The following is a 60,169-nucleotide window of genomic DNA, read 5'->3' on the forward strand; positions in this document are numbered from 1 at the left end:
ATGACCTCTCCCCATTTATTTTTTAACTTAATTCATCCTCCCTAGTCAACGAACTGATCTCCTGACACCCGGTTACAAAAGGATAGAGCTACAGCTAAAATCCAAGACATCTCCTTCAAATCCAATAATCTTTGGTGCACATCAAAGGTTCTTAGACAGGGGGGAAAGCCCCCCTTCTCCTTCCCCATCTCCCCCCACAACATGCTAGAATTTTTGAGGCGATATGTGTGATTTTATAAGCGTATTCATATACAATATTGGTGACAAACATTTATAAGGAGAAGCCCACACTTTTATCATGTGTATGAGGAACTTCCTGGTACCAACAGGCCCCTCTCCAGGCCCTGGACATCTAGCTTGTACTGTGAGGGGGCAAAGTTTCCATTCCTGCACCAGGAAAAAAAGTAAATAAATATGGGCTGGGGTTGTAACTCAGTAGCAGAGCACTTGCGTAGCATATGTGAGGGACTGGGTTCAATCCTTAGCACCCCATAAAAATAAAAAAAATAAAATAAAGGCATGCTGTCCAACTAAAACTAAATTTTTTTTAATTTTTTTTTTAAAGAAAGTCTGATTTTATTGTAATGGGAGCTTTCTTTTTTTTTTTTTTTAAAGAGAGAGTGAGAGAGGAGAGAGAGAATTTTTAATATTTATTTTTTAGTTCTCGGCGGACACAACATCTTTGTTGGTATGTGGTGCTGAGGATCGAACCCGGGCCGCACGCATGCCAGGCGAGCGCGCTACCGCTTGAGCCACATCCCCAGCTCCTAAATTTTTTTTTAATAAATAAAGAAAGGGCACGGTGGCACAGGTCTGAAATCCCAGCTACCAGGGAGGCCGAGGCAGGAGGATCTTAGGTTCAATGCCAGCCTGGACAACTTAGCAAAATCCTGTGGCAAAATAAAATAAGAGCCAGGGATGTGGCTTAGTGATAGAGCACTTGCCCAATACTGAAGAAAAAGAAGAAGGAGAAAGAGTGAGTGCCAACCAGCAGCAGAGCAGGAGAGATGCTCAGAGGAACCAGGAAGCCCCGTGGGGTGGGGCTCACAGGCAGCCTCCCTGGAGAGAAGCAGACTTGATTTAGAGCAGACTTAACCCTGGGGGAGAAAGGAGCGGACAAGATATTCTACTGATCAGTAGAAAAGGCAATGGAAGGAAGGCGGCAGAGACAGGCTGAGGCCAGGGGCTGGAGTTGCCTTGAATGGCAGATGGGGAAGTGGGGCTGGCCCCGAAGACTTGGGGAGCTGAGCAGGTTTTAGAGCAAGGGAGTGACGTGTGTACTGTGGTGTTTAGGAAGGTTTGTCTGGCTCAACCGAGAAGTCCCTGGAATGAAAAAGGCAAATTTGAAGAACTTTTTAGTTACTCCAAATGAAAAAATGCTGAGGTTGTAGATGGCAGAGGCAGCGGCTATGAAACGTATGATGGGGACATAAAATAAGGAAGGCTTGAACAAACCATTCCCCAGAGAAAAAGCTCAGATGGCCAAGAAACACAGGAAAACATGCAAATGCAAATTAAAGCCCCAATAAGGCCGGGCACAGTGGCACACACTTATTATCCCAGCGATTCAGGAGGCTGAGGCAGAAGGATTGAGAGTTCAGAGCCAGCCTCAGCAACTCAGCGAGGCCCTAAGCAACTCAGTGAGACCCTGTCTTTAAATAAAATACAAAAAAAGGCTGGGGATGTGCTTCAGTGGTTAAGCGCCCCTGGGTTCAATCCCTGGCGCACGTGCCACATACACACACACACAAGCTTCCATAAGCTAGCTAGCCCTTCAGACCCACTGGGATGGCTAAACTGAAATAAATGGCAAAATTAAGTGCTGGCATGGCTGGGAAGCAGCTGGCCTCTCATCCATTGCTGATGAGAGGTTGAAGTGGCCCAAGGCTTTGGAAAACAGTCTGACCATTTCTTATAAAGTTGACTATACACCTACCTTACGACCCAGCAATCACTCGCAGGTATTTGCCCAGGAGCAGTGAATACACATGCCCAACACCAGGTCTGGTACAGGAATGATGGAGTGACCGTCACGGCGTTGTTTATTATAGCCAAACTGGAAACACTCTAAACATCTGTCCACGGGGAAATGAATAAATGAGCCATGATGCATTCGCATAATGTGTACCATAAAAAGGAGCAATAACTACAGGCCAGGATGCAGATGGCATGGTAGGTGCCAAGGAGAGATGCCAGACAGAGAGCCCACTTACCCTACAGTCCCTTCATAGGAAGCTCAGGAATAAGCCAAATGAATGCTCAAGGAGAGAAACCACATCAGTGGTTGCCAGGGGTACAGTTAAAATGGGTACATTTTATCATATCTAACTACACCTCTATAAAGCTGATTAAGCAAAAACAAACAGCAAGGAAGGTTTTCTTTTAAAACAGAGAGAGCTTTTTTGGAGGTGGACGCAAGTGTACCTGAGATATGTACTCAAACAGAAAGGCAGAGAAACATAACCGTTTCAAAGCAGCTGTCCCCGGACAGGCAAAAACTGGGAACAACTCAAACGTCCACCGTCAGTAGAACAGATAAATAAAACACAGTGTGTGCACGCCCCGGAATACTACACGGCCCAGACCTAGTGTGCAGCAAGGTGAACCTGGCACAGAAGAGCACAGGCCGGATGGTTCCACTTACATGAAGTTCAAAACCAGACCCAGCCGGGACAGGGGGTGCCCCTTAGGGTAGAGCACGTGCCTACCATGCACAAGGCCCTGGCTTCACGCCTCACCAACAACCAGGCAAAACTAATTAGTGACTAATGACTAGTTCTAATGACCTGGAAGTCAGGTGCCTGCTGCTGATGAAGGGTAGTGGCTAGAAAAGGACAGGAGGGGTTGGCAAATATTTTGTTCCTGGTTCTGAGTTCTAGTTACACTTGGATGTGTTGGTTTGTAAAAAGTCACCAAACTCTACTTATGGATGCATTTTTCTTTTTTTTAATATTTATTTTTTAGCTTTAGGTGGACACAATATCTTTATTTTATTTTTACGTGGTGCTGAGGATGGAACCCGGGCCTCATGCATGCCAGGCAAGTGTGCTACTACTTGAGCCGTATCCCCAGCCCCTGGGATGCATTTTTCTGTAGGCATATTTTAATTACAATTTTTGTTGTTGTTGTTGTTATTATTATTATTATTATTATGTTTGGGATAGAAACACAATATTAGGGCCTTGTGAATGCTGGACAAGCTCTCTACCATGAAGCTACACCCGCTGCCTACAATCTTGAACCCAGGGGCCTTCTGCCACTGAGCTACCCCCGCCCAAGCCCTTTTTTAGTTTGTTTAAGACAGGGTCCGGCCAAGTTGCCCACACTGGCCTTGAACTTGTGATCCTCCTACCTCAATCTCTCTAGTCTCTGGGATGTCACACATGCGCCTCAGCTCCTGGCTACAATTTTATTTCTGAAAAATAAAACTAGGAAAATAAAGTTCTTTTAGTAGTATGAATCAGAGGCATGAATTGTGAACACAGCACAAGAAGCACGGGAAAGTGAGACACCTGGGTTCCCTAGGCCACAGGGGTTGGCAGCTGAGTTGTGTAGATGGCAGAGAAGCCACTTTACCCCTGCCAGCTGCCACCTGTCACCAGAGTCTGGGTGACACCTTGTCCCCCTCCCACTCTGTCACCCCACTCTGACCTCTCAGCCCCCTGTCCTACCCTTTCTGCTCACAGAGGTAAGGATGAATTGCCCAAGACCAGCTAAGAGGCTTTGGGTGGCCGGCCACAGGCCAGGACTGATCTAATCTGTCTGGCTCCTCATGACAGGCCCCAGGTGCAGGGGAGCGGCTGGGGCGGGCTTCTCGACCCCAGCTCACAATGGGCTACAGAAGAGGCTTCCAGAGATGCCAGGTATCTACTCCTCCAAGGCCCCTCTCTAGGCCTGCCTCTGTCCCCATCCAACCCCTAACCTGTCTGCACAGGACTCTGCATGTGAAGAGCATGGCTGGACTTTGGAGTCAGGCACCCTTACTAGCTGTGGACCTTGGATGAGTTACTTAATCTGTCTGAGCCTCAGTAGTATCATATACACCAGAGAACAAGCACTTAAAGGCACAAGAGGAATGTCAATAGGAATTTTATTATTTCTACATATATCCCAACAGATTGTCACGCGCACACACACACCCCTTTGGAGCCACTCCAAAGGTTGTGATGGTTGCTACTTTTGAAAAACATAAGGTCGTTTAGGCTGGGGTGCTGTTCAGTGTAGAGCACTTGCCTAGCATGTGTTAGGCCCTGGGGCCCGCCCCTATCACTGCAAAGAAAACACTTTTTAGGGCTGGGGTTGTGGTTCAGCAGTAGAGCGCTCGCCTAGCGTGCGTGAGGCCCTGGGTTTGATCCTCAACACCATGTAAAAATAAATAAACAAAATAAAGGTATTGTGTCTAACCAAAAAATAGATATTAAAAAAAAAGAAGAAGAAGAAGAAAACACTTTTTAGACCTCAGACTGCAGTATTCAGCTTGGCCTTGGAAAGCCTCCAAGTTCCAGCTTCATCTCCACTACTCTAGTGCGCCAGTGACTGCTCACTCACCTCGGACCCATGGACAGGGCCTGCCCTTTCTCACTTGTAGGTATGGGTTCCCAGGCTAATTGAGGCTAATTGGCTCTACTCCCACCCCACCCGAACCCTGCTCATCTTCTGGGCCTCCGGCAGCATTGGCCACCACTACAACACTCTTCTAATGTTCTCGTGTATTTTGCTCATGCCACCAGTTTTACTGAACACCTACTGTATGTCAGGCATTTGGGCTTTGGGTATCTTTTCCCTTCTCTGACTTCATGCCATCTCCCAGCTAGTATTAGGCATCAGTGGTCACATACTGCCTGGCAATAAGCCTTCTCAGACGCTGTGACCCAGCCACAGAAGTCAAGGTGCTCCTTTTGCCTGTATTAGGATAAGTAACAAGCAGCCCAGCTGTTGTAACAAACATCCCCAGCTTTTCAGTGGCTAAATACAATACAGGTAATTTCTTTTCTTTCTTCCTCCCTCCTCCTCCTTCTCCTCCTCCTCTTTCTTCTTTCTTGTAGTGCTGGGGATCAAACCCAGGGCCTTGAGCTGCTAGGCAGGGCCCCACAGCTGAGCTATATCCTCAGCCCTCTTGTTCTTTGTCCCCCTCCTTTTCCCCCAGCATTGAAGACTGAGAGAAGGCCCCACAGATGTTCTCTACCCCTGGCCTACGTCCCCGGCTCCCAGGATACTTTCTTGCTCAAGTCACACAGTGCAATATGGGTCAGGTGGCTCTCCTCCAGGTGGGACCAGGACGTTCAGACCTTTTCAGCTTGTAGTGACTCCGTCTTTCACACAAAGCCACTGTGGTTGCCATGGCAGTGGAAGGGAGAGGGTGAAACCATGTGGTTTGAGCTCCAGATCTGGAAGGGGCACATCACGGCCATCCTCGCTCCGTCAGCCAAAACCCAGGCAGGGAGCCCCAACAGATCCTCAGGCACCTGGGAATGGGGGACTCCCTGGGAGCTTCCTGAGACGAGGAGCCTGCGCCCGCCTTCCCGTAGGGCCCATCAGGCGTTCAGTGAATGGAGGGATCCACAGGAAGAGGGGAACAGGCTCCAGGGGATGAAGGAGGAGGTCAAAGACTTTTAAAAGACATTAGATGGAGAGACGCGGTCCAAACCCAAGACCATCAGGTACCATCCAATGTACCTGAGTGGGGAGGTGGCACCCTCCTCCCAGCCCCAGTGGACTGGGCAGCTCTGGACACACCTAGGCAATGGAGGAAGGGTGGATGAACTGGGTTCACCTGCTGGGGCCCTCGGGAGATCCCCATCCCAGGGCAGTGATGATTCCTTTCTGCTGTGATTTGGATCTTTATGTGTTGGGTTTGTTGGGGTTAATTACTGCTGTGGCTGGGGTGGGGTGGAAGGAGTCCTGCCCTGGCCCAGGGCCTGGCGGGGGATCTTGAGAGTCGGATGGGCATGGAGCCCTGAGAGGCGGGTACTGGGCTGGGGGACTGCACAAAGTGGGTTAGGGGAGCACCTCCTAGCAGCAATTTCTATGCCCTAAGCCTAGTTGGCTGGGTCTCTGACCATTCCTTGTCCCCTACCCATTTGTGCCATCCCCCAAAACGTCAAATCCCCAGTGAGGCCCAGCAGCTCCTAAAGGCAAGTGGCATTATTCACAGGGGTGGGGCTGGGTGAGCTGAGAGAGAAATAGCCTGGCCCCTGGCTCAGATCCTGGCCAGCTGAGGGTAGGACTGGCACCCCGAGCTCCACTGGTTCCAGCAGGACAGGGCCACATCCTCAGCATCTCAGCATCAGCCTCGCCTTAGAGGGGCCTGGCCCTGGCCCTTGTGCTCTGCCTCCAGGAAGCCTTCCCAGGCTGCCAGCTGTCCTGCAGGAGAGCCAGGTGAGTGGTGGCCTGGAAAGGGAGGGAGGGAGGGGGAGGAAGGAGAGAGGGAGCAGAACAGAGCTGGCAGGACTCTGCCTCCCGAGGCGCCAGGGTGTCGGCATTTCCTGCCTTACAGGAAGGGAAACTGAGGCCCAGGGCACGACTCCAAGTTAGACGGCAAGTCAGGTCCTTGCAAACCTAGAGCTGGGGCTGTCGGCAGTGCAGGTCCCCTCTAGGGAGGTTTTCCAGGTACCTTCACCCGCATCAGGGCAGCACCACCGCCCGTGAGGTACAGAGCAGCCTGAAGAGTGTGCGCTGGGCCAGGTGCAGTGGCGCACGCCTGTAACACCAGTAGCTGGGGAGGCTGGGGCAGGAGGATGGCAAGTTCAAAGCCAGCTTCAGGAACTTAATGAGGCCCTAAGCAATGCAGCAAGACCCTGTCTCTAAATAAAAACTAAAATAAATAAGTAAAGGGCTGGGGATGTGGCTCAGTGGTTGAGCACCCTGGGTTCAATCCCCAGCACCAAAGAAAAAGAGAGAGAGAGTGTGTTGGGCCTTGTGGGGCCAGTGCCAGGCAGGGAAGGAAAGCGATGGCTACAGTTTGGGGGCAGGGTAAAGGCAGACTAAGGACAGCATCTGGAGCCAGGACCTGGACTCAGACACATGGGTTCCAGTCCTTGTTGTGTGACCTTAGGTGAGTTGTCTAACCTCTCTGAGCCGTGGTTTTGTGAGAGGGCCAGTTGGAGGAGATGAGGTGATGCCACCCCTCCTTGCTGGGTCCCTGGGGAGAGCAGTGAGGCATCTGATCTGTGGCCATCAGTGACCACCCAGGCATATGCTCCAGCGAGGTAATGTTGTCACTGCGCTGCTTCTTATGCTGTTGTGATCATGTGATCATGACATTATTGTCATATTGTGAAACTGACACTTTTTTTGCGTGTTTCACTGGGATTGAACTCAGGGCACTCTACCACTGGGCTACATCCCCAGCCCTTTTTCTTTTCTTTGAGACAGGGTCTAAGCTGCCCAGACTGGCCTTGAACTTGTGATCTTCCTGCCTTGACAGGATTTAAATCTAGCCTGTTGGTATTGATAATGGTGCGAATAAACGGTTTCCATTTCCTGAAAAGGAGCACGTACACACTCCCTCAAAGCCCCTCTCCTGTTTGCCCATGTTCTCCTATGTGTTGGGGGTGGAGAGGGCTGAGGGTGACACCAACCAGCTCTGCTCTGTTATCCTGAACGGGCAGCACAGAAGGTGTGGTAGCCCCAGAAAGGTGAGCTTGGGGACAACTCAGCATGTCAGGTCTCCCTGTCACTGTCACAGTGATGCCAGGCCTGGCTGATGCCTGTGAGCCTCCTCCACCCCCCAGGTCCTGTCCTCCAGGCCCCTGGGCTGGTCCTCCACCTGCTGGGGTGCTGGTGCCTGAGCTAAGTGCTTCCCATTACCTCAGAGCCGGCCTGCAGCGTGGGTATGATTTTCCCCACTTACAGAGGGGACACTGAGGAACAGGGCAGGACAGAGGCAGGGTGCCAGAAGTTTAGAAGTTTCAACCTTCCAGTCGGAAGGAGCTGGGACCCTAAAAATAGATAAAAGGCAGGAGGAGGAGTCTAAAAATAGATTCCAGACAAAGTGATGGAACACACACACACACACACACACACACACACACACACACCCTTTTCCTGGGAAACATGGCACCAAAGAGACAACTGAGCCCAAACAGAGACACACAGAGAGAGAAAGCTCACCAGCACCAGCAACCACGAGCTTCCGGAAAAGCCCCAGATCCACTCTGCACACCCCACAGGTACATGGCAGTGTGCTCACCCACACCACACACACACACACACACACACACACACACACACTCGGGCTGCACAGGCACACGTGTGCCCAGGAGTAGAAGGAGGGTGGCAGCGATCCCCTGTCCCCATTCCTTCCCAGGTCCTGCCAGTCGACCTCTGTCCCTGGCCTAGCGACTCAGGGAGAGATGAGGCTAAGCACTGTTGGCAGCAGGGGAGACTCTGGGGTGGAGGGAGACGGGGCCTGCCAGGGAAAGCGTGAGTTTGGGGTTCAAATCCCACAGCTCTGGCTCCTCAGCACTCCGAGACTTGGGCAAGTGACTTAACCTGCCTGGCAATGTCCTCGTGGGAGAAGCAGGGAATGGAACCATTCTCATGATTTAGCTATACCTGGTACATAAAAGATGCTAGGTTCAGGGGTTTTTTGTTTGTTTGTTTTGGTACCAGGGATTGAACCCAGGTGTGCTTAACCACTGAGCCATATCCCCAGCCCTTTTTATCTTTTTATTTTGAGACAGGGTCTCACAGAGTTGCTTAGGGCCTTGCTAAGTTGCTGAGGCTGCCTTTGAACGTGCAATCTTTCTGCCTCAGCCGCCTCAGCCTCCCCAGCTACTGGTTTTACAGGCATGCACCTCTGCACCTAGCTAAATCCAGGTTTGGGGAGGCATCTGGAAGCCTGTACCCATAGAATGCAGCAGACCACACAGCCTGCCCTGCACTTCCTAGCAGGTCATTTGCCCCTGCCTTTGCCCCTCAGTTGCTGCATCTATAAAAATGGGGCTTTCAATAATGCCTGCCTGCCCAGAGTGGGGGTGGAAATAAGGACACAGGGCCTATTTCACTCTATGGGCTTTCAGGACCCACAACTGCTATGCCCCTAGCCCCTTCTCTAGAGGGCAGGCATTGGTGGCTCTGAAATGACTTATCAGAGGTGACCTTGCCTCAGGCTCTAAACAAGGCCTTGTCATTCAATAACAAAGAGTTGGGGAGGGCTCTCTGACCTCAACCTTCTTGGAGGAAATGGGCTGGGGTGCAGTTCTGGAGAGACAGGCAGCCCTGACCAGGGCCTAGGAGTCAGGTCCTGTTTGTGCTTTCACCAGCTGTGTGACCCAAGCAATGACCTAATACCTTCAGCCTCAGTTTTATTCCCCATCAAATGGGTCCAACAATTCTTTGTCATTAAATGAGGCTGTCATGAGGACTAGCTGAAATCATGGGTGTTAAGTGCTGACATACAACAGGTGCTCAATGAGTGCTCAAATGCCATAATGAGACATGGCATGGTGGGGAGCCAGCCTGTCCAGGACGGAGTTCTAACTCCCCACTTCCCAGTGGTGTGAGTTTGGGCACATTTTACAAACATCTCTAAGCCTCAGTTTCCTCAGATGAAAACAGACACAACCGTAGTGACTCCTACAGGGAGCAGTGCTGCAGGCCAAGGGACTGATCCCAATGAGGCACCCCAGGGTGGCTCTCACTAGCAATGGGAGGCCAGATCCAGTGTGGAGTCCCGTGCTGCACACCTACTATGTGCCAAGTCTCAAGATCACCCGATCAGGAAGGCACTTGGTGTCCATTTTGCAGAATTAAGTTCTATGCTTTAACCAAGGTCAGAGCTGTGCTGCGGCAGATCTGAGGCAGGAGCCCGGGCCTCCAGGCCACTGCCCGCGGAGCTTGGGCATTACCTCAATGCTCTGCACACTGGGCTCCCTGGGCACAAGGAGCTCCCAGGTTGCCAAGGTATAAGATTGGGGTAGAAAAAGGAGGAGGTTCTTGAAGGAGAATCTGGACACAGATTCCAGCTCAACCAGAGACAGGGCCAGAGAGAGGAACAGGGAGTCTGAGCAAGTGGACAGCCTCGTGTCACAGGGGTAATGGGACAGAGAGGAGACAGAAAGACAGGAAGAGGAAATGCTCCTGCTGGCCTCCTCCCCATCTTGGCAGGTCCTGCCTGTGGCCCCATAGTCCTCTCTCAGTGGGCACCTCAGGTGGACCACATGGGGGTCAGACCTTAAATCTGCCAGGGTGCCCTGTCCCACCTCAGGTCGAGCCTGGCACCTAACTGCCCAGGACCCAGGCACACCCATGTGGAGGAGACTCAAGATGAAAGTCATCCCCACCAAAGGGACAAGTGCATGGGGCTGTGGCAGCATGTGGCCAGATGCAGATTTCAGTATCAGGATATCTCACTTTGAGGCCTAATAGCTCTGAGAACTACCAGGGGCAAAATCATTGCTCTGAGCCTTTGTTTTCTCATCTATAAAATGGGGACAATAATGACAATGTAGTACTTGCTCTCTAGGCAAGGGTTATGGTTTAACTGTGAGGGTTAAACGTATACAGTACTAAATATAAGCCCCTTGACATGTTATAAAGTCTCAACAATCGATAGTAAAACCTTGAAAGCATTACCTTTGGGGCAGGAGTGGCCTAAGTGACCCGGTAAGGGAGCCTGACTGTTCCTTAACAGAATGTCACATAGCCTCTCTGATAATCTCTTCATCTATGAAGTGGGCTAACACTTAGCCTCACCTGCCTGCCTCACGGGGCAGGAGAAACATCTGATAAACATCTGACAACATCAGATAGTGGCCTAATCAAGGTGACACCCCCTCCAGGAAAGATGCCCAGCTCCTTGGGCATCCCAGGAACATCTCTGGGATTCCCTGGAGTCCTCCCCCTGGCCAGGGGTCCACCCTTGACTGGGACCCATTCCCTAGCCACTTCAGGGCTTCTACGCCCCCTGCTGGTCTGGGGGCCAGGACCCAGGGTGGTGTTGGGGAGTGTGGGGGGTTATTCCCATATGAGGGTCTGAAAGGGAAGACTGCTCCCTGGGATATCAAGGACCTATCTACTGGGTGGCTGGGCCAGCCACAAACACAAGGCATGTCCCTGGGCCATTGTCAGACCAATAATAACTGTGACGATGATGAACTGATGTGCACCAAACCTCAGGTGTGTGCTAAGCGCTTTATAAGTACAATCATCTCACCCTCCTATTGCCTATGGGGTTAGCACCATTCTTAGATTACCTGTTTACTTATGAGGAAGCAGACTCAGAGAGTAACTTACCCAGAGCCACACAGCTAGAGGGGGTAGGCCAGTTTGGGGTCCAGGTCTGGCTGTCCCCTGAGTCCTGCCACCTTCTCACCTAGGCTAACTTCAGAGGAGGTGAGAGGAGCATGCACTGTGGGATAAGGGGTACCATCTTGTCATAACATGGGTACAGACCTTGGGGACCAGGCAAAGCCTCAGGAGAATTTGCCCGAGTGGCTCTGTATGAACTCTGGCCAGCCCCTCCCCTCTAGGCCTCAGTTAGCTCATCTGTGAAAATGGGAGGGTTGGGCCACATACCCAGGAGGTCACTCCTGCCTGTTATTCATTCCACCACCCTCACCTCCATCAAATCAGTAACCTCGTTTATGGTATTAACTTCACATCAGCCTAACCAAAATTTCCTAACTCAGGGTCCCTGGACCTCTGGGGACTCTGTGTCTCCTATGAGTAAAATTGAATAGGAGTGTATGTGTGCTCACTGTGTGCCTTTCAGGAAAAGCCCATGTTGTTAGCCAGGCATGGTGGCACATGCCTATAATCCCAGCAATTTGGAAGGCAGAGGCAGGAGGATCACAAGTTCAAAGCCAGCCTTAGCAAATTAGCATGGTACTAAACAACTTGTCAAGACCCTGTCTCAAATAATAAACAAACAAACAAGCAAGGGCTCAGTGGTTAAGCGCCCCTAGGTTCAATCCCTTATTAAAAAAAAAAATTCATGCTGTTACCGGATTCCAATACCAAAAGGCTAAGAACCACTGAGTTTTGTAAACCTTTAGAGTTTCTCTGTCCTCAAGCTAGATTTTTAGAGGAATGAGCCAAGGCAGTTGACTCCCAACTCAAGCAAGTTGAGTGTAAAATGCTTCCCTTTTCTTGTGTTTAAAGTCCCCTCCTTCTTCTGGAGCTGAACCTGCTACAGGAGCCCCAGGCTTCCTCCCTCCAGCCACATTGGCCCATTGAAACCCTTATCCCCACTGCTGCTGGTTAATCTTTGCCTGGATGCTGAGTTTGGTTCTGCTCTGACTGGTCCTGCCCAAGACTTCTTCACCCTCCAGTCCTCCCCTGGATGGCCATGGGGAGGGTCCTAAGGTAGGTGCAGTGACAAGAATGGCCAGCAGGGGTCGCAAAGCAGCCGCACTCCATGGGCCAGGGAAGGGGGTTGCAAGGATGGCACCTCCTTGGTTCCCTGGGCAGCGTAGGCATGAGGAATGTGTGGCAGCAGTGGGGAGGCTTAGGGTCTGGGTCTGTCCCTTGCCCACTGTAAAGTGGAGAGAGGTGGCCTAGAACCCTTGGATGGTAGCTAAGGGGAAGCGACTGCTTTGAGCTCCCCTTGGCAGAAGCATCCTTAGGAAATGGAACAGATGACCCCAGACTTGACGGGGAAAGCAGAGCCCACTATCCACCCAGTAAAGGGGAAGACTTGCCCCTGGGAAGTCTCCAAGGGCTCTGTGCAGTCACCATGAGAGCTCCTGGGGGTGGTGAGGGAAATGTACTCCCTGCGAGAGGCTTCCCAGGGGTGAGAGGGCCCAGCGCCTCCCCGGGTAAGGCTTCTCTGGAAGAGCTGGGAAGAGGGACCACGCATTCCTGCCCTCAGTCCTGGAATCAGACCTGGACCCTCCCCCTCGCTCAGCTGCTGAGGGACCCTGCTGGCCCAGTTCTCCACCCTCTCTGTTCCATGACGCTCCTGCTTCTGGGCCCTGCTAGCACGGCAGGGCAAAGTCTGGGGCGTCAGGAGGTGCTCCTGCTGAGATGCCCTGGTGGGGAGCCCTCTGCCCACGAAGAGGACCCAGTCCTCACAGGCCCAGGGAGACCCTCCCCCCTCTCCTCACCTTGTCCCTCTCCCATGACCCAGTGACTAAAGAAGTGGACACAAGTACGACAAAGATATAGAACTTTCTCTACAAAAGTTATAATGAGTCCGAGGGAGGGGCCTGTGTTTGGTGTTGGGAATGGGAGCCCGGCCCACCTCAGCGCAGGGGACTGGGAGGGGCTGAGGCAGTAAACGGACGGGGATCAAGTGAGGAAGGCAGCACCTGGGGCTCAGAGAAAGACGAGTCGGCACTTGGGGTGGCCCCAGGCCCAGGCCCAGACAACAGGGAGAGGAGCCAGGGTGGGTTCAGGATGGTTGTGGCAGCCAGGTCCTCTGGGTCCTACAATGGGACCACCTCCTTCACACCCCCAGCTCTGGGCACGTTCACGGATGGGATCACACAGACAGTCCAGATGGGTCTTTGGGGTCCTTTCCCCTGCTCCAGTCAAGGAGGCCCTAGGAGGAGCTCCTAGCAGGGGCTGCTTCTCAAGCTGGGGACAGATAAGGCGTCCACTCCTGACAAGGGGGAAGGGTGGATCTGCATGGGGCATGGACACACGCACACTTGTGTGGCTCCTGAGGGACTCTCCCATACCTGTGACCTTGGTCTGGCTGAAGAACCCTAAGGACACGCTCTGAGAAACCTCTGGGCTGGCCTTTTCCCTGGTCTCACTGCCATCACGGAGCTGGGACCCATGTGAGCTCTTGCTTCCTCACAATCCATGCAGAATCACAGAGATGCTCCCAGGCCTCCAGAGAAACCCACCGACCCTCAACACACACGCATATGCACACACACACACATGCACACACAGCCCTGGTGGCCTGGACACATCAACAGTTTGCATTATCCACATTCTCCAGTATCACCTTCACGGAACTTCTCCATGCTGGGCCTGACACCTGGCTGTGCCCAGCCCCTGCCTGTCTGGGCCCCTGGGAGACTCTGAGGCTGCTAGCAGATGCCATTCTCTAGCCAGTGTGTGCCCACCAGGACTGGGGGCCATAATACTGCAGCCCGCTGCTCCAGAACCTCACACCTAGCATTCTGGCCCTCTGGGCCCCAGGGGCGGGGGGGGGTATCAGGCTGCACAGCAGAGGAGAAGGAGGTTGGAGGAGGTCAGGCCCCAGCCACCTCAGCCTGGCTCTTCTGCTCCAGCCATAGCTAGTGGTGGAGGAGACCGAGCTGGCCGTTAGGGGACAGGGTGGGGACTGAAAGGCAGGGCATTTGGCTGAAGAGTGTGGCTGGGGAACCTCCCCTTGGGGTATATGGGGTGAGGGAGGCTGCCCAAACTTTTCCCTTCATAAAATAAATGTAGAAATCTGCATCTTCGGCTTGAGAGAACAGGGCAGGTGCAGTAGGAAGGACAACATGGCCGAGACAGGTCATGTCCCCTCCTTGCCCACTTCCTCTCCTGCTCTGATGTTGTCTAGTCTCTGAGGGACAAGCAGACCCTGCTCTCCTTTGGGGCTGGCCACAAATCTACATGTACTTCTCAAGGTCACTCAGATAAGGGCAGCTCTGGGGCTCTGGGACACTCAGCACTGGTGTTCAGGGGTGTTCTGTTGTCCCCAAGCCTGCCTCCAGGCCACAACCTTGCTTTGAGGTATGGACAGGCTTTCAAGGCAGATGACCCACATGGTCCTTGCTCCTCAGGAAGGGGCTACAGGGCTGGCAATTGTGAGGACCTTGTGGCCCCCCTGGGGTTGTGGCAACTTGCAATTCATTTTGGTCAGAGGAGAGGAGTCCCTGGTTATCTGTGGAGGAAGAGACAGAAATAAAACTTAGACAACAGCCTTCAAAGACATCATCCCCAGCCAGAACTAATCACCTTGATGATTTAGCCTCCCTTCTCTGGACAGGCTGATGGTCAGGGATGAAGGACACTGTCCTCCCCAGTCACCAAACTGTAAATCAGATTGCCTCCCCACACCCACTCCTGCCCCAAACATTCAAGGCAAAGGTCACAATAACATGGGGGGAGCAAGTATTTTCGGGCTTGTGGGATGCTGTGGGGGAGGGGAGGGGCAGGGGCCCGTCTACAGGAGGACCAGTGTGGTGGCAGCCTTGGGCAGCTGTAATGGCTTTCTGAAAAGGACAACCCTGGGCTTGGGCTTGTGGCTCAGTGGTAGAGCGCTTGCCTAATATGCATAAGGCACTGGGTTCGATCCTCAGCACCACATAGATATAAAATAAAGTTATTGTGTCCACCTAAGACTAAAAACTAAATATTAAAAGAAAAAGTACAACCCTGCTGCTGCTGGCCACTGGGAGCGTTCGCTCTTGCTTTCCTGACTGCGGGCTGCAGACCTTGGGCAGTTGACCTTTCAGTGCTGCACCCTCTGTCCACATGGACCCAGGGGTTAAGCCAGCTCTTCATGGAGCAGTGGTGGCAGGTGTGAGTGAGTTATTTATCCCCTAACCCCTGAGTCTCCGCGTGCTCATCCCCCACCACACAAAGGGACTCAGGAATCAATGAGGACTTGCCCAAGAGCACACTCCAGAAGCCGGAAGATGGGAGAGCTCAAAAACATCCTCACTGTGATTACTATGAGTACCCCGACTCATCGACAGGAAGATGCCCATTTTTCCACATTTTGATATCTCCAGAGTCTAGCTGTGATAAGAAAGTCTCGGGTCACCGTTAAATTGGCAGCAGCTTTTAGTGGTAAATAAAATAGTGGGGTCTCTTGTAATGGCTCAGATTTTATGAAATACGGTGCGCTTTTCTCCCGTGAAAGGGCAGACGGACTCCCCCTCCCCAGGGGCCTTCCAACCCCCGCCCCCCCCCACCGCCCCACGGACACTCACAGCTCTGTGTCTTCTAGGGCTGGCGGGCGCTCCAGCGCCTGCCTCCGCCTCCGCACGGCCCCCAGGATCTTCTTGCGCGGCCCCAGCGGGACGCTGATGCTGCGGAGGTCGAGGTCAGAGCACAGCATTAGCGCCTCCAGATCGATCTTCTCTTGCCGCAGGAGGGCGGCAAAGTCCTCCATGTGCAGGGAGGCCAGGAAGGTCTCCAGCGGGCTCGTCTCGGGCTCCAGGTCCTCGTCCAGGCCCAAGTCCAGCTCGTCCCAGGGCAGCTCCTCCCCGCAGCTGCGGTCCTGCAGGCTGTTGGCACTGCCCAGGCTGTCATCGTCCAGGCTGGGGGAGCTATGCAGCCGACCCCGCGGGGTGCCTGCTCCATCCAGACCCCCGTCCTCGCGGCCCAGCCCGTGCAGCCCGCTGCTCAAGTAGTTTCTGCGGAACACCATAGTGCCCAGGCCGGGGCGGGTAAACAGGGAATCGTGACCTGAGTCGGTGCTGACCTCCGAGTGGGCAGGCTCGGCCGCCAGCGTGGCACGGGAGACGCTGTCCTCGTCTGAGAGGAACATGTCCCGGAGCGGGGCGCGGCCCCACTCCTTGGGGTTGGCGTAGGTGCCCTGGCGCACGAACATCACGTCGCTACCTAGTTGCAGGCCTGAGAGCGAGCGGACGCTCTTGCGGCCGTCCTCGGAGACCTTGAAGGTGCCCTCGCCGCCATGTTTGCGTCTCTCCAACTTCTTCTGGATCTTGGTCTTGCCTTTAGCGGTGCCGTGCAGTGTGGCCTGCGAGTAGGGCAGGTGGCTGCCCAGCGTCAGGTGCTGCAGCCGGCGGCTCAGGGTGCTGGACGTGAGGCTGGAGAAGCTGAGCGTGTCCGAGCGCTCCGCCAGCTCTCGCCGGTAGCGCCGCTCCATGCGCTCGTGGTGCTTGCGCTGCATCTTGGCGCACTCCCGGATGCGCCGCTCGGCCTCACGAAAGGCCTTGTCCTTCAGCTTGCCCACCAGCTTGGGGTTGAGGCTGCTTTGCTTGGCCGCGATGGAGTCCAGATAGCGCACGCACTCCATGTGACCTTTCATGGCAGCCATGTCCAGCGGCGTGTGGTAGTCGTTGTCCAGGCACCAGATGTTGGCCCCAAAAGACACCAGGAAGGACAGGCAGTGTAGGTGGCCATTGGAAGCTGCCAGATGTAGGGGTGTGTTGCCCCAGATGTCACACTTGTCTGGGTCACCCCTGCAGGGAGATCACGAAGAATGATAAACCATAGCAAGCTCTGGCAGCCAGTTCGCTAGGGCTGGAGGTAGAGGGAATGGGGGACCCAGGCGACGAAGGGAGGGCCCCCAGCCTCCTGGAGCTTCCCCACAGGTACACCAGGCCACAGTGAAACCCGTGGGCCTGAGACCTCTCCACTGACTCCAAGAGACCTGCTGGCCTGAGCCACCAAAAGGATGAGCCCTAGGGGAAGATGGCCTGGCACGCAGGGGGCGGGGCGACAGAGAAGGCGGGGCTGGGGCGGGGCCTTCCCCAACCGAGGGCTGGGAATCTCAGGGGATAAATATTTGATGCCCAGAGAGAAAGGAGTGAATTATTCATGGGCCCAGCAGGGAGCTGGCCCAGAGAGGTGGTGGGCCAGGGCGAGTCTGGGTCTCTAGGCAGGTGCAACCGGGAACGTGGTTGCGTGTTGCAGGGCGACGGTGAAAGAGGACAAGAGGGTAATGTGTGCTGGGCCTGAGCCTGGGTGAGTGTGTGAGGGTGTGTGCTTGTGTGCAGAGAGTACTGCCATGTCTGCAGGGAGCAGGGCCAGGCCTGGCAACGTGAGTGTTAGAGAAGGTGTCGGGCCTTGGCCTGGGCCAGGAGGGGACTGTGGGGGCAGCCAGGACTGGGGAGGAGGAGGAGGAAGGTCTGCAGCCTGGCAGGTTTGCCCTCCCTTGTTCAGGCTGTCCATCTTTGGGAGCCCTGAGAGGCTGGCTGGCTTTGCCTGTGCAGGGACCCCAACAGCTCCTTCCAACACCCTCCATGTCAGACTATTCTCCCTGGGGCATCCTGTTGGCTCCTCCAGAATTCTTGCCTCTCTGGGGCCTAGCACGGGTCCCCTGGCCCACACTAATGAGGCCACGAGGTTACCCCTAGATCTGGAGGAAGAATCACTCCCTTGTCTCAACATCTCCCCTCAGCCCCCCTGCTCAGCTTCCCCACAGAGTGCCAAGTCCTGCAGGACAGCAGAGGAGGGGCTGCTGGGCATCAGACCCAAGCCATCCAGCACCAGGCTTTCCCTCTGTAAGACTTGGGGGAGGTAGGCCTGCTTGCTCTCCGGTCCCCTTCAAGAGACACCCAGGTGCCCCTCTGAAGGAGGGGCAGTGGGCCAGTGTCCCTGTGTGCCCTCAGGGAGGGAGGAGGAGCCAGTAAGTTATGACTTGGAACATGCCTCAACTGCCTAATCCCAGGGACTCTTCCCCCTGCTGCTGGGCCCAAGGAACAGCCACAGAGGGATGGGGTCCCTCCGCCCACCACATGCTTGGGCCTCAGGCTGGTGCACAGAACCAGGACCAGCTCAGTACCCACCCCTCTCCCCCAGGGCCTAAGACATTCACATTAACCTTCCTGGGGCCATCCCTTATGCCCCTTTTCCTGCCCAGGCCACCCTGGTGTCTAGGCCAGTATGACTTCAACTTTCCCACTCACAACTCTTTAAAAAGAGTCATCAACTTTGATGAATGGGGAAATTGTTCCCAGTTGTGGGATTTGGCACGCTGGCCCATCCCTGGCCAACCCACTTCAGTGGGTTTGAGCCTGCATTCCTGGGCCCTGCTACCTTGCCTGGTTGTGGTGTGCAGACTATGTTCCCCCCCTCAGGACAACTCCAGAGGGAGGATGGGAGACAGAAGCCCCTCCAGGATCAACACATTCATTGGTCATCTGTGACCAGTGGGGGAAGGGTACAGAGCACATTAATGAGGTGGCTGAACCATTGACATTTGGTATTATGGACAGTGGCCATAAATCCCAAGAAGGAGCAGAGTGAGGGAGAGAGAAGGGTGAGACCCAGCCTGTGGGGAGCTGTGGGTGCTGGCTGGGAGAGCCCTTTGGCTCCCAGAATGGAGAGTGGGCAGCAAAGGCCCCCACTTTCCGGCCTTCTGAGCCTTAGTCTTCTCTCAGGTTCCCACATTCCCTCTCACCCTTGCTTCCAGGGGTTCCTGCCCAGCAGTTCTCTCCCATCTTTCCCTCTGCAGCACCCTTCCAACAACCATGGGCCCTCAAATCCCAGTTCCTCCCCTCCTAGCCCCACATCCAGGTCACCAGTGCCACATGTCCCAGTTTATGCCCCCCCCATGGGTATCTCCCCCACACATGCCAGGCTCCAATGTCCCAACTTAGAGCTGTCTGTCCATAGGGGAAAAGGGCAGCTCAGAGGAGTAGCCTTGGAGTCTGGGGAGGCACTGGGCCTGGCCCGCACCAGGAGACTCTTCCCCTCCCCTGCCTGGTGGAGGGCTACTCACCCGCGGCTCACGATGAGGCGCAGCGACTCCAGGTTTCCGTGGTAGGCAGCCCAGAGGGTGGGAGTCATGCCATCTTCGTCGGGGGCATTCAGCTCCTTCCGGGTGGCCTCCTTGAGGAGCTCCAGGTAGCCATCGCGGGCAGCCCGGTGGTACTGATCGTTCATGGCGCCCGGCTTGGACGGGGCGGGCAGGGGACACCGGGAAATGCCCCCCGCGGGGGAGGGCAGAGGGGTTAGGGTTGAGGCATGGGGTCAGGGGAGGGGGCCTGGCAGGGGCCAGGGCCACCAGCCCCCGCGGCCGCAGATGGAGGGTGCGGAGCGCCAGAGCCGCTACCAAGACATCTGAGCCGCTCGTCAGGGCGGCGGGCAGGGTGGGGGACCTCCCGCTGCCCAGGGAGCCGCCCTCGGGCTTCCCCTGGGTCCTAAACACCCTGCTTCTCAGCGCACAAGGGCAAACCACGTGAGGCCCTGACCTCACTCCAAAAGTGCCCACTGCAGTGCTCCGACCCATGAGGCCCAGTTTGGTGACAGTTTGAGGGTCCGTCTTCATCCATTTCCAGTGCTGCGGCTCCCGATTTCTCTACCCGTCAAAGGAAAGGGCAAAGGGCTAGGGAAGGTGAAGACGGGGTGAAGGTGCAGACCTTAACCCAGGACAGTGGGACTAAAGGGAATATGAGGACTCACTCGGCAAGACAGCTAGTAGGACGCGGCAGTCCTGGAAGCCATCCTTTGAGAGGGGCCGACCAGCCATCATCCAGCAGAGGGCGCTAGAGGACTGGAAGCAGAATACGCGCCGCGTGGGAACTTGGTACCCAAGCCCCAGACTTAGCATCCCGCGGAGCAGCGGAGCGGGGCAGCGATAGAGGAAGGAGGAACTTCGATCACTGTGTGGGCAGGTGGGGAAAAGGGGGCTGGTGCCCAGATCTCGGGCCGAAACCAAGATCAAAGGTATAAGATGCGCCTGGGCTAGGAGAGTGTCAAAGTGTCAACGACAGGCACTTGGGGCATGATGGGGGTTCCGGGTGGGCGCGATCGCTGCGCACCAGATCGCAGCGGACCTGGTGGGAGGGTTGCCCTCTGAGTGCTTCAATGTGAGGCCGCGCCCGAGCCTGGCCGTGCCTGGGTGACAGGGTAGGGCAGTTCTTCGTAGGTAAATATAAATCTCACCTTATCTGGCTCCCGCGCTCTTCCCTAAATTCAGTTCGCAGAAAAGATGGATCATGTGAGTGGGTCTGAGAGGTTTATGGAGCTGAGCTCCTGCTGCTGTAAATCACCCTGTCCCCTCGGGTATAAAGCACCCGTCCGTCCCGGCGTGGGAGAAAGGAGACGCTGGCTGCCACCTGACCCCCAACGCCGCGCGGGCTCCCGGCCCAGTCAGGTGCGTGTCCTGGGCCAGTCAACTATGGGATTTTGGAAGTGGGGACCTTGAATGGAATCCAAACATTTACCGCTGCTTTTCTCTTTTCCGGGAGCGGGTGAGGAGCAGGCTCCGATTTTTCTCCCCCCCCCCCACACACACACCCGTGTCCAGCGCTCCAGCCCTCACCCTACGGGCTAGGAACTCACTGGCCTACAAATGTAGAGATAAGATGAGGAAAGGATAGCTCTCGGGGTTGACCTGGGGTCCTTTCACTCCTCCCTCGCAGTGACCCCTCCCTCGCAGTGACCGCTCCAACCTCCTGCAATCGCCCCCACCATGTCCGAGGAACCGACCCCGGGCCTCAAGGAGATCCCGCCTGCACCGCAGGCCGGCCCCCGCGAGGTGTGGAAGAAGGGCGGCCGCCTGCTGTCGGTGCTGCTGGCGGTGAACGTGCTGCTGCTCGCCTGCACGCTCATCAGCGGGGGTGCCTTCAACAAGGTGGCTGTGTACGACACCGACGTGTTCGCGCTGCTCACCACCATGATGCTGCTGACCGTCCTCTGGATCCTCTTCTACCTCCTCCGCACTGTGCGTTGCCCGGACGCTGTGCCCTACCGGGACACGCATGCTGGCCCCATCTGGCTCCGAGGTGCGGAGAATGGGCGGGGGGGGGGGACAGAGGTGCAGTGGGCACAGCGGGGAGCTTTAGGCCTGGGCTCTTGGAGCACCTGCAGAGTGTTCATTGGCGTAGAGGGGGGAGAAGTTCCCTCCGGAAGACTGGATGTGGCCGAGGATGAGGTGAGCTACCACAGAAGGGGAGGGAGGGAAAGGGGAACCTGAAGGAGGGATGAATAGAGGGATGGAGGGGGACTTCCTTGCCTTGTCTTAGGATTTGGAGAGAGGTGGACACGACACAGTTCTTGATGGAGAGTAGGGGAAACAAGACAGTGGTAGCTGAATGAGCTGGTCCAGGTCCCTTCTCTTTATCTCTGCAGTCCCTGAAAGGGACGCACAATAGGACATCACTCATCCACCTACTTAATCATGCATTCATCCTTTGTTCATTCATTCATTCATTCATTCATTGCCCATTCACCAGTTCCCCCGACCATTCATCCATCCTCTCATTCTCTGCATTCATCCATCCATCCACCCAAACATCCAACCACTGACTGCACCCACTGGCCTAGCTACCCAGGCTCTGGCCCTCTCCTCCACTCTAGAAGCCTTCTCTCTTGGCTCTCTGATCCACCACCACCACCACCCACTGCCCCTGATTTGCAGGTGGCCTGGTGCTGTTTGGAATCTGCACTCTTGTCATGGATGTCTTCAAGACTGGCTACTACTCCAGTTTCTTTGAGTGCCAGTCAGCCATCAAGATCCTGCACCCCCTCATCCAGGCTGTGTTTGTCATTGTCCAGGTGGGTGGCAGGAGTGTCCCTGGATGTGGTGGAAAGGAGCCAATGCCTGGCAAGTGTCAGGAGTCCTGGGTTCCAACTGCCCCTAACTTCCACCCTGAGCAATTGAATAAATGGAATAGGACTGTAGCCGAGATCGTGAGTCCAGGCATGTGGATGCACTGTGTAATGAGGTAATATCTAAATGTGAGCTCCTACTTAGGAGTGCTGCAACTTTATTTTAACCTAAATAGTGCCAACTGTTAACACCTAAGAGGTGTGAGTAGAGACACCAGCCCTATCTGCTAGAACCTGGCCTGCCCTCCTTGGGTGCCCATAGAGGGCATCCATCTCAGTGTAGCCAGTTTTTTTTTTTTTTGGGGGGGGGGGCATAGCTGCTATGTTGGGTATTTGCTCAGGAGGTGGGGCATCCTATAACTGGATTTTTCAAACAAGTTCAATTTCTCTCTTTTTTCAATTAATTTTTAAATTTGTTACACAAACACCATTTTGAAAGATATGATTGAGTTGAGGCAGGAAGTTTTACACAGGACCAGAAGACAGCGTGCCTGCAACATGACCCTAATGATCACATGGATGGTGCCTTCCCCTGTGGCACCACCTCTGCCACCCAGGTTTCCACAGTTTAACATATTTATGTAGTTGTAGCTTAGCTGGCCTTACTCCCAGAAATAAATAATTAGGTAGTGAAAAATCTATTTGCCTCTCCATCACTGCCCCCTCACCCACAACAAAAAATCAAAACCAGAGATAAACTTTCAAAGAACAGAGACAATACCTGTATACAAAACTTACCATAGAGTAGAAAGAAAATATTTCCAGTTTTTTGTAAATCTACAATAAACCTGATAAGTTAGAGTAAGGCTCCTGGGGTAGAGAACAATCTGGACATGGGAGCCTGGATCTAGCCCATCTGCAGAGCAATGATCCTCCCTCCTCTCTCAATACAGACTTACTTCCTCTGGGTCTCCGCTAAAGACTGCATTCATGTCCACTTGGATCTGACTCGGTGAGAACGCAGCTCAACGCCTGCCCGGAGTGCTCACCTGGCATGAGAGATGAGGGCTTTCCCCCCTGGGCATGGCTCCTCCCTCTGCTCAGCCAAGGGCCCCCACTGCGTCAGCCTGGTTTCTGCTACTCTGTGCTGTGGGCTTTCCCCTGGGGGGTGGGGAGCATGGGGCCTAAGACACCCTTGGCCTTCCCTTTGTTGGCATCCAGGCCAGGCTAAGCGTGGCTTTCCAACTCAGCTTCCCCGTTCACAGGGACCTGGCTGTACCTTCATTTCTCAACACCACCTCTCAGGAGAGCTTCCCAACCCTCCACCTTGCCAGGGACCCAAGATGAACCACATATTCACCAGCCTCTTTGCTTCCCCTCCAATCCCCAAACAGGTGTGGGCTCATGTTCACTCTTACCACCAACCTGGCCATCTGGATGGCAGCCGTGGTGGACGAGTCTGTGCACCAGGCTCACTCCTACAGCAGTGCTCACGGCAACAGCAACACCAGCCACGCCCGCCTCACCCCTGACCGTGAGTTCCCCTTTACCCCACCCCAAGGCCTCTTTACCCCACCCGAGGCTAGGTGCTTTGTGGATCTGTAGTCAATCAACCAAGCCCTCACAGGGCCTGGAGACAAAGCCAGGGCCTCCTCCGGCTCCTAGGTGTTGTGGGTGTAGGCGACGAGGAGGAGGAGTATGGAGGGCATCTCATTCTTGAGGATGCAGCCTTGTCCCCATTACCAGGTCCCATGCCACCCAGAAGAAAGGGCAAGGATCATCAAACTGGGGAGAGAGGGGAAGGGGGAAAGAGTGGTTCTGAGAACCTGCGATCAGAGGGGAAAGCCTGGGAAGGAGGTGGAGGTGAGAAATAACCATCCTGTCACAATGACACAGTGACAATTTCCTGAGCTCTCTATATCCTACAGAGTGCTAAGTGTCTGAAACACTCTATTTAACCCTCACAACTTCCCGTGGAGTTGGGAACTACTAATATTCCTCCAGGTGCAGAAACGAAGGCATAGAGAAGTTAAATAGATGCCCAAGGTCACAGAATCTGACACTGGGGCCCAAGTGCTCAGAGCCGTCTTTTAACCAGTGTGCTACCTAAGTAAGAACAGGGCCCACAGTCCCTGGGTCTTGGCTCTCTGGGCTTCTTTAGGTCCTCCCACTAGCTAGGACCAGACCAGAGACTAATGCCTGTGCACACTCCCATGGGGGGTCTGGAAACAGAGAGTGGTCCCAGCCCCCAGGGAGGCCCCAGCCGCAGGACTGATACAGGGCCACCCAGCATATCCCAGGATCCTGAGAGTAGTTAAAACCAGCCCATGGGGGTGGTCAACTTAACGTGTTGACCTGTGGGGTAGGAGAGGCCTGCTGAGAAGGACCTTCCCTGTGTTGGAAGTCAGATAGTTTGTCCCAGCTCTCCCTAATAGGACACGTCACTTGACCTCATTGACTCTCAGCTTCTTTACCTGCAAAATCCAGCTGGGAGGATTCTGGGATCCAAAAGAGGTATTTGACAAGGCCTAAGGTATCCTACAAAGCACACGCTGGCACGGAGGCAAGATTCCTTTCAGTGTGGAAGGGCACAGTGGAGACCTGGGCATGGCAGCTGGCCTTCTTTTCTTTCAGATGCCTGGACTTTAGGGGATCCCAAGAAGGCCACTCTCTAAGGGGACCAGAACTTGACTATCTTAGGGAGCCAGGGGTCATTATAGGTGGTGAGGGATCAAAGGGTTAGAAAGGGGTGAAGTGGGTGGTTCTGTGGTTCAAATGTGTTTTTAATTGAGCACCGATGTGTTTCACAGCCTCTGGCACATAGTAGGTACTCAAAGAATAGTTGCGTAATGAATGAACGCACCAGGTCCTTTGAGCTCCAGTGGTGATGGGCAGAGAGTCCCTGCCCTTACAATGGTCTCAGGCCAGGGGTGAGTTGTCTCCAGAAAGTTGGAAGGGCAGTCCAGCCCAGTGTCCCTCTCCCCACAGCTGAGCGTGCAGGCAGCGCCGTCGGAGGAGACCCCTGCCCCTGCGACACAACCATCTGCCAGATCTTCCAGCAGGGGTACTTCTACCTGTACCCCTTCAACGTCGAGTACAGCCTCTTCGCCTCCACCATGCTCTACGTCATGTGGAAGAACGTGGGCCGGCTGCTGGCCTCCCCCCACGGCCACGGCCACAGCCCCTCCCAGGTCAGCCTATTCCGAGAGACATTTTTCGCTGGCCCCATGCTGGGCCTGGTGCTCTTCGTGGTGGGGCTGGCCGTCTTCATCATCTACGAGGTCCAAGTGAGTGGAGAGGGCGGCCGCACCCAGCAGGCCCTGGTCACCTACTACAGCTTCAACATCGTCTGTCTGGGGCTCATGACTTTGGTCAGCCTGAGCGGCTCCGTCATCTACCGTTTTGACCGCCGGGTCATGGACCACCATAAGAACCCCACACGCACACTGGACGTGGCCCTGCTGATGGGCGCCGCCCTGGGTCAGTACGCCATTTCCTACTACTCCATTGTGGCCGTGGTGGTGGGCACGCCCAGAGACCTGCTGGGGGCACTGAACCTGGCCCACGCTCTGCTCATGATTGCCCAGCACACCTTCCAGAATGTGTTCATCATCGAGAGCCTCCACCGGGGACCACCCGGGGCTGAGCCTCAGGAAACCCTCCCCAAAGAGCCCTGCCAAGGCCTTACCTTTGCGAACCTGGATGCCCTCCACTCCTTGCCTGCCTGCCCACCCATCCCCAGGCTGGTCAGCCCCAGCTCAGATGGACCTCAGGAAGCAGGGGCCATCATCTTGGCCCCTCGGGGCCACTGGAGAAGCCGGTGCCTAAAAGACATCTCTCTGTTTCTCCTGCTCTGCAATGTCATTGTGAGTAGCTGGGGAGTAGGGGGTGGGGCAGGGAGAAGGCCAGGGGAGGAGGCCAAGGAAGATACCATTTCGGGTTCCCTTAGCCTTCTGCCTTCCCCTGCATCCCACTGGAGAGTCTTAGAGCTCTCTAGGAAAGGAGTAGGTTCAGAGAGGGTCACTGCAGCCCTTGGGCAAACTGCATCTCTAGGCGCATAGAATGAAATCTTAGCAGAAGTAGCTGGAGGGGTCCAGGGAATGCTGACATGGGGCTGGGCAGAGGTGAGAGGGCTGGGAGCTGATGTGGGAGGCGGGGCCCTCACCCGTAGGTGGGAGGTGTGACTGCTCCTGGGAACTTGTGACCTGCCTGCTTCTCAGAATAACTGGAGCAGCATCAGGAAGCAGCGGAGACCAGCATAGGTGTGAGTTGTTGTTTTCTATTGACAAAGTACAGTGTGAGGCGCTGTAGGAAGCACACGGGGTGTGTGCAACAGCTGTCCCCTCCCCAGTAATCAAACAAAGTCAGCTACTAAGAGCAACACACTTTACCAAGTACAAATAAACTGCCCGGGTGGTCACGATGAAGTGCACCCCCAAAACTTTCCTGCAACCCAGTATAGAAATGTTCCAGGGTAGAAGTGACCTCCGTACAGAAATCTCCAGTATAAAAAATGTACCCAGGTGGGTTCAGCAGCCCTCTGGACCTGCAGGTTCGATGTCCTAGTATTCACATCAATCAGATGGAAACTGTTAAGGAAAAAAATCCACTGAACTGGTAAATTATTTTGTCCTTGTTATTATTCCCTAAACAATATGGTATAACAACTATTTATGTGGCATTTACATTACATTACATGAGTACCATAATCTACGGTATACAAGAAGAAATATGCAAATATTATGCCATTTCATATAAGAGACTTGAACATCCTTGGATTTTGGTATCCATGGCAGGCAGTGGGGAGGTTCCTGGAACCAATTCCCTGTGTATGACAAGGGACAACGGTGCATCCCAGGTAGGAAAAAAACACCTCTAAAAAAAGTTGATTCAATATAAAAACAATCCTTTTGGCTATACCCTCCCATAGAAAAATATCCCTAATATAAAAACATCCTTAATATGGGTATTTCTAGGGGGCTGGGAGTATAGACTAGTGAAAGCATTTGCCTAGCAGGTGCAAAGTCATGGGTTGGATTCCAGAACAAATATATATATATATATCCCAATATAGAATAATATCCACAGAGTAAATTCTGCCCCATGAAATTCTGCCTATTTGAAATATACCAACAACCCTACAGAGACGTGTAAGTGCAGTCCCACTATGAAGACCGCCTATCCTACCAGCAACTTCCTGTGCAGTCCTTGTCCCCATAGATATGGTATGACCCCATGCAAGAGACTTCTGATAGTCAATTTCACATTTTTTTACAAGTTTTCTTTTAGTTGTTGATGGACATTTATTTTATTCATTTACGTATATGTGGTGCTGAGGATTGAACCCAGTGCCTCACACGTGCAAGGCAAGCGCTCCACCACTGAGCCACAACCCCAGCCTTGTCAATTTCACTTTTAAAAAGTGCATCAGCAATCTATGACCCCACCAGTAGAAAAAATAAGGCTCAAAAATCTCACAATGCCTCGAGCTGGCTTTGGTGCCCACCCTCCAGGTTACAGGTTGGGAGGCTCTTCCTCCCAGTACCTGAGCCTGAATCACTTCTGACAGTATCATCTCATCTCTTTCATTTTATAGGACAGAAACAGGCTCAGAGAGGGCTGCCAAGTGCCCAAAAGGGTAGTTAATTGGTGCAGGGGTGGGGCCCGTCTTTGTCTTCTGCCTCATACCCCACACTCAAACTGTCTGAGCACCTAGCCAGAGGTGAGGAAGGGCTCTGGCTTCCACCGCCTCCCAGACCTGGGAAAGGGACAAGGGGTCGGGTGGAACAGAAGTCAGAGCTCATGGAGGGCGAGGGTGCCGTAGCCATCTGGGTGAGGTCTGAACCCTTTGTCCTGGGTCTGACTGATTCTGTCACCAGCACCCCATGCACACATCTCTCTAGTTGCTGATTCAGATGTTTGAGCCAATTTCTTCAATCACCTATTGAAATTTCCGTGCCATAGGTGAGCCTGGCTAAGAGGGTGGGAGAGGTGGCCGCCTAGTGGAGGCCTAGCCTGGGTTGGGCAAGTTTAGTTAGGCACACTTCTTGAAACACTTCTAGAGAGTGACAGGCCCTGTCTAAGACACTGGAGGTTGCCATTGGATGACACCCAGCCCTCTATGTCTACCAAACTAGAAGGCTGGGGTCCCCATCCTCTCATACTCCACAGAGCCCACAGAAATGACCAGCAGGTGCATTCCAGGCCAGTCCTTGATGTGCCCCTCTCCCCACAGCTGTGGATCATGCCAGCCTTCGGGGCCCGCCCTCACTTCAGCAATACCGTGGAGGTGGACTTCTACGGCTACTCTCTCTGGGCGGCCATCGTCAACATCTGCCTGCCTTTTGGGATCTTCTACCGCATGCACGCTGTCTCCAGCCTGCTGGAGGTCTACGTGCTGTCCTGAAGCCTGGGACAGAGACTTGGGGGATGGGGATCCGCTCACATGTCCAGAGCTCCTCTGGAATCAACTCTAGAGTGGGAGTCATAGTCACCAGACCCCTCTGGCTCCAGAGTGGAATTTTCACACACACACACAAAAAAAATTTATTTTTTCAGGATGAGTTTTTAAATCACAATCAGAACATGCCCTTTCACCCCTGGCATGATCCTGGGGCCTCGGGCAGTGGTGGAGGAGGGGCCTTTCCCTGAAGTCCTAGGATCAGGCAGAATCTGGAAGTGCCAGCTCTGGCTCCATCCCTATTCCCAGCCTGTGGCCTGGCCAGTCCATTGTCTGGAGCTGGGAACCAATAAACCTGCCATTTATCCGGTCCCCTACTTCTTGTCTCAGCTGCCCCATCTGAAGTTGTCATAGGAGAGAAACTTGGCAGGCAGAGCGGGAAAACCTGAGATTTTCAGGCCTCCAACTTTTCACCGGGTGAATTGAGTCTGAGTTACAGGCCATCTAAGCAGTGGGTAACGGGGTGGTGGTGGGGGATGGGTTTGGATGGCGTTCTCAAGCTGCCTCCTTCCTCTTTTCTTTATCTTCAGGTGACATACACATGCAATAATGTTTTTATGTGTCTCTAGCCACCAGAAAGGTGAGGCACTACTCAGTCCAATGTCCACATTTTACAAAGAAGGAAAGTGAGGCCCAGAGAGGTAAAGGGACTTGCCCAAGGTTGCATAACTGGAGAGCCAAAGCCTTTCTACTAAGAAGAATAATTTTCAAACTTTTTTCAAGCAGATCTTTTTATTAATATATTTTTAACTGAGACATAGGATTGTATGTGTTTGTGGTACACAGTGTGGTGTTTCAGTACATGTATATAATGTGTCATGATCAGATCAGGGAACTTGGTACCTCCATCCTATCACACTTTATCATTTCTTTGTGTTGGGAGCATTCAAAATCCTTTTTTCTCCTATTTGGAAAGACTCAATGATTTGTTATGAATCAGTTACTCTACTGTGCTACTGGTCTCCACTAGAAGTTATCCTTCCTGTCCACTGAATCACCTATAGCCATTAACCATAAACAGCACAACATTTCTTCCCCTCAAAATGTTTTAGGAATCTTAGGAACTCAAGTTTATAACACAGATATAAACAGATTGGTTCTAGTTTAGGAGGACTTTGGGAAAGTCGGGTCCCCACCCTTGGATCTCCTTAAACCCACTCTCTCCACAGGAGTCTCTGAAGGGCTTCCGGAGAGTTAGGGTGTCTACTTTGCCAAAGGCTAAAGGGGTAGCCAGGGATGGTGCTACACACCTGCAATATCAAAGACTGGGGAGGCTGAGGCAGAAGGATCTCAAGTTCAAGGCCAGCCTGGACAATTTAGCAGGGCCCTATCTCAAGATTAAAAAACATAAAAAGGGCTGGGGATGTAGCTCAGTGGTAGAACACCCTTGGGTTCCATCGCCAGTAGAAAGAAAAAGACCGAGTGAGAAAGGAAGGAAGGAAGGAAGGCAGGCAGGCAGGCAGGCAGGCAGACCAGAGGAGTTAGAGACTGAAACCCTGACCTCCCAGCCAGAGAGACTGGGGGCCATGGCTGAGCTGGGGGCTGGGAAGGGAGAACATGGCATTTGTGGGAGCAGTGGCTTCTGGAGCACAGGGGATATCAGAGGAATGCTGCCTGGACCCTGCAGGATTAGCCCAGTGGTTCTCAGAGGCCACAGCCAGAAACGAAGAGGGCGCAAGAGGCTGCCTTCTCCCCAGCCTCCTATCGCGCCTCCTGCCCAGTCAGAATGAAGCTTTGTCTGGGTGTCTTCAGCCCAAAGTTCGCTTTTGCTTTAAGGAAGAGGGAGGGTCCTGCAAAGTGGGCCACAGGAGGGCCTGATGCTAACTAAGTAGGGTCCAGGAAAAACGTGACCCCAGACCTGGGACGCAATGGTCCCAGTCTCAACTTGGCCACCAGAGGAAAATGTGTCCTGAACCCTTTACTGAGGATCTAAGGACGTTGTTCCCCACTCCACCCATCCCGAGGGCAGGCTGCGATCGCAAGGCCGGTTCGCCGGCTGGTGACCCTGCCTTCCCGCGCGTGTACCTCCTCCCGGCCCTCCCTCCAGTCCAGCCGCCTCGCTATTGGCTCCTTGGTCTGGGCTTGAGCCCCTGGAAAAGTAATTAATGAGGGATTAATGAGATTCCCAAAGTCAACAGAAAAATCGATGAGCCGTGGAGCCTGAGCGGCGGCTGCGCATTCCCGCGGGGGGGAGGGCATCGGTCGCGAGCGCTGGACCTCACCTGGACGGAAGGTCGGCGCTGTGCCCCAGTTGGTGGTTGGCCCGCGGCGATGCCTGCCCAGTCCTCAGGTAAGGCTCCCTGGGCCGTAGCTACACCGCAGCGCCCTCCGACCGCTGGTAGAACATTCCTGCGGGACCCGCCCCGACACTTAGGCACCCTCTGTTTCCAAAGCGGGGTTCAGGAACTAGGTGCTGCAGGGATTGCTGCGAGAGGACAGGGCGACCCGGGAGCGGTGATTCCTTTCCCCCAGAGGTTAGCCCCTCTCTGCCTGAGACCTCAACTCGGGTTCTGCGCCCACCCCCTTTCCGCCCACTGGGGCGCACAGGGATCAGCAGGGTGCGCTCCGCACAGCTCAAAGGGGGCGCGGAGGCCAGGAAGAAGCAAGAAACCTTGATAGGCGGTTAAAGGGGTATGGGATCAGAGCTGCCTGGGGTCTGGAGCACGTCGGTAGCCGTTGCCCCTGGCCTGCAGTCCCTGGAATGGCCGGGAAAGAAATCCCAAAGCATCCATGCCCACTCTCAGCAACCTCCTCTGGAGCTGGTCCTATGCTCTTAGTCCCGTGGCTCGGGCAGTTCTGCGGCTTTCATCGCCCGCCTCTTACCTCCATCCATAAACCAGTTTGATGTCCTGGCCCTCCCTTGGACTGGCGTCGAGCCAAGAGCGAGCCAGGGGGCGGCAGAGTCCTTGTCAGTTCCAAGCGCACTGGTTCCCTGGGTCCCTGCGTGACCCCTACCTGCCCACCACCGCACCCTGCCCAGCAGGTGAACCTAACTCATCCCTTAGATAGTTCCCTTCTGCAGTTGCTGGAGTGTTAAACGCTAAGGGACGAGGTACTCCCAGGGCGAAAGCCCTGAGGGAGAGGACCAGGAATCAGTGTCCCCTCTGTTTTTGCAGTCCCAGCAAAAACCACTCCTGAAATTCTCTTCCCCAGGACCCCAAAATAACTGTAAGAAAAAGCACAAATAGCTAACACAGAGGGCTTTCTGAGCCATCCTCTGCTCTACGTCTACTTGTGTGTATTAAATCATTTAATTCTAACAAAACCCCTGTGACAGAGGCTTTATGCATTAATTCCTTCATTTATTCATCCAAGAAATCACTGCTCATCTCCTGTGCACCAAGTGCTACTACTCCATAGTTGTATATTCCTTTTACAGACGAGGACACTGAGACACAGAGAGTCTAAATAGCTCATCCAAGATCACAAAGGTAGAAAATGCCAGAATCTGAGCTCTTCAACATTAGAATAACCAGATCACAGAGGGGTTGGCAGGTTCTGGGAAGGGTGAAGTGGAGCTGCCAGGGTTGGCAGAAAAGGAGCAGGGAGGTGTCCCAGGGAGCCCCTGCCTTACTCAGTCTGGGCGGGGGAGCCTGGGAGGAAAAGATAACGATCATCTGGAAGCCGCTAGGGCAACATTGGGATGGAATGGGTTAAATGGGGAGGGTCTCTGTCCACAGCTCTGGTGCTGCAAGCTTCCTGTAAACTCCATTGTCACTGTGCTAGATTTGGGGGGATCTGAGTTAAGTAAGACTGGTCTCTACCCTGGAGGAGCTCCTGACCTTGAGGGTACTCATAGCATGCCTGACAGTGCACACAAACTCTTGACAGAGAGGAGTGGCCACCTAGCAAACAGCCACCAGCAGCTGGGGCAAGAGGGAAGGCTTCCAGGGGTGAAGAGGATGGAGGAGGGCCACGGGTGGGAGCTGGCAGGGAGGCAGGAGACACAGCCGTTCCAGGAGGGCTGGCAGAAGCCAAGACACCACAAAAGAAATGTGGAGCCTTCACCTGGGCCTGGACACATGTGGAGGGCAGGTACTCAGTGTGACCAAGGACCTGAACAGGTAGGTGAATTTAGCCAACGATGACAGAATGGACTTGGAGAGGGGAGAAAATCATTTGTAAAATCTCAAAAAGAGGCCAAAGTTTTAGTATTCCATTTGCTTCAGAAGAGCAGAGCAGAAGGTGTGATATTGCTGGGGGTGTACGTAGGAGAATGGGGACCCAGAGAGGCTACATTGTAGAGCCCAGTGTGGTGAAGATCTCCTGAATCTGTGCAGAGAAAAAGACTGAAGCTCTTGAAGCTCAGGGTCTCAAGGGAAAGACAGAAAAAAGTAGGGCTAATTCAGATAGAGCATGCTGGGTGATGTGCCAGCAATCCACAGGGGTGGGTGGGAGTGCTAAGAGCGGTCCTCACCCAGCCTGAGCACGGGTCGGGGAAAGCCACATAGCAGAGGTAAGTCTTTGCTGAGTCCTGAAAGACAAGTTGTCGTCACCAAGGGGCAAGAGGGATGGGCATTGGAGGCAAAGGGCCAGGTGTGGGCAGAGACAAGGAGGTGAGCAAGAGCAGAGAGCATTCTGGGAATTGCAGCAGGATGGTTCAGATTGTGAGCAGGGGAGTGGAGCCGGAGGACCATGCTTGAGAGGTAAGTTGAGGCTAGACCAGGAAATAACAATGGCTGCTCTGCCTTGAGTGCATTGTGCACCAGGCCCATATAAACACCTGCTGTCTCATTTGGCTCTGAAAGGCCATTCAGGCCACGGCTGCTGCTTTGGACTTTACACTAAGGGCAACTGGTTGCCTCTGCAGGGCTGTCAGTATGGACAGGCACCATGGGCAGGAAGGCCAGGTGCAGGAGAGAGTGGAGGGGCCTCTAAATAGAGTAGTAGTGGTTGGGGCTGAGAAAAACCAAGGAGTGTGGGAGCTGGCATGGACAGGCTCGGCACCTGTGGAGAGGTGAGGGAAAGGGGAGAGGCAAGGGGGTGCCCATTTCTCCATCAGGAAATGCAGGGATGGGGACACCACTATGAGCTAGTGAATGTTAGGAAACAGGAGAATGGGGCCGTGTGCACTCAGAGCCCCGAACCCAGAGCACCTGCAGAAGCCCAGCCACCAGGAAAGCATGCAGAAGCAGCAAGATCATCCCTGCTCTCGACCATGGCTCAGTCCCACTGGGAAGAATGCCCAAAGGGGCAGGTAGGCTGGGCTCAGAGCTGCAGGAATTGGGTGTCCTGAGATCTGGCCCAAGTTGGTGGTGACAAAGTAGCTGTCCTGAGTGAAAGCTCAGGGAAGGTGAAGAAGTGGCCAGAGATATTCGGGGAGGGAGGAAGGCCAAGGATAGTGTCCCAAGTCAGGCTGGATATTCATGGGACAGCGAGGAGAGATGAGGAGGAACAGACGGAAGTCTGTTCTGGCAAAGTCAAGAGCATGGCATCCATGCTGATCCTGGCCTGTCCTATGTACTTGACAGACATTACAAATCAATCCTAGAACTGCCGCCCAACTCAATATGCTTTAAAAATAATTTTAATTACATCAATAATGTGTCATTTTAAAAAACTAGAATATTAAATGTAGAGAAAAGCCTACCACTTCCATCCCAGTTCCCTGATCTTGTCTCCAGAAGGAACTCCTACTGTGAACCCAGTAGGCATCTTCTAGACCTTACAAAACTCATTTATATATGTCCATGTGCCCACAATAGAAAATTATTTCAGATCAGAGCATTCTTTCCTACCAAGCCTAGATTCAACCTCAGGATCCTTCTCAACACAACACCAGGCAATCATAGCCCAACTAAGCAGAGAAGACACTTGCTTGTGCTCCCTAGTTTCAGGAATGAAATTCCTCCCAGAAGTTAGCGGGGTGCAAGCTGCCTTTTGTTCATGAAAAGCCATAGCCCTGGGAAGTACCCAGGCCAGGCACTATACAGATGTCCCTGGTTTCCTTGATACTGAATCAGGAAGTAGGGCAGCCCAGCCAGGGGTGAGGGAGGTAGTCCTCCAGCCAGTAGACATAATCCCCTACATTTATGTCCAACACAGAGCATTTCCCTCTCCCTGGTCTGGTTCAACCTCCTTGGGTCCCATAACATAGATGGGCAGCTGCTATTATTCTCAGTGTCCCAGTCACAGAGATTGAATAACTTGCCTTAAGTCACACAGCAGTTAGGGACAAGGATGGAAATGGAACCCATGTCAACCTGACAACCAACCCAGGTCCCTTTGTCCCTCTCCAGCTCCTGTTGAGGCTCCACCCATGCCCTCTGCAGAAGTGCAGGAGAATGAAGCGGGCCCAGCCAAGGAGCACCACGGGAACGTGGGGGCAGAGGAGACAGGGGCCCCCGGTGCACCCCAGCAGAAGTCCTGGCTGGTGCGACATTTCTCCCTGCTGTTGCGGCGGGACCGGCAGGCCCAGAAGGCCGGGCAGCTCTTCTCAGGACTGCTGGCCCTCAACGTGGTATTCCTGGGTGGGGCCTTCATCTGCAGTATGATCTTCAACAACGTGGCGGTCACTCTGGGCGACGTGTGGATCCTGCTGGCCGTGCTGAAGGCCCTGTCCCTCCTCTGGCTCCTCTACTACACCGCAGGCACCACGCGGCGGCCCCACGCAGTGCTCCACCGGGACCCTCACGCGGGACCCATTTGGGTTCGGGGTGAGTGCCAGGGTGCTGGGTGGATGGAAATGTCCCCGGAGGGAGAGCGGTCCTGGGGAAGATGCCAATGCCCACCTGGCCTGGCCAGGCTCCCTGGTGCTCTTTGGCAGCTGCACTATCTGCCTCAACGTCTTCCGCATGGGCTACGACATGAGCCACATCCACTGCAAGTCAGAGCTGGAGCTTATCTTCCCCGTCATCGAGATCATGTTCATGGGCGTCCAGGTGACAGACCTCCTGGGGACATACCCTACCCACCCAGGCCATAAGCACACATACACACCTATTATACCAGAAACAGCCACATAGGTAATACCTATGGTGTAGACCCAGGGTGTAGACACACACACCACAGTCCTGCAAGGATACCCACGCCCTTGTCCACATCCACACACCCACATCAGCACATGGCATGTGCCTTCGTGGACACTCCTCAGATACACAAGCCTCCTTCATAATGGCATCCAACTCTCTCTAGAGTTCTCCTGTGCGCCAGGCCTTGTATGGGGAGCTGCATTTACATCACCTCCTTTATTCCCCCCACCAAGTAGGCATTTCTCTATAACAGTGGGCATTTTGGCCCTTTTTTTAGAGCTGGAGCAATTAATACTCAGAGATGTTTTGCCACTGGCCCAATACCACACAGGCAAAGAAATGGCAGAGCCAGGACTCTAGCCCACACTTCCTCACTGTGTCTTCCATGGCAAATACACACAGCAGCTGGGCATCCACACCATGGCGCCACTACCCACCAGCCCCTGGGTTCAAGGTCCTGTCTCTTTCAGACCTGGGTGCTCTGGAAACACTGTAAGGACTGCGTTCAGGTGCAGACCAACCTCACTAGGTAAGATTTCTCTCCCCGCAAAGCCTTGCAGTGTTTTCTGTGCCCCCACCGACCCCCACACACGACAGCCTCCCTGCACAGCCAAGGACCTGAAACTGTGGGTTGGTCTGGGATTCATCCCCAGTGGTCCCTATGCTGGGTGCTCCTGAAGTCCTAATGTCACATGGATCAGGCTTTGAGACCGAATGGTCACCCTCACGCAGTCTATGGTGAGGACTGGGCACCCGGGAGACCGCTGTGAGCAGAGTGTGACCTCCCTCCAGGTGTGGCCTGATGCTGACGCTGGCCACAAACCTGCTGCTGTGGATTCTGGCTGTGACCAATGACTCCATGCACCGCGAGATTGAGGCTGAGCTCAACGCCCTCGTGGAGAAGTTCTCAGGTACAGAGACCAGAGCCTTGCACGCACACGCGCGCACACACACACACACACACACACACACACACACACTATGCTCCCCCAAGCCAGGGAGGCTCAGCAGTTGTAGAGCTAGAGCCGACTCTAGAGACCAGATAATGATTAGAGAGAAAACTGCAGTGTATCCTGGGTACCTTGGTGCCCGTCAGGACCTGGTGCCCTGTGTAAGCTAGCCACTAATCCTTGGCTGGGCTAGTCTGAGAAGTCCTTCAGGTATGCACCCCACCCGTGGTATTTGCATTTCACTTACAAAAAAATTGGGGGGGGGGGGCTTGAAATAAATGTTTTCTTAATATAATTTTAGGTACCTAGGTATATCATGAGGGATGGAATATTTGTGGGCAGGAAAAAAAAAAAAACTCCCTGGGTTGTCCCATTTGCCCAGTTCTCTGTACAGTTCACCTTAGAAGCCGTATCCCATAAACCCCATGAGAACCTGGCAATCCGTGGGATTCGGCCACACCTGTGAGTCTACTCCCCACCCTGACCACAGCCCAGCCTGCCCCCGCACAGTCATTTACACACCCACTGCATAAATCATGGCACGCCTGGATGCTGTGGGCATGTCCACAGTCTGTTGACATTTTTCAGAAAATCTGTGCAAAGAGAATTTGAGGCAAGCACATCATGGATTTTTTTATTATTAAAAAAAAAATCTCTTGGGGCTGGGGTTGTGGCTCAGCGGCAGAGCACTTGCCTCACATGTGTGAAGCACTGGGTTCAATTCTCAGCACCACACATAAAAAAAATGAATAAAATAAAGTTCCACCAACACTAAAAAATATTTTTTTAAATATTTGTTTTTTAGGTGTAGAAGGACACAACCCGATGCCTTTATTTTTATGTGGTGCTGAGAATCGAACCCAGGTCCCACCCGTGCTAGGCGAGCGCTCTACTACTGAGCCACAATCCCAGCACTACTAAAAAATATTTTTTTAAAAAAATCTCAAATACACAGATGAGTTGAAGAACAGCCATCACGGAGATGTAACAATTATCAATATTTTGCCACATTTATTTTATTTTTTGCAAAAGTACAGAAAGTAAATTACAGAAATGGTGTCATTTCATCTCAAAACATTTCAGTATGCACCTCTCTAAAAATAAATGTATTTTCCTTTATTACCACATGCTAGTGTAATTGCCAACAAAATTCCTTTTCATCCTCCTGATCCTCTTTATTGATTGATATTCCACTTTCTCCAACCAATTTAGGAAATGTCTTTCGCAGACATTGGTTCAAATGTGCAAGGGGTCGGGTTGACACTTTCCGTCTCCTTTTTCCTAATAACATTGATATTTGTCAGTTGCTTCCTAGGGGAGGCGTTTAATTTGTTCCCCTCTCCCCTGCTTCTCCTAAAAATTGGAAGTATAGACCAAAGTCTGAGTTCCATTCACGTTAGTTATTTTTAGCACCAGCGTTTCCCTGGCCATGATGCTGTGTGTCTTGAAGGGCACTTTTCCCAGGACACTGATGTCCTTGTCATCCAAGCGTGTGTTGCTGAGGCTGAGATCTGGGCTCAGGTGGGGCAGCCAGGTCCTCCGATGTAAATTACAGGTTTGCCTTGCCCGGCAAGCAATTTGTGGGGTGACATTTGGCACCAGGAATCCTGTTTAAAATGCTTTACGTAAGCTTGGCTCCTGGCTGACCTTTGGGAAAGAAAGACCGTTCTGGGATTTCCAGTTTCTGTGTCCGGGTCTCAGTCTCCACAGCTGTAAAATGAGCAGCTGGCTGGGAACCTTCTACCTCTGGCATGTTCCAAAAGGGGGTCAGGAGTGATTTGCGACCTGGGAGCCGGCCCCTCCTGAAGTCTGCCCCTCCACCCCGCCCCCTCCCAGGCAACGAGACCAACACCTGCCTGTGCCTCAACGCCACCGTGTGCGAGGTCTTCCGGAAGGGCTACCTGATGCTCTACCCCTTCAGCACCGAGTACTGCCTCATCTGCTGTGCCGTGCTCTTCGTCATGTGGAGGAACGTGGGCCGCCGCCTGGCAGCCCACGCGGGCCCCCGCCCCGGCACCCGACCCTTCCACCTGCACGGGGCCATCTTCGGGCCGCTGCTGGGCCTGCTGGCGCTGGTGGCCGGCGTGTGCGTCTTCGTGCTCTTCCAGATCGAGGCCAGCGGCCCGGCCATCGCGCGCCAGTACTTCACCCTGTACTACGCCTTCTACGTGGCTGTGCTGCCCGCGATGAGCCTGGCGTGCCTGGCGGGCACGGCCATCCACGGGCTGGAGGAGCGGGAGCTGGACACGCTGAAGAACCCCACCCGCAGCCTGGACGTGGTGCTGCTGATGGGCGCCGCGCTGGGCCAGGTGGGCATTGCCTACTTCTCCATCGTGGCCATTGTGGCCACTCACCCGCAAGAGCTGCTCAACCGGCTCATCCTGGCCTACTCGCTGCTGCTCATCCTGCAGCACATCGCCCAGAACCTCTTCATCATCGAGGGCCTGCACCGCCGGCCGCTCTGGGAGGTGCCTCCGGAGGGCCCCGCAGGGAAGTGCGAGGCCGAGCCTCCCCGCACGGGCTCCCTGCTCGAGTTGGGCCAGGACCTGCGCAGGGCCTCCCTGGCCTATATCCACTCCTACAACCACCTCAACTGGAAGCGTAGGATTCTCAAGGAGATCTCACTCTTCCTCATCCTCTGCAATATCACGGTGAGTGGCTGGGCTGGGACTGGGGCGGGTGTGGTAGTGGCAGGTAGATTCAGGACTCAAGAAGTGATGCATCAAGGTCACATGCTTCTCTCTAACTAGAACGATGATGCTTGACAAGAGGGAGTGTCAACCCCAGCTCTTGCCAGCTGCCCAGCACGAATACATGTGCCGAGCAGAGAGCGAATTCTCCTTACACATGGGTAACATTTCTGCCTTCCAGAAACTTACCTGTCTAGTTGGAGAGAACCAGGGGACCGATTAGAAAATTACTGCTGAACTCATCATTCACTATATTTGGTCAAAAGAAGAGCTCAGCAAGTGCAAGTGTCTGATTTTCTACTAAAAAAAAAAAATTTTTTTTAAATCTCTAATTAAAGTCAGTGGTGACAATTGCTTAGCTTCTAGTGGTTGCTAAGTTCCAGGGCCACCTCTCCATGCAACATCTTCACATTTAACCCTACACAAAAGACACTGTTACTGTCCCCGCTGGACAGATGAAGAGACCAGGGTGTAGGTTGTTTGACCTGCCAAAGGTCCTATAAGTGGCAGGGTTGTTTGTCCCCAACCCCTGATGCCCTGAAAACACCCCAGATATGAGACCCCCTGGTCCATAGAGAGAACAAGTAATAAATTGGCTCTAAAGTACGTTAGGAGCTCAGTAAAAAAAAAAAAAAAAAAAGCATGGGCCCGAGTGGCCAAGGCAGGCTTCAGGGAGGTTTGATCTGGGGCTTGAGGAATGGGTAGAATTTGATCAGGAGGGTGGGAGGGGAGGGGCTGGCTGTAACTGCAGAAGAGTGAAGCCTGAGCTCAGGGTACAGGGGAGTCCCCAGGCTGCCTGCTGGGAATTCCTGCCACGTCATGTATGGAGGCTACCCCGGGGCTCAGGATGCATCTGGAGTTCAGGTTGGCCCCAGACAAGCCAATGAGGGGGTCCTCAGGCTTCTGTGGAATGAGAACAGGAGGACATGGGGGCAGAGGAGGTTGCTCCCAAAGCCCAAGGCTGATGGGGTGGGGCAGGGCCAAAGGAACCAAGGGAGCTGAGCACTTGGGATGTGGCAGAACCCTCCCCCACTCAACAACCCCCTCTCCCTCCCGCCAGCTATGGATGATGCCTGCATTTGGCATACACCCAGAATTTGAGAATGGGCTGGAAAAGGATTTCTACGGTTACCGGACGTGGTTCACCATCGTCAACTTTGGCCTGCCTCTGGGGGTCTTCTACCGCATGCACTCTGTGGGAGGGTTGGTGGAGGTTTACTTGGGGGCCTGAGGCTGCCCCAGGAAACCACCCTCAGCAAAACCCTGAAGTGCCAAGGCAGGGGAGATGCCAACCTGGAGTCTCTGGGAAGATGCTTCATTCCAAGGCGCAGAGACCAGCCTGGGGCTCCCAAAGCCCTCTCCTCCCCAAGACTTGAAGACTGGAGAAGACTGCCTATAGCTCAAGACCAAGGGCAGAATCTGGACACTGATCTTCAGATGCCCACGTCCAGGCCTGTACACATGGCAGCCCCTGCCTCACCAGTCCTTGCAGCCAAGGGTATACCCCAGGAGGCTGGTGAGGCCCCGTGCTACACTTGAGAAGGGCCGGTCCTAACTAACACAGTCTAGGGGCTTTGGAGAGGGCTGCCCCTCCCCAGCCAGGCCTCCAGGGGTTTGCTTCCTCCCCTGGGAGGGGTGCACGGCCTGAGTGTGGCCCAGGACCTCCTGCAAGCTCAGAGCTGGCAGGCAGCCCCGCCCCTCCCCACACACCCCGTCTCCTAATGAGCTCGTTAATTAACTGCCAGGTGGGGTTCAACAGCTCTCTGCTGCTGCCATAAACCCTGTTTGTTTGATCGATCACTTCTGAGCTTCGTGGCATTTGTTCTTGGGGACAGAACTGCTACTCCAGGCATGGTTGGAAGGATGGTCCTCCTGTGGGCCCGGACAGACCCATTCCCGGCCCGTCCACTCCTTCCCTTCTCTGATCCAACCCAGGGCTCATGTACCCACCCTCCACCCTCCACCATTAGGACAGTGCCTCCAGGGGACCCTCTGCTGCTGGCTCATCACAGGTGGTCACTGCAGCCTCTGGCGGCTGGTCCTCAGGCCTGCCTGGCCCCCTGAGCCATCAGGTGGAACAGGAAGGTGAGTGAGTAGGCAGGCCTGACAGCCCATCCATCTCCCTGAGCCCAGTGCAAACAGCCGGCTATGCCCAGGGAGAGGCCCAGAGGCTCAACCCTCCCCTGGGTTCCCACTCCCCGGAAGTGAGGCACCAGCAAACAATGCCCCAGGGCCCCCCAACACTGCCTGGGGCCACCCAGGGGGCTGAGAATCAGGCCCTCAGCCTCTCCTGCGTGGGCTTTTCTCTGGGTAGCCACAGTTCAAGGGCCTAAACCCTACTTGACAGGGCCCAATCCTACTTTCCCACTCGAAATGACAAATGCCAGTTCCTAGTCATTGTTAAGAACCCTCAGGGGACGGACTCTGGGGTACAGAGTCCCCAGCTGCCCTGAAGATAAGGGCCACAGTCTGGCGCCTACCCCCATCCCAAGCACAGAGGCAGAGGCTGGAGAGGGAGGTTTTATTGTGTAGAGTGGCCGATTGTACAGAGCAAAGATTGTACTGACCAGGTGGGGCGAGGAGACCCAGAGGCCCGAGCGGGGGCCGCTGGAGTGGTGGCACCCCCATCCTCCACACAGTGAGTGGGGCAGGTAGGGTTGACAACTGCCCCCTGGTCCTGCCCAACAGCAAGGCTGTATCCACTGACCCAGGGAATATTAAGGGGACCCTCAATACCCCACTCCAAACCCCTAAAACCCACAAGAGCCCCCAGTCTGGCTCTGTAGTCGGCCAGCCCCCAGCCCCCTCAGCCAACAGCCTGGTCACACCCCATTTTCCTGTGGGCCCTGGCAGAGATCCGGCCTAGAACACGTGGTTTCAGGGTAGAAGGCCAGGAGGGTTCCCCTAGACCTGCCCAGGTGCCTCAGGACAGCCCACGGCTCCTTGGGCAAACCCATCAGGGCACAGTGACCTGTGGGGCAGCACAGGAGTGTGCAGGCACTGAGGGGTCAGCACAGAAATGTGTCTTGAAGAGGGAGCCAGAGCAGGGAGGGGCTCTGGCAGGACCTGTAGTCACAGAGGCAGGGGCTCCTAGGAGACCCGTCTGGGGAGAAGGGGGTTAGAACTGGGCTCCACCCTCCCCAGGCATTAGGAGCCTCTGGGGCCTGCCACCCAGGAGGACCTGGCCACTCTGCCCACCCCGGGCCATGGTGGTGGTCATTTAAAGCTCAGAAGACTGGGGCAGGGGGAGCAATAGGGACCAGGGGCTCCCACTCCATTTCTCTGCAGGCCTCCATCCTCACACCCGCTGGATCTCAAAGAGCTTCACATCGGTGTCGTACCAGATGGGTGGGTCCACATTCCTGCAGAGGAAGTGGGCTGTCACCTTCACAAGGAAGGGAGATGCAAGGTGACAGCCAGCCCAAACCAAACCCTCTTCGTGATGTCCCCCCTGGACAGGGGGTCCAACCCTCAGCCAGGAAAGACCACCATGATTGACTGTCTTGACATTAACCCCTCTGTGATGGGGAGACCCGGAGCCAAGGTCCCTGCTGAGCCCTGCTGGACAGGCTCTCTGGTGGACCCCAGACCCACCCAGGATAGGAAGCAGGGCCCACCTCAGGTAGATGACACCCCACATGTAGGTGCGGAACCACATGGCGGTGCCCGAGTTGGCCTGGTACTTGCGGATGAGGATGGGGTGGGGCACGGGCAGCAGTCCCACCAGGGTGCCGTGCTGCAGGAACCGCAGGATCTCTGACTCGTCCGTCAGGCCCCTACAGGGAGAAGGGGGTCTCCAGCATGCTCAAGTGGACTAGCAGGGCTTGGGGCTCACCCTGGACCTCTGAGGCCCACCGTCCCTGTCACCCCTCCACCCAAACCTGGGCTGGCCCCTTGCCAAAGCCCACCTGCCCGAGCCCCTGAGCCTGCCCAGGCTCTCACTTGTCAATGCAGATCTTCTCCACCTGGGGGACCAGCACCTGCAGCAGCCGCATGATGGTCTGCAAGGGCAGCTTCGACTTCCAGGAGAGGACCTGGGGCAGGGACAGAGCTCTGGGGCTGGGGACCCGGAGCCAGGGGTTCTCTCCCAGCAGGGACCATGAACAGGAACTCTCACTAATGGCAAGAGCCTTTTGCATGTTAAGCAGTCCCACCGGCTGGTGGCTGTGTGTGTGCCTTTCAGGAGACTGTCGCCTTTAACCTTGGCAATGGTGGGAGCAGGGAGGACATTTATTATCCCATGGCTCTGCCTTCAGTGGGAATGTGAGTGGGAAGTGATCCCGGGGAGGAAATCAGAGGGTGATTTATTCAGACAGTCAGCACAGTGGAACCTGATCCTGCTGGGGACTCGGCCGACAGTGTAGACAGGGGAAGCTGAGCCAAGAGAGGCCACACACGAGGAAGGTCACCAGCTGGAAGGACTGACCCGGAGCCAGAGCCCAGCTCCCATGCCAGAGGCACGTCTGGATACATTTTCATCTCCATCTGTACCGAGCTGTCCCTAGACTCAGGGGACCCCTGACTCAGCTCCCACAGGGCCACCTGCCCACACACCATCCCTGCTCCTCCAGCGCGAGGCCCCTCACCCAATCCGGCGTTGGGCTCCACTGGCCACTGGCTGATGAGCTGGACAGTCGACGCTGCTCCCTCCATGCCTGGCTGGACTCCTGGTGCCCAGGGAGGAATGGAAGTGAGGGGCAAGGGAGCAGATATGGAGCAGGGGCACAGGGCAATGAGGTCTCTCCCCTAGACCTCGTGGGGACTTGCTTCCAAAGGAAGGGTAGGCCCAGCCCAGCACCCTTTGCTCTGGGCCCCAGGCCCAACCCAGCTTGGTGACAGGTTTAGGACTAGAGGCTGATGGGACAGGACGGGTAAAGGCCAGCCTCAGATAAGGCTGATGGATGAGAAGGCTGACAGCCAGGGCTTTACTGTGACCAGTAAACAAGGGAGGGGTCTGTGAAGGCCCCCCCCCCAGTCATCAGTGCCAACCCCGATGCCCTAGGCATGACACTTGCTACAGGTGACCCCAGAGTGCCCTGGCCCAGCCCATGCCACAGAGGCCAGGGAGGAAGGCAACGCCCAGCCTCACCTGCCTCCCGTGCCCCTGTTGCCCCCTTACCCACCCCCTTGGCTGGGCTGCCTTCTGCCAAGCTCTGCTGGGGCTCAGGCTCCAGGGACCGCAAGGTGCCATCCTCTGACACCTGGGACTTCTCTGTCAGCTTGTCTATGCCTGGGTCGGGCACAGGGGGAACACAGGAGAGAGTGAGGGCCCCTGCCACATGCTCCTTCTGGCCTGGCCCAGGTAGCTCCTTGTCCTCCACATGCTGTAGAGGCACTGTGTCTGATCTCCCTTGGTCCCAGCCCTGTGCCCACCCCTCCCAGAGCCCACTCCCATCCAGAAGCCCCACAGCCACCAGGCCACCCTCTGGGGGCCAACCCAGTGCCTCCACCCTCATTGCCGTTCCCCTTCCCCACCTTGCAGATTCCCAGCAGGGGCCATGTCCTTTGCCAGGATGGGGTGACACCCCAGAGATCACGCCCATCCCCCAACCATGCCAGTAGCCACACCTTCTCCCACTTGCCAGTGACGAACCTGGGGTGGCCACCAGGCTGGTCTTGAGGGTGCCCGGCTCTGCGGGGGCAGCAGGGCGGGAACCCTCCATGGAGGCACCCTCCTGGGAACCAGTGCGGGACAAGGGCTCGGGGGTCCGCCGTCGCCGTTGCAGGGCCTTGTGGATGGCGGGCAGGTCAGTGGGCAGGTTGGCCAGCTGGTGGAAGACACTGCGCTTGCGGATGATGGCGTAGACCAGGTTGGAGTTGCCTGTGGGAAGCAGCGCCTCATCTTAGGGCTGCCGGTTGCCCTCACCCACCCAATCTGCCAGCTTGGGGGTGGGGGCGGGGTTTGCAGGACAAGAGGGTGTCTTCCCCAGCAGCAGGAGATGGTCCTGGGAGCCCAAGAGAGGGGCCAGGTCCAGCTGTGTGGGCCAGATGTTACACTCTGGGAAAACAGCTTCCAGCCTGAGCTCCCCACACCCCTTCTCAAGACCACTTCAAGACCCAGCACTAAAGGGGAGATCCCTGGCAAAGTGGGGTGGACCCTACTGCCCACACCAAGCCAGCTGATGAATATTTTGAAGTGTTCCCTGAACCAGGGAGCCCAGGAGGATGGGGTCCCCCATTCCCATCCAAGTTCCCCCATAGTTTGTGGGAGAAAGTGCTTTCCAGAGTCTCAGTAGCCCCCCAACCAGCCCTGCCTCATACCACGCTCTGCTTTGAGCTCCGCATCCATCCCAGGGCCTCTCTATAGATCACCCTCCCTCCATCACGCCTCCCACTCATCCTTCACAGATCCATGCAAACTTTACTTATTTTGGAAACAATAAGAATTATTGATAATATTTGAATTGCCAGACATGGTGCCAAGAACTACCTGTGGGAGCTTTCTGTGCCAACACCCTCTGCGACAGGGACTTCAGTGCTATTGTTGTGACCATCTTATAGATAAGGACACTGAGGCCTTGAGAAGTGGAGTACCGTGTCTAGTCACAAAGCCAGTGAGAGGCAAGCCCTGAATTTACACCTGGCAGCGGGGCATCTGTGACACTGGGCAGGTCAGCTGCTGGGACAGCTATCAGGGTCTTACCACTCGGGGTCTCCCTGCTATCCAATGTCAGAGGAACCGTTTGACCCAGGTCGGGGGGGGCACATATTTAAAGCCTCCTCTGTGCCTTCCTCTCCAGCTGAGCCACAGGGGCAGGAAGCACAAAACCTTTTTTTTTTTTTAAATTAAACTCAGGAACACTTAACCACTGAGCCGCATCTTCAGCCCTTTATGTTTTTAGTTTTTAACTTAGAGACACGGTCTCTCAGAGTTGCTTAGGGCCTCACTAAGATCCTGAGCCTGGCTTTGAACTTGCAATTCTCTTGCCTCGGCCTCCCGAGCCACTGGGATGACAGGTGTGTGCCACCACACCTGGCGGGAAGCACACCTTTATTCCCCACTGTATTGGCCCTCCTTAGGCAGAAAGAGAGCCTCAACCACTGGCCATCCTTATTCCTGCCCCAGGGGTCAGGCCAGGGGGTTGGGCCAGAGCCTCACCATCAAACTGGTACTGGATGATGTTGTTGAAGACCTCTAGAAGGAAGAAGACCAGGTGGTGGTTCTGGGCAGCCGAAAAGAGGAACCAGGTGGTGGAGAAGGCCTCCAGCAGGTGCAGCAGCTTGTTGGCGGTCACCATGGACAGGCTCTTGAGGTAGGGCGACACTGCAAGAGAGGCCAGCTCACTCCTGGGCCCCCCACCAGCCACCCTTGGGCATCCCAGGCCTGGGCGGAAGCACATGCTCCTACTCCCAATCCATCCTGCTCCTGCCTGTGAAGTTCCCTACAAAGTCAGGGAGACCGAGCCTGTAGAGGTCAAGTTCACTGTGGCCATATCTCCTGCAGGCAAGGCATGGACAAGATTGTCCCCATTGTACAGATGAGGAAACTGAAATTCAGGGAGGCTTATAAACATGGTCCGAGTTCCCCAGTAATACAATGATAGGGCAGGAAGGGATACAAACTCAGGGCTTTTGTGTCTTTCTAGAATGCCAAGCTGCTGTTATCCTTAATATGTATCTTTTAGCACAGCTTTGTGAGGGGGGATAAAGCCCTCGTGTAGTTGGGTCCATGCACACAACTTGATCTGTGTGTCTCTCATCTCACATCTTTCTCCCTCACCAGGCTGAGGGTTCAGAGGACAGGGGTGGGCCCTAGCTTGTTCACATATGCCACACCTAGCTGGCACCCAGGTTAAGATTTGTGGGACGCAGCCAATATGTGCATGAGTTACCTGAAGACAGTCCTGGCCCTAGAGCCCATAGCCCAGCCAAAGGCATCCCTGGATCCTATTCCACCCACCCACCCTGAGGGCCAAACCTGACCACAGACAAGCCAGCCACTGCCAGCCACCACCATCCTCTCCCAGACACCCACACTGAAACCCTTCTGTGCCAGCCCACAGCCACCCACCTGGATGGGCCCCAGCCAGCCTGAGGCCTCCCCACCTCCTTTCCCATTCTGCTCACTCTTGTCCTTGCAGGTGGGCAGGGTAAAGGCAGAGAAGAGGTGGCTTTGACATTCCTCACTATGACCCCAAATCTTCCCTGACCAATGCAGTAGCCATGAACCACATGTGGACATTAAGCGCTTGAAATACAGCGCTTGAGATGTGCCATATGCGTGCACCACAAGATTTTGAAGACTAGGTGTAGGACAGAATGTAAAAGATCTCATTAATAATTTTGTGTTGGTCACATGTTGAGATGATGGTATCCTGGTTACGGTGGCTTAGGTAAATACATCATAAATCTTTTGTCACCTGTGCCTTTTGTTGTTTTTTAATATAGTCCTAGAACATTTCACAGTACACAAGTGGCTTGCATTGTTTCTAGGGGATGGAGCAAGTTGGAGCAGGGAGACATGGCCTGTGGCCTGGCGCCACCTGGTGGTGGGCCTGGGGAAGGCGGGCTCAGGCCCTTACCATTGACCACGATGGTAAGGAGGCAGTCAAAGAGGGGCTGCAGCCTCTGGTGGCCGCTGGTGATGATCTTGTGGAATACCTGTGCAGGGACAGAGAGGGACATCATGGGGTGCCCGCCACCCCCAGACTCACTAAGAGGACATCACTCCCATGCGCCCAGCCCTCACCACAATGAGCAGGTCTGCGTGGGTGCCAGTGAAGACAGGTATGTCCATGGGCACACGCACTGAGTAGGGCTTGTTCAGCCGCACCCCGAAGTTCCGCTCCCCACTCAGGAGCAGCAGGATGAAGACGCCGATGTGCATCAGGCCCACCCGAGCTGCAGCACGCGGCACAGAGGTCACACAGGGTGGTGGAGGGGAGCCCAGGACAGGGACGCATCTCGGGGGGTGGAGGGAGTCCCTCCTGGGAGGTCGGGGCACCAGACCTGAGCTCCTGGGAGGCAGGACAGACTGGCAGGACCCCACCCATCTGCGGGAACCCCCAGTACCTCATGCCCACCCCATCTTACACTGATCTGCTCGCGCATCATTGAGGAAGTAGAGGATGGGAACCAGGATGTCCAGCACGTCGCTGCTCTTCAGCACAAAGAAGAGAAATTTCTGGAACAAGTGAGGAAACAGGCAGGCTGGGTCAGCTGAAGGAGCCACTGTACCCCATCTCCTCCCCCAGGTTGGAGAGACCCCAAAGCTCTCTCTGTCCTTGGGCTAAATGGACACAGCCTGAGCCCATGAGCCCCTTCTACGTGTCTCCGTTCCCTCTCCACCTGCCCACCTTGTTGAAGTCACAGAGCTTCCAGAAGAGGACCAGCAGCTCTTGGTGGAACTGGATCTTCTTGGTGGAGTTGGGCAGGTAGGTCTGGAGCAGGGGGTTGGACAGCAGCCGGGCTATGCCCTTGAGAATGAACTGAAAGTCCTGGGAGGGAGGGAGCAGGGGTCTGTGGAGTCTGGCTCCTCCTGGTGTTGGCTTCCTGTCCAGCCCCCCCACCCCAATGCTTTCTCACTCTCCTACATCCCATCCAACCCCCAGAGCTTGAGGGACCCAGTTTCTGACATTATCAATAGGGTCTAAGGGTGGGCCCCTCAGGAAGCTGAGCCTCGGCCCTACCCCCAGCAGACCACAGGCTCCCCTGTTCCCAGGTTACCCGCTCTCTAAACAGACTGCAGCTCCTGGCGACCCCACACGCACACCCTAAACCAGGTCCCTGCCCACCTGGACTTTGTTTTTGTTTTTGTGCTGCTAGGGATTCAACCCAGGGGCACTCTACCACTGAGCTTCATCCCCAGCCCTCTTTATTTAATTTTTATCACTTTGATACAGGGTCTTGCTAAGTTGCCAAGACTGGTCTTGAACTGGCGATCCTCCAGGTGGGCTTGTTGACAGGTGCCATCGTTCCACACTGCTCCCCACATATCCCTTCCTGTCACCCCATCACACGAGGAGCATTTGGGGTTCTCAGAGCAACCACCAAAAGCTGAGCTGTCTCTGCTTTAATCCTCACAAGTGGAGACAGCTATGGGTCCCATCCAGTGGCAGAAGTCAGGGCCCTGGGAGCTCAAGCACATCCCCATGGACACAAGACACACGCACTCCGGTCTGCCTGGTCTTTCAGTTCACTGTTCACCGTCGTCTCCCCCACCTCGGAAACTACCTCAGAGCCACCTCCTCCTGGAAGCCTTCCCGGTTACTCCCACCCAGTTGAGGCCACTGGCTCTTCCTACCACTGGAAACCCCCAAAGTCCCATCCTCACTATTTAACCTGGGGGTGGCACAAGTTTGCAGAGACCATGGTTCCTTTGTACGGGGGGCCAGCACTCCCTCCACCCCCAACAAAGCCAAAGTGATTGTGGGAGATGCACAGTAAGAACCCAAGGGCAGGGTGTGACTCACCTCCTCCCGATGGATGCGGGACAGGTAGTTCACAAACAGGTTCTCGGGCCCTGGAGGCTGTCAAGAGTGAAGTCCCTGGTGAGCTGGTCCTTACCCCAGCCTGGGTGGCAACAGCAATGTCCCTCCTAAGGCACACCTCAAGGTGCCTCCTGGGTGTCTGTGGCCCAGGGCCTCTGCCCACAGCCCCAGCAGGGCAGCAACCCTCCCCCCGTCAGCCTTACATCGGCGTCGTCCATGGCGGTGCCTGTGGTGGTGCCATCCACGGTGGGGCTGGTGTTGGTGGCGCTGTCGTGGTCCAAGGTGACGATGAGCACCTGGGCAGCCTCCTCCACCAGGGGCTCCCGGTAGTCGGAGAAGAGCAGGTGGTTGTAGGGAATCCCGTAGCCCACGGGGTCATAGGCACACACGGTGTTGAGGAGGGAGGTGAAGAGGGGCAGTGCGTGTCTGCAAGGGAGAGAGGGCGGGGCTGCAGGCCACCCCTCAGGCCAGCACTCCAGCCACCCCTCAGGGCCACCTCGCTCAATAAGCGCCAGGGTCAGGCTCCCGGCTGGCAGCCGGGGAGCAGAGCCACGAGCTTGTCCCTCTGCGTGGGAAAGGCCCTGTTCAGCTATGCCCACCTCCAGCTCTGTCCTGGGCCCAGCTTGGCTGAGGACAGAGGGATCTGTCTCCCAGAGCGTGAGGGCCACTGGTGAGGGACTTCCTGAAGGGAAGTATGTTCAAGCCCTAGCTTCTCAGTGGGCAGAACCCCTCCATGAGGCTCAGAGAAGGGGCCAGAGACCCAGGGAGAAGGTGGGCTTCCCCCTGGGGAGCAGAGCCCCAGCCCCATCACCTGGCTCCAGGCCATGGAATGACTTGAATCCGATTCGTTTGATGTCAGGGTTCAAGCTCCTCATCTTACAGGTGAGGAAACTGAGACCCAGGGAGGTTAAGTGAGTGACGAAGGTGGCAGTTTGCCTGATAAGGCTGCGTGTGAGAAAGAAAACTCTGGCCAGCCTTTGACTGGCTGGGAAAGGGGGTCAGCCGCTCCTTTCTCTTCTGGGAGTTGGGCAAGGTGGGGCAGGAGGCCAGGAAAACGCGAAGGAGGAGGTGTGCCATGTTACATAGGGATCAGAGCCTGGAAGCAAGAAGGCCAGCCACCAGCCTTTGGGTACCAATGCCTGCGCTGCCCAGTGCAGCCTGGGCACAGCTGGGTGTACCCAATGGAGCATGTCCACCTACACCAAATAACCTACCAAGTGGCTGTGTGACACCAACACATACCCCAAAGTGCCCCCATAGTCCATGAGTGCCCCCATGTGGGCTTAGCTTCCTCACTCATCAGGGTAGGTCACCCCACCCCAAGTCCCCACCCACTGTCCCCACAGGGCAGTCACAAGCCACTTGCAGCTAATGAATGTGCCTGGTCTGAATTGAGAAGCGCTGGAAGTGTAAACTACACACTGGACTTTGAAAAAGTAGTATGAGAAAGTGAATGTAAAACACCTCAATTTTTTCAACTGATTGCATGTTAAGTGCTGATATTTTTAATAGTTTGAATTAAATCACATATATTAGTAAAATTAATTTGACCTGTTTCTTTTTCACTTTTTATATCTTATAACTGCACATGTGATTCACATCCCACTGCACACATAGCTGTACATGGAGGACCTGGATACCTGGTCAGCCAGGGGTCCCCAGTTCCTGTCCCAGTCACTCCAAGGAGACACTGAACTGCATTGGTATCAAGTGTGGTTAAGTTACAGTTCTCCACCACCAGGGGGCAGCATCTCCCCCTCAAAGAAGAACTGGGGGCTGGAACTGGTCTCAGTTCAGGGGTGCCTGGAACAAGGAAGACACTGGAAAGAAAAGCCAGGGGTCCCTCACCTGTTCTCCGTGGAACAAAAGAACTGAACCCATGGGTTGGTACTGCCACCTTCTGGAGCTGGGGGCAGGTACATGGCCTCAGAGAAGCACGTCAGCAGCAGTTTCAGCAGCTCCATCCTGGGGGATGGTTGATGGGAACAGGACACCTTAGGATCTCCATCCCCTCTAGGAAGGGGCTGTCCACCCTGGCCAGAACCCCTGCCCAGGTCCATAAAAACAAATGACCCCATTCACTCCTGTAAGGCCACAGCTGGATGGCAAGTGGAGAGGGTCTCCTTGGAAGACCCCATGGGTCTCTGAGTTGTGCGGGAGCCTGGCCAGGCTCCAGCTATGCCGAGGGCTCTTGCCTGAGCCTCGCTCACCGGTTCATGTCGTGGACGTAGTTAGGCTGCGGGGAGTGGGCAAAGCCCACACCAGCCTCCCAGATGTATTCACAGCTGTCCAGGGAGTGGACATCCTCTGCTGAGTCCTGGGGACAGGGACAGAAAGAGAATGGGTGGGAGGTCACAAGGTGAATGGCAGTATGTGACAGAACCTGTCTAACCCAAGCTTCCTGCCATTCCAGGGGCAGTAACCCTTGAATCCTCCTAAAGACACCCTCAAAACACCCTGGGTCCCAATGTACAGGGAGGAAATGGATGTTCTCAGGTGGCTTAAGAATTACTTTTCAAACACTTACATGGATTGTTTTTACTTGCTTGGTACAGTCTGAGACAGGAAGGGAGGGAGGGGCAGGGAAAGGTGTCCCCAGTGGTGGGAGGGCAAGGAACACTCAAGGTCAAGTCCACGGACCACAGGAAATGAGAAGGCCAGTCCTGCTGGGTCCCTACTCCCCTACCCACCTCGTGCACACTAAGACAATGGAGGCCTATGCACAGCCGCCCAGAGGCAGTGGGCAGGGCCAGGCACCAGCTGGCTCCTCTCCAGTGTACCAGCCACCACCCGCAGCCGGGACGTGCGTACCAGGCGGTCCAGCTCTCCTGAAGCACCCCCAGCTCTGCTGACTGCATCCTACCCAAGGGGACTTTACCTGGTCCTGCCCCAACCCAGGGCCAGAGCCCACCCTTGTGGGGACGACGGTGGGGCCTTACCACCGTGCTCCTGCGGTGGCTCTGGACTGTGAAGTCTGGGCAGAAGAGCAGGTCGGCGATGGCTAGGAGCAGGGACTCGGCCAGGGGACGGGCATTCTCATCCTCCTCCTCACCCTGCTGGGAAGGCAGGCTGCCTCAGTAGTGGCTGGCCAAGGAGAGGTGGACCCAAGGCTGGAGGGATGGTGGGGGACAGGAACTGGGTCCCTGCAGGCACCCGAGGGCAGAGGGATGGAGGAAGTGGAAGTAGACTTCTGCTCATGCCAAACCTCCCATGGCAGGAGGAGGCAGAACAGGGAGGGGGCTGAGAACAGAGAAGAAAGCTCCCCACTGGCTGGGGTGCCAGGAAGGCTCCCAACCTCAGGGGCTCAGCCCTGCTGGGAATCACGAGGCCTCGCCCCTCTGCCCTTAGCTGGAGACGAACCCAGGGTGCAGGGGGAGATGACTGCATGGTCACTCTCTGCCCTCTGAAGGCCCAGCTCCCTGCTCCTGCCTCTGCATAGTTACCCCTGCTCTCAGCTCCCCTCCTCAGCCTTCATCCTCCAGGTTATAGGGACAGAGACCCCCCACGGGAGAAGAACCCAGGACCCAAGGAGGCATCACTGACCCCCATCCTTAGCAGCACCCCCCACTCCCGCCCCCACACTTCCAAATGCCAGAAGAGATTTGGAGGAATGTGCCCTGTCACCTCCCACCCACCCTGGCCAGGCCCACAGACCCCTCCTCGTCCTGCCCCGGGCACTGTGGACCAGAAGAAGCCCCTCCAGTCGGGGTCCTCGAAGATGTAGGGCAGCACGCGGGTGAGCAGCCGGCTGCAGTTTAGGACAACCTGCTTCTCCTTCTCCGAGTGGCAGCCACTCTCAGCTCCCTGCACCAGCTTCTCCACAGCCTGTGGGGAGCAGCACAGGGCACATGGGGCGGTGGCCAGGTTGAGGGGACCCCAATTGCAGAGAGTCAGAGGCCCCACTGGGCAGGGCCATCTCTGCTGATGGGATCAGCCAGCCCAGGAGGATCTGGGTGTAGGCCAGAGCAGCCCAGAGCATCAGAGAAACAGAGCTGGGGCCACCACTTGATGGCCAAGACGTTGTAAGTGACAACACCTGTCTTGGCCTCAGTCTCCTCATCTGTGAAGTTGTGACACTAATAGTGCCACCCCACAGGGTGAGCGAGTGAGCTGACTTGTGCAGAGTGCTGGCAAGGCTTGGCGGAGGTCTCTAAGCTGTGGCTGCCATACTCACTTTCCCCAAGGGGAGGGCCACAGGGCAGGGGGACTGGGTGAAGCCTCAGGAGCACCATGACCTGAGGGTGGGATGTCCTGGGTTCCTGTCCTCTCCCACTGCAGGCTGGGCCATCATCAGCCACTCTGGGGAGGGCAGGAGTGGCAGCGTGGGGCCAGGCAGCCCTTACCTTGTAGCACAGGGTGGCCAGGTTGGAGGGGGACTCTTCCCGCACAGCCCGGATCTCTGCCGCCGGCACCAACGCAAAGACATCCTGCACTGAGGTGGCTGTGTCTGCCCAGAACTGGTCCCAAAAGGCGTCATCGGTGGCTTCCACAGGCTGTGGGGGGACCCAGTGTCCAGACTGATCCAACCCCTCGCCAATGGGGACACAGTTTACCCACATCGTGGCCAGAAGAGATCCCAAGAGTGAAGCCACAGCCCCCTATTCCATCCCAACTGTTGCCCGGGAGTCTCCCCAAATGGGTGAAGGACGTGGATCAGCTACCACAGCCCTGGCCAGCACAGCCAGGCTTAGAATGTGCATTCCAGGGGTCAACTGGCCACTGCATCCAGCAGCCTGCGTGTCCTGCCTGCGTCCCCATCCTCCTCTGGCAGGGAAGGCTGTCCTGGCCAGCTGACACAATCCCCAGCCACACCACTAGGTCCTGGACCCATGGAAAGATGACAGTGGGGACATGCGCTCCATTTCCTCTCCCCCTCAGCCTCCTCTCTCTCAGCATGCCCCCCCAGGTGCCAAATCTAGGACTGATGACCCCACACACATGCCCCCGCTCAGTTCAGTTCTCTCTCCAGGGCTCCTGCCTCCAAATTTACCTCCTTCAATCCTGTCTCAACACTGTCCCCAACCCGTGTGCTAAATAAAGCACAGAGACCTATGGGGGCTCCCTGATGCCTGCTGGACCAAGTCCAAACCTTGGCCCAAAGTCAGCCAAGACCTTCCTTACACATGCTTGCACACACATAATGCGTGCAAACAGATTTACACATACAAACACACGCACCCTTGCATCTGTGTCTGTTACCCTAGGACATAACCCTGATGGCTCTTGTCTTTTCCATCACCCAGGTGTCCCTTTCCCTAGCACACTTCCCCCATTTCAACACTGCTCCAAAGTCCCCCGGGCCCTATCAGAGCAATATGCCTTAGACTCACGTGCTCCTTGAATCATGCAGACCGTCGCTCAGGCAACCAAGGCAACTAATTTGAATAATGAATTTCACTTTTAGAAATCTCTCCCATGGACATAATTGGAGATGTGACATATGAAGATATTTACTGTTATTACAACAATGTTTCAGTCATTGTTGGTAACAGTAGAAAGTTGGAACTAAATAGCCATTCATTGGTGACTACTTAAAAATCTAAGGCACATCCGTAGAATGGAATGTTATGCAGCCATCATAATTGCATTTTCAAAGATATTAACTAATGGAAAATGTAGCACAACATTTTGTTAAAAAAGACAAGTTATAAAACTATCTATAGGATGATCATAATTTTATGTTTAATTGCATATGAATAAAAGGTTAGAAGATGAGGTATCAGGATTTTAGTTAAGGCAACAATCTCTTGGGAAGTTTTATAATTTTTTGGTTGAGCACCTGCTTTTTTTCCTTCTGCATGCTCATCTGTGGGAGCCAAGGACTCTTTCTATTTGGGCTCCTTTGAAGGTCACCTCCTCCGAGATGCCTTCCCTGGTTGATCCCATCCACATAGCCTTTTCCCTTCTCGGAAACCCCAGGGATCATAAAGCCTGATGGCCTGACTACCTGAACTCTATACACATTATTCTTGTTATCAGAATTAATATACATAAATATATATATATATACACATATTTATATAGATAAGTTTTTTTAATAAAAGAATAATTCTGTCCTCTGGAGCCTCTTCAAGTCTCCAGCCCCCACCCCTTTTCTTCACAGTTCCCAACTTGGGTCCAGGCACACTTGCCCTGAGCCCTTAGTCCCCAGCCCTACTTCTCTGACCTTGCAGTTGAGGCACAGGGCCAGTATTCAGACAGCATTTTTTCAGCTGAATTTGTAATCAGGCCTGGCAACCCCTTCAGCCAGGGAGTCTACCCAAACTCAGAGCTGGGGTTGCAGGCCTCACCAAGGTCGACACAGACCCTAGTCCACTGCCTGAACAAAGACCCCCACCCCGAGGGACCTATAAGGTAACTTGTGGCTCTGGCCCTCAGAACAGGCCTGACATAGCCACTACTCAGTCCCAGAACTGGTAGAGCAAGTTAGCTGTGGGTAGAAGAACAAAGGCCAAAGGAGGGGCCTGGAGCTGGGGTTCACTGGTCCTCAGACCCCCAGTCCAACAGCTCTCAGATATGCAACTAGGGTATAGGAACATGACACTTCTGTCCAGATGGCCTGGGACCAGAGTGGCATGGGGCCAGAACCTAGGTTCTCCCCCATCTGGGAGCACCTCTGGGAAGCTGCCACCTCTGACATTTTGCCCACCTCCCAGGTAGCCACCACCCCCTTAAAGGGGAAGAGTCCAGTTGAACATCAAGCAGGCATGACCTCTGACCTAGCTCATCAGGCAAGCATCATCTGAGAACTGAATTCAAAAGGAAGGCAGAGACTTAGGATGGGACTGGGGAGACCCAGGGAAGCCCCTTCTAGACACAGAGGAAAGATCTCTTCAGGAACAGGTTCTGCCTCCCCATTTCCTCAGCTGCGACCTCCTCTCCTGGTCCCATTGCAGTTTAGACATTGGTATTTGGTGACCATCCCTGACCCTTCCAGGCTGATACTACAGCATTAGCCAGGGTCACTGGAGCCCTTTGGGCTTCTGAGAGCTCCCACCTCAGTGATCCCAGCTAGCCTCCTCCCAACTCCAGGAAGCTTTCTTTGGAAAAAGCATTTTTGCTCTGGCCCCTGATGCTAAGGGCACAGAGAATGAACTTCCCTACCCAGAAACCAGGTATTCCTAATCTGGTTTGCCAGGTGCCCTATCAGGCCAGACACCCATTCAGGCCTAGAGGACTAGCTATAGCTTTTGACAGTCTCTTGTTGGGGGCAGAAACTAATAGAAAATAATGCTCCAGCCTGCTAAGTATGACCTGTCCTGAAAGCCCATGTCACCACAGCATTCATGTGTACATTGTGTGCACGTGTGTGAACATGCACATCCCACACCCCGCTAGTTCTCCTCTGGCCTGCAGCAGAGCATCCCCAAACATGCAGGATCTTGGAGGGAGTCTCAAGTCGAGAGATGCCGCCCTCCAGGGACCTACCTACTCTAGGAAAGGATCAAGAAACAAAGCCAGGGCTGGGATTATGGCTCAGTGGTAGAGTGCTCACCTAGCATGCTAGAGGCACTGGGTTCAATCCTCAGCACCACATAAATGTAAAATAAAGATATTGTGGCCACCTAAAACTTAGGAATAAATATAAATAAAAAAAAGAAAGAAACAAAGCCAAAGCTGCTGGCCCTCAGGCCTAAGGTCAGGCCTGGCCCAGGGCTGGCTGATGGAGCAGGAAGAAAACAGGATGCAGGGCAGGAAGGCAGAGAAGGCCAAGCAGCAGCAAGCTCAGGCCTGGGCCACAGTAAAGGGTGCTGGGTCCACTTGTCTGCTACCCAAAGCACAGCGTCTGAGAGCCTGAAATCAGAGATCATCCTTCGGACAACTGAAACTCTCAGGAACACTGAGTAAGTAAAGTCCAGGCTGACTATTTGGGATCTTGTCCTCACACCCAGGCTGCCCCCAAAAGGTCACTCTGCAGGGTCCAAGAGGTCACTGAGGTCTCTTCCTCCAGACAGCCAGACCCTCTCCCACCTGCAGAACCCCAGTGCTGTCCCAAAGGAGGCCCTAGCTGGTCTCCAGTCTAGTCTCCAGTCTACTTCAGGTCCTAGTCCAAACCTCACTGTCCTCAGCTGGGAAACAGAACAGCACAATCTCACAGGCCTATAGCCAGGGAAAGATGGAGGAAGGCTGTGTTTGGAGGAGGGGACCTGAACAGGTAGGAATCCAGACCACTCAGATCCTTTGGGACCTGGTGAGCTTGCCCTGCTGGCCTGGCAAAGGACCCAGCTGCTGAGCCACATTCGTGCAGCAAGGTGACTCCTCACCAGGAGGGTAAACACAGGAACCACCCCCCAGCCCCACACTGAGAGGAAGGCTTACGTGTCACAGACCTAATGCCCCATCCCAAAGCTTCAGAACCAGGCAGGAGCCAGGGGGATGGAGAAGCAGGTCTGGTTTTTATCAAGAGCCTCTCAGCTGGGGCTAGAGACTCTCCATGGGTCCTGGGCATTTGCTGAGCGCCTGACCTTCCCAGCACAGGGATAAGAGTGTGGGAGCAGAAGTTCAGACTCTGGGGCTGTGACTGACTCACTGTGAGTAGATGGCTTTCTCTACCCCACTCTAATTGCCAAGAGCAAGAGAGAGCCCTGAGAATAGCAGGGTGGGGGTGCCCCCCCCATGGCAATAAATCAAGAGCCTTTTGGAGAGACCTAGGGAGTCAGGATTAGGCATCTGTTGGCTAGAATGGCCTGATTCAAGGGGCAAGGAGAGAAGTGGTGGGCAGGGCGGCAGCCTTGCTGGAGCCAGGTGGTCTGCTTTGGGGACAAGGAGATGGTCCCCTGTGCCACTTGTGGACTCAGTGGAGAGTATGTAAGTATTGACTAGGCTGAAAGGTATCCTCAGCTCCCTTGACAGCAGACCAAGGACAATCCCGTCTCCATCCCCAAAACAGAGAACACAGGATTCCGGCAACATCCATCCACTCCACAGGGCCTGAAGGAGGACCCCCGGAGTGGTCCACTGCCGTGAAACTGGGGCTCTGTATGCTTGGGGACGGGTCCCCTTGCCAGGCTGCCGCGCTGCCCGCCACTCTTTGCGTGTTCCCAGGAAGACCTGGGCCTTCCCTGGCCGCAGGCATCGACCGGGGCCCAGTGAGGCCGCTGCTGCCGCGCACCAGCTGTTTTCCCGACCCGGGCGGGCGCGGGCCCGGCTTTGTTTGCATTGAGTCAGCCGGGGTTGTGCGTCCGGGACCCGTGGGCACCGAAGGGCAGGGAGGGAAGCAGATCGGCGGATGGGTGGGTGGGAGTGGGGGGATAGGCTGATGATGCGGGGCTGAGGGCGCTGGGGGGCGGGCGAGGCGGGCAGACAGCAGCATCGCCGGCTCGGGGAGAGGCACACGTCAGCCTAAGGTGGCAGCAGCGGCTGCGGGAAGAGAGGTGTTCCCGGGAGAGGAGACTGAGGTGGGGGGACAGGGCCAGGGGATGGAGCCCTGCGGTACAGGCCAAGGGGTCTCGCTCCCACGCTGTCCTCTGCGTCACCCTCTGGACCAGCCCGTCGCCCCATCTTCCCGGGAGCCAAGTTCGCGCAGCCCCCGGCCCTGCCCAGCCCCCAGCCCAGCAGGTGGATGGGGAGGCTGGGGCCCCGGAGCGCACCTGCGTCTTGGTGGTGAGCTGGATCACCGCCTTCCGGAAGTTCAGCTTGGAGTCTGCGGATCCCATGTCGTTGGAGCCCGCTCCGGCCCGACCCCCGCTCCGACTCTAGCCCGGACTCCGACTCGGGCTCCGGCTCGGGCTCCGGCTCCAGCTCCGCCGCCCTGCCGCTCTTGCAGGAGCCGAGCCGCGCACCCCGCCCGCCGCCCGGCGTCGGCCCCGCCCCTCGTGGCCCCGCCCCGCAGCCCCGCCCTCCATTGGCCCCGCCCCTCGCACCTGCCGCTGGATCTACAGACAGCTCCCGGCTCTGCCAGAACCCGCCCAGCTCGGACCCGGTGGTACCTCCGCGCCTTTCCCCCTGCGTCCGAGCGTTGTCCCCGCTCCGTCTCCCTCACCGCCACTCAGTCCCCAGGACCCGAAAACCTCCCAAGTCTCGTCCCCTGCCCCCGCCCCCAACCTGACCCTCACTTTCTATCTAGGCTCCATCTCCGGGGGCGCATTCTCGTCGCCCTCTCCACTCGAGTTTCCTCCTTTTCAATCCGTCTTCCTCATTCTTTTTCCTTTTTTTCCTGATCACTATTTCTCTTCGTCCCCTTTTCTCTGATCTGTCAAACCCACGAGTCCAGACAAACCCGCAGTTACTCCCAGCACAAACTGCAGACTTAGCCCTCGGTTCTGTTGGAAGGTGTCACCGCCCAGGGAAAGACACTTCGCGGCTTCCTGAGAGCCAGAGGTCACTGTGGGTCTGGACCCCTCACAGGCCACCTGGCTTCCCTGGAATACTTTGAGGCCCATTCAATTCAACAAGTGTGTTGGGCTGCTGGGGTTTACCAACACCGTGTCAGGAACACACGCAGCCCGAGGCACAGAGCCTGCCCTGGAGAGCAAATAGCTGGGAAGAAATGAGGGCAGAATTACTCAAGGACAACCTAAGCATTCGATAGAGGCAAATTAATAACAACAACAACAAATATCTACCTCCT

At 55.0% G+C, this 60,169-nt stretch overlaps 4 protein-coding genes across 5 annotated transcripts; 2 read left to right on the forward strand and 2 right to left on the reverse strand.

Annotated features, from left to right (window-relative positions):
* Positions 1 to 15,838: 15,838 nt before the first annotated feature.
* Positions 15,839 to 19,488, reverse strand: Ush1g (USH1 protein network component sans). Its single transcript, XM_026404875.2, has 2 exons — positions 19,325 to 19,488; positions 15,839 to 17,060 (listed from the first exon to the last, which is right to left on the reverse strand). Exons 1-2 carry the CDS (start codon positions 19,486 to 19,488, stop codon positions 15,839 to 15,841), a joined length of 1,386 nt encoding a protein of 461 aa, XP_026260660.1.
* Positions 19,489 to 21,019: 1,531 nt separating this feature from the next.
* Positions 21,020 to 28,504, forward strand: Otop2 (otopetrin 2). The gene is made up of 6 exons (XM_026404890.2): positions 21,020 to 21,332; positions 21,968 to 22,104; positions 23,052 to 23,110; positions 23,493 to 23,632; positions 25,087 to 25,964; positions 28,334 to 28,504. Exons 1-6 carry the CDS (start codon positions 21,020 to 21,022, stop codon positions 28,502 to 28,504), a joined length of 1,698 nt encoding a protein of 565 aa, XP_026260675.2.
* Positions 28,505 to 33,193: 4,689 nt separating this feature from the next.
* Positions 33,194 to 40,400, forward strand: Otop3 (otopetrin 3). Its single transcript, XM_077801300.1, has 7 exons — positions 33,194 to 33,204; positions 34,778 to 35,214; positions 35,303 to 35,439; positions 36,000 to 36,058; positions 36,322 to 36,440; positions 38,316 to 39,130; positions 40,230 to 40,400. The coding sequence occupies exons 1-7, from the start codon at positions 33,194 to 33,196 to the stop codon at positions 40,398 to 40,400; spliced, it is 1,749 nt and encodes a 582-aa protein (XP_077657426.1).
* A 1,346-nt stretch (positions 40,401 to 41,746) lies between these two features.
* Positions 41,747 to 59,345, reverse strand: Hid1 (HID1 domain containing). Of its 2 annotated transcripts, none has more exons than XM_026404858.2 (19): positions 59,190 to 59,345; positions 53,943 to 54,092; positions 53,254 to 53,424; positions 52,539 to 52,652; positions 51,810 to 51,916; positions 51,448 to 51,564; positions 49,803 to 50,025; positions 49,582 to 49,638; positions 48,466 to 48,606; positions 48,203 to 48,293; positions 47,859 to 48,010; positions 47,692 to 47,770; positions 46,269 to 46,433; positions 44,763 to 44,990; positions 44,293 to 44,399; positions 43,756 to 43,836; positions 43,112 to 43,203; positions 42,787 to 42,945; positions 41,747 to 42,531 (listed from the first exon to the last, which is right to left on the reverse strand). In XM_026404858.2, the coding sequence occupies exons 1-19, from the start codon at positions 59,253 to 59,255 to the stop codon at positions 42,468 to 42,470; spliced, it is 2,364 nt and encodes a 787-aa protein (XP_026260643.2). In that variant the 5' UTR covers positions 59,256 to 59,345; the 3' UTR covers positions 41,747 to 42,467. The 2 variants fall into 2 exon arrangements, with proteins under 2 accessions (XP_026260643.2, XP_026260641.2); XM_026404856.2 differs by having other exon boundaries at positions 52,539 to 52,655.
* Positions 59,346 to 60,169: the final 824 nt, after the last annotated feature.

Source organism: Urocitellus parryii, chromosome 7, assembly GCF_045843805.1.
Source record: "Urocitellus parryii isolate mUroPar1 chromosome 7, mUroPar1.hap1, whole genome shotgun sequence".
Taxonomy (NCBI): domain Eukaryota; kingdom Metazoa; phylum Chordata; class Mammalia; order Rodentia; family Sciuridae; genus Urocitellus; species Urocitellus parryii.

What these genes read in the sequence shown, in the direction of transcription:
- Ush1g (XM_026404875.2), bottom strand. Translation starts at nt 19,488, where the DNA reads ATGAACGATCAGTACCACCGGGCTGCCCGCGATGGCTACCTGGAGCTC. An exon ending in CGCCTCATCGTGAGCCGCGG is followed by an intron (nt 17,061 to 19,324) that starts GTGAGTAGCCCT and finishes ATCTCCCTGCAG; the next exon opens with GGGTGACCCAGACAAGTGTG.
- Otop2 (XM_026404890.2), top strand. Translation starts at nt 21,020, where the DNA reads ATGTCCGAGGAACCGACCCCGGGCCTCAAGGAGATCCCGCCTGCACCG. An exon ending in TGGCCCCATCTGGCTCCGAG is followed by an intron (nt 21,333 to 21,967) that starts GTGCGGAGAATG and finishes CCTGATTTGCAG; the next exon opens with GTGGCCTGGTGCTGTTTGGA. An exon ending in CGCCCGCCTCACCCCTGACC is followed by an intron (nt 23,633 to 25,086) that starts GTGAGTTCCCCT and finishes CTCTCCCCACAG; the next exon opens with CTGAGCGTGCAGGCAGCGCC.
- Otop3 (XM_077801300.1), top strand. An exon ending in GTGCAGACCAACCTCACTAG is followed by an intron (nt 36,059 to 36,321) that starts GTAAGATTTCTC and finishes ACCTCCCTCCAG; the next exon opens with GTGTGGCCTGATGCTGACGC. An exon ending in TCATCCTCTGCAATATCACG is followed by an intron (nt 39,131 to 40,229) that starts GTGAGTGGCTGG and finishes CCCTCCCGCCAG; the next exon opens with CTATGGATGATGCCTGCATT.
- Hid1 (XM_026404856.2), bottom strand. Translation starts at nt 59,255, where the DNA reads ATGGGATCCGCAGACTCCAAGCTGAACTTCCGGAAGGCGGTGATCCAG. An exon ending in TGGCCACCCTGTGCTACAAG is followed by an intron (nt 53,425 to 53,942) that starts GTAAGGGCTGCC and finishes TGCTCCCCACAG; the next exon opens with GCTGTGGAGAAGCTGGTGCA. An exon ending in CAGCCTGGTGGCCACCCCAG is followed by an intron (nt 44,400 to 44,762) that starts GTTCGTCACTGG and finishes TGCCCGACCCAG; the next exon opens with GCATAGACAAGCTGACAGAG.